At 43.2% G+C, this 71,070-nt stretch overlaps 4 protein-coding genes and 1 pseudogene across 5 annotated transcripts; 3 read left to right on the top strand and 2 right to left on the bottom strand.

Moving 5' to 3' along the window:
• The first annotated feature begins 13,536 nt into the window (after nucleotides 1–13,536).
• On the top strand, nucleotides 13,537–18,574 carry LOC131899098 (melanoma-associated antigen B4-like). The gene is made up of 2 exons (XM_059250476.1): nucleotides 13,537–13,646; nucleotides 17,086–18,574. The coding sequence occupies exon 2, from the start codon at nucleotides 17,147–17,149 to the stop codon at nucleotides 18,170–18,172; it is 1,026 nt and encodes a 341-aa protein (XP_059106459.1). The 5' UTR covers nucleotides 13,537–13,646; nucleotides 17,086–17,146; the 3' UTR covers nucleotides 18,173–18,574.
• A 1,723-nt stretch (nucleotides 18,575–20,297) lies between these two features.
• LOC131899128 (non-histone chromosomal protein HMG-14-like) lies at nucleotides 20,298–20,588 on the bottom strand. Its single transcript, XM_059250515.1, has one exon. It carries the CDS (start codon nucleotides 20,586–20,588, stop codon nucleotides 20,298–20,300), a length of 291 nt encoding a protein of 96 aa, XP_059106498.1.
• Nucleotides 20,589–26,428: 5,840 nt separating this feature from the next.
• Nucleotides 26,429–26,527, bottom strand: LOC131900357 (U6 spliceosomal RNA; annotated as a pseudogene).
• Nucleotides 26,528–33,089: 6,562 nt separating this feature from the next.
• LOC131899445 (melanoma-associated antigen B3-like) lies at nucleotides 33,090–37,120 on the top strand. 2 transcript variants are annotated; one of them, XM_059250906.1, is made up of 2 exons: nucleotides 33,090–33,194; nucleotides 35,750–37,120. In XM_059250906.1, exon 2 carries the CDS (start codon nucleotides 35,811–35,813, stop codon nucleotides 36,807–36,809), a length of 999 nt encoding a protein of 332 aa, XP_059106889.1. In that variant the 5' UTR covers nucleotides 33,090–33,194; nucleotides 35,750–35,810; the 3' UTR covers nucleotides 36,810–37,120. The 2 variants fall into 2 exon arrangements, with proteins under 2 accessions (XP_059106889.1, XP_059106888.1); XM_059250905.1 differs by lacking the exon at nucleotides 33,090–33,194 and adding an exon at nucleotides 35,568–35,675.
• Nucleotides 37,121–38,004: 884 nt separating this feature from the next.
• Nucleotides 38,005–57,386, top strand: LOC131899077 (melanoma-associated antigen B4-like). The gene is made up of 2 exons (XM_059250449.1): nucleotides 38,005–38,115; nucleotides 55,816–57,386. Exons 1-2 carry the CDS (start codon nucleotides 38,103–38,105, stop codon nucleotides 56,919–56,921), a joined length of 1,119 nt encoding a protein of 372 aa, XP_059106432.1. The 5' UTR covers nucleotides 38,005–38,102; the 3' UTR covers nucleotides 56,922–57,386.
• The last annotated feature ends 13,684 nt before the right edge of the window (nucleotides 57,387–71,070 follow it).

The following is a 71,070-nucleotide window of genomic DNA, read 5'->3' as shown; positions in this document are numbered from 1 at the left end:
GATCCACCTGCCTCTGCCTCCCAAGTACTGGGATTAAAGGCATATGCCACCACTACCCGGCAATATTTTTATTAAGATTGGATTATATAAATTAATAAATTTATAAGTTTACTAAAGATCTCTATATTAAGTTTCCTTTTCACAATGGTGATTATAGAAAATATAATCCAAACAAACAAAAACATGCTTAATCTTGGTTTCTTAAATATATCTTATGTATGATTATGTATATAAACTATCTATGTGTGGTTATGGTTTACTTTTACATAATATACTTATTGCCACATTGGCTTATAAGTAAATGCTTATGTAAACTAAAATTGTTAACTTGGTTTGTGACAGGGCAAGAGAGTGCTGAGTTTCCTCCATCTTGTATTCTTGCTGAGGCCATTTCAGGTTTTTGTTTTGTTTTGTTTTTCGAGACAGGGTTTCTCTGTGTAGCTTTGCGCCTTTCCTGGAACTCACTTGGGAGCCCAGGCTGGTCTCGAACTCACAGAGATCCACCTGGCTCTGCCTCCCGAGTGCTGGGATTAAAGGCGTGAGCTACCACCGCCATTTCAGGTTTAACTAGAATTTGATCTCCTTGTTAGAGAATCTCATGGAAAATGTCTCAAATCTATTGTAGGACCCAAGGCCAAGACACCCCCATTAACTTACCAACTTACTATAGCTTCTATTAAACTGCCTGCTTGTTCAAACCTTCTTCTCTAGCTAACATCCTACCTTAGCTTATGTTAAACTGCTTGCTTGTGCAAACCTCCCCCTGCAGCTGCAAAATGAGATACCAAGATGTGGTTTTTGCCTTTAAAAGCCTCTTGCTGAAAAATGCTCAGGGTTTATACTTGGGTGTTGAATACCTGAGTGTAATCGAAGACAGCAGGAATAAAGACTTTGAATTGGTTATAAACTGTGTCTGAGTGGTCATCTTTGGTGTGCTCCCCTGTAACATTTTGGAGACCCCCAGTGAGGTCCCCAGAGACTGGACCTAGACACTTAGGGGCTTCAGGACCCTCAGGAGTGGGGAAGAATTGCTGGCTGAAGAGGAATCTTAGTGAGTGTACATCTTGAGATGTTATAGGGTCCCAAGAATATCCTCTTTGACCAATTGCTGCCAGGCACTCTGATGTCTCCACTCAAAAGAAAAAAAAAAATGATAAATCGAGGGTCATCTGTTCTGAACACCTCTGGAGGTAAATTTGGTCTGTAAGAGGTATCATCCAGTTAGGAAACAAGAGGGGAAGTCAGACCCCACCACAGATCCCATGTTTGGGATCCATGCGAGACATCACTGGATTCCCCTGCTCTGTTCAGGTGTATGAATATGTCATGGCCACCCCAGTTTGTCTTTACTATGTGGCTCTGTATGACTGTGTCTTCTGGTGTGTCTCTGTGTGTGTATTCTGCCAGTTCTGTTGGTCGGTGAAACATCTAAAATGGAAGGGGAAGTAAGCTATCCAGGAATATTCAGTTCATTAACCCACTAACCCCGAGGTGATGCACCATTTCCCATGTTTACTTGCAGTCTCATGGGCCTTGCTGGATGTCCGTTCATGTTTGTAGTGCCCCTCCCCCCACTCCCGTGTCAGCTGGTTGCTGCTGTTTTTATGGTGATACTGGCATCAGCAGTAACCACTAGTTCCCTGTAATATAAATAATGGCTTTCTCTGGTGGGAGAGACACCTCCCACCTTACCCCAAGGCTTATAACTTGTGCCCTCTTTTTGGGGACCTGAATCCTTTTGACCTGGGGAAGGTAGCCCAAAGAAACCCAAAAACTTCCGTCTGTTCTCCCAGCCCCTCCAGAGGAAATTGACCTCTCCCCAACTTCCCTGTGGAGCACTCACTTCCAGCTTGTTTAGTCTCTTATCTCAGGCTCCACTAGTGGTCCGGAGGTACTGGTCCTGTTCTCTGTGTGGAGATGGGGAACGCCTTAGTGCATGCAGGGAGGAGAAATAACTCCCAGAGCACTGAGCTCTCTGCTCCCTCCCGCGCCTGCTCTAAGTAGCTGGTTTTCCCCAAGGATTGGGGAAGTACTTCCCCAAATTGTGCTGGCTGTGTATTGGGGGGGTGGAAGTTGTATACCTTTCCCATTTATGGTTTATTCTCTATCAGTGACTTGCATAATTGAAAGACTCAAACCACTCCATTTTTGATAAGCTGCAGGCCCTTATCAGCCTTGTTGATAAGGAAATCATTTTGGAAAAGAAAATTGTTGGAAACTGTTTTAAGGTAAGACAGTGTTGGATGCTTTTTTTCACCAAACATTATTGGGGGAATTAAAAGCCATGGTCAGAAAACCTACCAGCTAACTTACTATATAAGTCTGGTCATTCAAAGACCTGATGAACTGCCTGCTAGATTCATAGAAAGACTCTGTAAGACATATTGGGTAGCTATTGGAAAAAAAAAAAAAACAGGGCTGGAGAGATGGCTCAGCGGTTAAGAGCATTGGCTGCTCTTCCAGAAGTCCTGAGTTCAATTCCCCGCAACCACATGATGGCTCACAACCATCTAGAATGAGATCTGGTGCCCTCTTCTGGCATAAAGGTGTACATGCAGATAAAGCACTCATATACATAAAATAAATAAATAAATCTTAAAAAAGAAAAAGAAAAAAATTACCAGCCACTAATGTGGCCTTTGTCATGCAATTGGCCCCAGGCATGAGGGGAAAGATCCAGACATTAGAGAGATGTGAAGGTATGAATAGGTCTCAACTTTTAGAAATTGCTCAAAAAGTTTGCAACAGCTGAAATTCAGCGAAAGAGAGACAGGGAAGGAAACACTTCCATGTACTGATCACTGCCCTTGAGGAAACAGAGAGGAGAGGAAATGGGGGAGATAGACCAGGAGAAGGGGTTCAGAGACTTGTCAGCATCATGTGATGGGGCCCCAAGTGGCAATTTCTTGGAATTTAGAAAAAATGTCAACAAAGCACCCTGCTCCAGTGTGTAGATGGCCTCTTCATAGCCATGACCATTGAGGAGGAATGTGGATAGGAAAAAAGCCTTTACAGAGACTTTCCAAGTCCTGAGGTACTGAGTCTCATCCAAGAAGGCTCAGCTGTATGTCCCTTGGGTCACATACCTAGGCTACAACCTGGAGGAAGGAAAGCCAATGCTTTCCCAGGACCATATTTCAGCCATCCTGCAAATTCCCATCCCCACATAACAAGAACAAGTATAAGAATTCCTGAGGGCAATTGGATACTGCTGGCTATGGATAGTGGGATTTTCTGAGATAGCCAAGGCCCCCTGTATTCCAGCTCCTGGGGTATATATATACAGCCTTTGGGATGGACTGAGACTGAGCAGAGGGACCTCAAAGCCTTGAGAAAGGCCCTGGTGTCTGCCCTGTCCCTGGCCCTCCTAGACATTACTAAGCCATTTCGTTTGTATGTGGATGCGGCCAGAGATATTTCCTAAGGAGTTCTCATACAAACCCTGGGACCCCAGAAAAGACCTGTGGCATATCTGTCCAAGAGACTTGACGTGGTAGCAGCTGGATGGCCAGCATGTATACAGACAGGTCACAGCTGCCACCACCTTGCTGGTAAAGGAAGCTGACAAATTAACTTTAAGGCACTAACTGTTCCTGATAGCCCCACACTCTGTTGAGACCCACTTGAGGGCAGCACCTGAGAAATGGATGTCTAACACCCAGGGGAACCAATACCAAGCCCTGCTTCTTCATCAACCCCACATCCATTTCAACTCCACTAGTCCCCTTCCAGATGACAATGTCATGGGTCCCTTGCATGGTTATCTTGAGGAGACTGAGCTTGATCTAGTCCATCAGACCTGATTTGACTGAGGTCCTGTTGGTAAGACCAAAAGAGGTATTGTTCACCGATTGGAGCAGCTTTGCCTGAAACAGGATCAGGTATGCAGAGGCACTGGTGGTGACCCAAGACTATCTGGACACAATCTTTAAGCAAGGGAACCTCAGCGCAAGAGCTGAACTTACAGCTTTGACTCAAGAAGTCTGCTGGGGGAAAGACATGGCCGTCACCATATACAGTGATCACCAATATACTTTCACCACACCTCATGTTCATGGGACTCTATATAGGCGAAGAAGATTGCTAGCCTCAGCAGAAAGAAATTAAAAATAGAGAAGAAATCTTAGCCCTATTATAAGCTATCTGCTTATCCAAGTGTTCTGGTGGAGGCTCCACCTCAGTCCCTGGCACCCATATACTCAAAAAGTCTGGAATGTTCTGGTGGAAGGTCCACCTCAATTCCCCTCCCCCATCTCTCTCTTCCCCAACCCTGCCTTGTCTCAAGCCTGCCAGACACCACTCCTCCCCAGAGATGCTCAAGACCACTCCCACAGGGTATTTTAACAGACACGTGGTTTTTCGGGATATCTTTCCCATTTCCTGTGTGTGTGGGGTGGTGGTGGTGGGGTTGGTGGATGGGAATCATCCAGAAGGGCTTTACCCATTAAATGGGCTTTTTCTAATTCGGTTTGATTTGGTCCTTGGTGGAAAGGTTTATCAGGGTGCAGAAACTTTTCACCAGGAGGGTGGCCATTGTCCATTGCAAAAGACATCTAAAGGGGGATTTCCTAAATCAGAGAAGCCGACTTGATCACCTGAAAAATGGCCCTAGAATCAGTGGGACCCCTCCAAGTCTTCATAGCTCTTCAGGAGCCCAATTTATGTGCCACCCCTGAATTCAGGGCAAGATTCAAAGGACAAAACAAAAAGTGACTAAAGAGGATACACAAGGGTGGTGGAGGAGAGGCAACTGGCTGTGGATCTCTACCTAGTCAACCTCCCCTTTGCCCTGCTCAGGGCCTGATATGCTCTTTACCAGAAGGGGCTTCCTCCTTTCAAGTTAAGTCTGGGAGAACACCTCTTATCCCTCCCACACTCCAAGGTATTCCTCAACTGCTGTCAAAGTAGCTGGTGTCATCCCTTGAAAAGAGGCCACTGAGGATGACACCAGATGCACTGTCACATGGACGCCTTAAGGGTAAGACTGACCAGAGTTTCCTAACCCAGGATACACAATCCCCATCAGCCCCAAAACCTGGACATGGGAATTCAGAAAAACCAGGCATGGAAAGCTCTGTCTTCCAGGTGAATCTCTGCTCCCTTACCAGGGATGGAATAATACTGGCCTAGGGGAGAGATGGGTGTCAGTAAGTCAGATTGTGAAGAAGATTGGCCAGAAAAAGGCCTTCAGGGATCACAATTTTATGCATGCTCTGCTAGGGGAAAGGTACCTACATCATGTCCTCAAAGTACTAATGGTTTGACTAAATGTGCTCACTGGAAATTTACAACTACACTTTATATTTCCTGGTCTATGTTATCCCTCAGGTATATGCCTATAGTAGAGAAGAAAGGAGAGCTCATGTTGGCCTTGAATCAGTGTTAACAAAAATCAAAGGGGCCCTGATTCTGGTCCCAATCCTAGCTAGTATGGGCAGGAATGGCCAGTATAACTACCACAGGCACCTCAGCATTGATTGTTGAGAACCAGAACTTTAGGGAACTTAGTTCCCAGACAGATTTAGACCTTGGCCTCTTGGAGAATTCTGTTTCCAGGCTGGAGAGTCAAGTTGACTCCCTCACAGAGGAAGTCCTACAGAGCTAAGGAGGCTAGGCCTCCTTTTTATGAAACAGAGAGGACTTCACATGGCCTTAGGAGAAACTTGCTGTTTCTATGCCAACCAATCAATGGTAATTATGGTAAACCTTGTCATGGTCAGGAAAAAAACAACCTTAAAGAAAGGAAAGAAAGAAGGCATAGATCAGATCATTGGTATCAGTCTCTGTTTACCTGGTCCCCATGGCTGACCACCTTACTGTCAGCAAGAGCCAGACCATTGATTTTTATTCTGACCTGGTTAATGATGAGACTCCTGTGTCCCCAACTGCATGGCCAACTAAGCTACTGGTCCTCAGGATCAATTATGCTCTAGAACAGGACAAATCACCAATTTGACTCAAGCTCATAGAACCAGTGGGGATTGTGACAGGGCAAGACAATGCAGAGGTTCCTCCATCTTGTATTCTTGATGAGACCATTTCATGTTTAACCAGAGTCTGATCTCCTTGATGGAGAATCACATGGAAAAATGTCCCAAATCTATTCTAGGACCTGAGGCCAAGATGCAGCAGCTAACACCTTAGCTTCTGTTAAACTGCTTGCTTTTTCAGAACCCTACCCCTTCCAGCTAACAGCTTATCTTAGCTTCTATTAAACTGCTTGCTAGTGCAAATCTATCCCTAATGTTACAGAGCAAAATACCAGGATGTAGGTTTTGTTTTTCAAAGCCTCTTGTTCTAAATCAGTGGTTTTCAATCTTCCTGATGCTGCAGTCCTCATACAGTTCCTCATGTTGTGACCCCAACCATAAAATTATTTTCATTGCTATTTCATAACTATAATTTTGCTACTGTTATAAATCATAATGTAAATATCTGTGTTTTCTGATGGTCTTAGGTGACCCCTAAACTACCCTACAGGGGTTGTGACCCACAGGTTGGGAACTACTGCTCTAAATGCCTGGGGCAAATAGGTATTTGGGACCTAAGTGTAGCCCCAGCCAGCTGGAATAAATACTTAGAATTGACTATAGATTGTGTGTGAGTGGTCATCTCAGTGGGCTCCCCATACAGGTTCAGCTTTATTTTGACTCATAGTAAACTAAAATTTCAAGAAACAAAACAATCATAAAAGACAAAAAGTATATTTAATCAATATGATCATATAGGTAAAACAAATAGAGTTTGGTAATGGTCCTAAATCATTCTTTGGGACAATTAACATGAGTTTTTTTAATCTAAAAATTTTAAATCTGCTTTTAAGGACAAGACATACATAATTATACAACACTGGTCAACATGTTATCTCCTAGATCTTTATCCTAACTCTGGTTCTACACCATGGACTCTATTGCCTGAGGGTATAAATTAACTTTAAGCTATGATTACTCCTACTCCTGGGTAAGTTTTTCCTATCAGATAATTGCACTCTCTTGAGATACTAAACTCTTTATTCCAAAGTCTTATTTTAGCCAGGCATATGTAATAGAAAACCCTAAATAAATTTAAATTGTCATTTTGAAAACCTACTTTGAGGCTTACATAGACATCTTAGCGTTTACAGATCATCTTAATGTGTTACTCCATAGTGATATATTTTTAAATTATTCATCTTTTTTCTTAGTTAAAAATTATAATGATAGGCATAAAGGCAAAACTTTATTCAGGTCTACATGCCTTATCTGACTTTTGATGCCTCATAAACACTAATGAAAAGTAAATGCTTTCATAAAAAGATCCAAAGTACTTGTTACAGTAACTTAAATCTTTAACAAGTAATTAAAATTTAGTTAAGAAAACAAAATCTATTAATGCACTTTACATAAGTTTACAACTATTATCTAAGATACCATATGTCTACTGTGTTTTAGATATAACCAACTGAGCTTTCATTTAAAATTACCTCATTAAAGTTTTTTTTCTAAATTTTAAATTAGCAATCATAATGTTAAGATTAAATATGTTGTAAAAGGCTCTTTAAAAATAAATATGGTTGTAACTAAGTGAAAATAATATGTAGGTTAAAAAATTAAAGGTTAATTCAATACCCTGAGATGTAATACTTGATTGCTACAATTTTTTTTTCCTTTTTATTTGTTTTTTTGTTTGTTTGTTTATTTTTGAGATGGAGTCTATCTGTGTAGCCTGATTGTCCTGGAACTCACTCTGAAGACCAGGCTGGTCTCAGACTCACAGAGTGCTCGGATTAAAGGCCTATGCCACTACCTCCCAGCTAACAATATTTTCTCGAGTATTGATCTGTTCTTAGTATCTTTCACTAAATGGACATTTAAAACCTATGATTAAATTTTAGCTTTTTTTTTTCTTCCGGAGCTGAGGACCAAACCCAGGGCCTTCGCTTGCTAGGCAAACGCTCTACTACTGAGCTAAATCTCCAACCCCAAATTATAGTTTTTTAAAATACTTTCTCATTGGACAAAGCTTTTGCTGTTTGGATGTCAGTCATTGCTTTAATCATAAAAAAATGTTTTGTTTAGAGAGTGATATCTACTTAAAATATACCTAATAAATTACATAGTGATTGTAAAACTTGTTCCACTGGATAAATATTTAAAACTGTGTATAAAATTTGGTCTATTAGATAAACAACATATAGTAATGTAAAAGACTTTTAACCATGATAATTAATGCTCAAAATTAGTCACAGAGTCTTCTTCAAAGAAAAACAAAAGATGATCTCATCAACTAAAAGGGAAAAAAGGGATATCACATCAAAGACTCCATTCTGATTTAAGATCAGGACTGTCTCCAAGCACTTCTTATTCACTCTTAGGAGACGGTAAACTTTCTCACATTGTCTAAGAGCATGTTCATGTGAACTTTGAAAATGTTGGATGATACTCATCTTCAACACCACTGACAGTTGAGAACCCTGAGTAACTAAACATTTTTCTCACCTTTTATGTTTCTTAAATATTTTTGTAACTATATTTTAAAAAATATTTGACATCCAATATTCTACTTGGTATATTTATAAATGATAAAATAATACTAGTCTTGATTTTAATGAAGTTACAAATGAAAATATCATATTGTTTCATCTGATTATACCTTTTTGTTATAACAGTTTGCTTACCTTAAGCTCCTACCTTATACAAAACTAATGTTTGAAATATTCAAATATTTGTCTTTATAAATATATGCATATAATATATATTCTCATGATTTAGTATAATTTAGATAAAAATATATAGCTTTCAAATTAAACTTTAAGTTTATTTACTCTACCTAGAGTTACTCAAAGATTCGGGTTAATTCTTATTTAAACATCATAAATTATACAAAAGACATCAATGTCTAACAACCACAACATTTATTATGTTTAATATCTTCAATACTGATGTTTCTTGATGTAATTAGTATCTAAAATGTTGTATAGTACAATTAATCATGATTTAAAAGTTAAACAATTTTGTATTTTAATACAAAAAGACAATACTACAGTGATTCCTTTGAAAGTCCCATTTCTAACTATTTAAATATAAGTAAGATAGTTCATTGAATACAAATAACTGTAAATACAAGGAGAACTATATAGCCAATCTTTTAAAAATATGTGTAAATTTTGATCATTTTAGATGTTGGTTTCATCTGTTACTTTCACTCCACTAGGCCAAACTGTATTCTTGATTACTTAATTTTAAGTATAGTAATTTTATGTCACATGTAAATGTTATGTCAGATACAGAGGATGTAAAAATAATTCAGATCTGTAACATTAATGGCTAATGGTTTTGATATGATCCAAGACTTTCTTTCTTTTTTTTTTTTTTTTTTGGTTTTTTTCGAGACAGGGTTTCTCTGTGTAGCTTTGCACCTTTTCCTGGAACTCACTTGGTAGTCCATGCTGGCCTCGAACTCACAGAGCTCCGCCTGGCTCTGCCTCCCGAGTGCTGGGATTAAAGGCGTGCGGCGCCGCCGCCGCCGCCGCCGCCGCCGCCGCCGCCGCCGCCGCCGCCGCCGCCGCCGCCGCCGCCGCCACCACCACCACCCGGCAAGACTTTCTTTCTTAATGGCCTATACCAGCTATTCCTCTCTCCTGGAGACTGCTATCCTGTCCACTACCCAGCCCCATCTACATCACATCCTAGGAATGAGCCTTCCTAGCTACATGGGACCTTATAATATTTAATAAATTTTATGTGGTCCCTGCATGCACAAATTGTGATGCCTGAGTTATAGGGAGAATCATAAAGGAAAACAAGCTGTGTCTGGCTGTGAAGGATTAATTCTCAAAAAGAAATTGTCTATGGAGACTGATTAACTGATTAAAATCTGACTACTGTGGAATGTTTCAGGTCCAGTGGCTAATTACCTTATCGTGGGCAAGTTTATTTCTCCTGAACAGCCATTCCTTGCCTCTGTCTGTGTCTGAGCTAACATCTTGTGACTGATAGAAACCTTTTCAAATCTATTAATTAACAGACCACTAGCTTCCACTAAACCAATGCTAAGAATGCCATCAGATAGTATCTTGGGACCGTAGAAAAGTTTCTCCCATCTTGTACCTGCCTCTCTGGTGTTCCCATCAATGCATTTTAAATTTGCCTTGATTTGTCACTTTCGTTGTTCTGTAAAACTATCAACACTTATGACACTTCCACAATGGAACATAGAATTTGAGGTAACCCAAATCAGTTTATCAGGCCATGGACACTCAAAAGGGATCCAGAATAAACTCTTACCTTATTTCCTTAAAGTATTTTTCTAAGTTTTATTTTTGTGTGTGTGAGTATTTTGCCTGCATGTATTTAAGTGCACTACATGCATGCAGTGCCTGTGGAGGTCAGAAGAGGACCTCAGATCCCCCTAAAACTGTTGGGAATTAAACCCAGATCCTCTGCAAGAGCAACCAAGCGCTTCTTAATTGCTGAGCTATCTCTCCAGCCCTTCAGTTTCCTTTTTATTTCTGTAACAACATCATAACAAGTAAATCCTCTGATCTCAAAATACTGGTAGTAACATATAGTGAGATAAACGAGATCACCAAAATAATTGTGAAGACCTCTTATGTGTTTGTGTGTCATAGAGAAACGGTTTTGTACTGCAATGCCAACTGTCCCAGGGCATTCCATGCAGCAGACGATGTGGCAGTCATCATATCTCTCCTTCATGAGTGCAGTGATTGAAGATATGATCCAAAATATCTGACTAAATATAAGGTATGGAAATAGAAAATAATAGAATGTGTTTGGTGGTGATTGAATTGTGTACTTATGTGATATCAAACAGCTTCAAAAGATAAAGGGCTTATAAAAATCTATCTGAGCCATCCAAATTTTTAAAAATAAAAGTTTAAGAAGCAACCTTAATAAATCAGGCTGACAAAAAATGAAGGTATAGATAAGAGTTTTTAGCCCTTTCTGAATTCCATAATCTTCTTTGTATTTAACTTATTTTTAATTTTTTTCTTTAGGAGTTTGATCTAGACCAGATGTTCTCAAATGAGGCTGACATTTAAATTATTACATAGTTTAGACTTGACCTGTTTCCATTTTCCTGGCTTAACAGGAATAAACTGCCATGTCTATCAGGCACTTTTATTATATAAAAATGGTGGTTTGCAGGCCACCTCTTAATTTTGAACCCCTGACTTATGTTGTCCTTTTCCTGACGTTTTTATGACATAGGAGAAAAAATGTTATCCTTGCATGAATTATTACTGAAAATATACACTCAACAAGACATCATACAAACATCTACCCAAATGTAATATCATGCCCAGGATTCCTCAGACAATAGAGACATGCTATTAGATAGTTTCTCTTGAACCTACTGAGAGCATTGGCCAAAAGAGAGTGACAGAAATACAGAGAAAAAAATATTCTCAGATTTGATAGTCAGATGGTAGTCAGAATTAGGATTTGAAGAGAAAGTATAGTTTTGTTCCCTAAAATTCTTACTCTGCTGCTGGTTTTTCCGAAATCCAAACATGTCAAACCTAATGTAGCCCACAAAAACTTCTACCTGGGAGATTTCTCCAAAGAAAAGAAGCCACACTAGGGACTAAAAAGGGCAATCTAGGTTTATTGAGAGAGAAAGTGATCACTGAATCACAAGCACGGGATTGAAATAATATGTGCATATATATGTATATGATTAATATAAATATATGGATATGGATATTTATACTAAAAGCAAAAGACTTCATGAACTGATAGCTGTTATTAGGCTAGGCAGAGCTATGAGGATGAGCTAATCCTGATTTTTCTCCTGAAGGAAGTTGGGAATGAAATACCATGACCTTTAACAGTCAGGAGGCTTGCCTTTAATGGGTACAAAGGTGAGAACAGCCAGGAACAATCACAGGAGGACCAGATACAAAAAGAGTGATAGAAAATTTCTTAATTAAAAAAAAAAAGAGGGCTACCTCAAAACCCTCAGCCATGCTTCTGGCTGGACAGGTGAAGAATAGGAAACCGGTCCTAACTGGGGTGTGACTAGACATCCACTTCGGGTACTGAGGGGAGTGAATTCTATGTAGAAGCAAATGGCCCAAGGTCAGTGGAAGGGAAGATGCCAGGAACCCCAGAAGCCATTTGTTGAGCCAGCAGAAAGAGTTTGTGGTTCACCTCATCTCTGCCTGCAGTATCACAGCAAGCAGCCTAATAGGTTTTAAGGGTCAGGACCCCAGTCCTGCAAGGCAGAGTTCCTGTTCAAAGCCAAAGTCAAGCTGAGAGACCCTCTGTGGAATGAAAGGAATTGTCTCCTAAGACAAAGTGTGAGCTCAGAATCCTGGCCCTGCTGTTGGAACCAAGAAACACCAGCCTTGAGCACCATGTGAAGAAGTTTGCCCAGATCCTCTCGTCTCCTCTGGAACTCAAGAAGGTGTGGCTTCTTCTGGAGACTGGACCTTAACCTGAGGCATTTCTTGGCTCTGGGAAAGAGTGGGACTCAGCACTCTGGAGTCCAAGATAAAGCTGTCAATCTCTGCAGTAAATCTAGACTTCCACTTCAAGGGCTAATGGGGAAACCCACAGAGACAGCTGACCTGAGCTAGGGGAAGCTCATGGACTTTGGATGGACAGCTGGGGAACCTGCAGGACACTGAACCAGGCCCTCTAAATGTGGGTGAGAGTCACACGGCTTGGTCTGCTTGTGGGGCCCCTGACAGTGGGACTTGGATGTATCCCTGGTGCCTGAACTGGCCTTTTGGAGCACACTCCCTATGGTGGGATACCTTGTTCAGTCTTGATGCAGTGGGGAGAGGCTTGGGCCTGACCTTGTTGACTCCCCATGGGAGGCCTTACCCTCTCTGAGGAGTGGATGGGGGTGGGGTGGGGTGAGGGGAGGTAAGAGGGGAGCAGGAGGAGGGAAGAAAGGGGGAACTGTGGTTGGTATGCAAAATGGAAAAAAAATAAAATAATATATGCATTTATACACACATTTATTGTAAATATAAATATATGAATGTATGTTACTGAGGCAGGGAGGGCTGTGTGTGCAGCTGACAGACTCGGGTGCATATAGGAGCTCAAGATTCACTGTTCCTAGTTGGGACATACTAGACAGAAGTTGTGACCTGGTAACTTTTATTCCCCCATCCCCCGCCACATTGCCCCCTCCCTGGGGTGGGGGGAGCAGAATTATAGGAAAACAGAGAAGTGTACCTGATAGCTGAGAATTAAGCTCTAAACAGAAGAAGATTTGCACACTGCCTGGGGCAGGGCAGGCAAAGGGGAAGGAGGCGGGGTCAGGTAGTGTGTGGAGGGGATGGAAGTATGGCTAGTGGATGGAGCATGAGTTAAGCGGGGGCTTCAGAGGCTGAGAATTAAGCTCTGTGTGCACTAGACGAGGAAAGTGGGGGGGGGGGCGGGGAAGGCTAGGTGTCTTAGGGAAGCACAGTGAGGAAATCAGACTCTCCTGTAAACTGCCTCCACAGCAGAGGGGTTCCATAGCAACCCAGCCCTGCTGTCAATCTTCAGAGCCTGCCCCTCACCGGATGTGGTTTATCCTTGCTTCCTGTGAGGAGGGGAGGAACTGGGTCTTAGTGCCCGTGGCACAGAAGCCGCATTTGCTGCTCTGGACCAGCTGCTGGCAAGTTCGGCCGGAGGTCTGCGGTCAAGGTAAGGACCCTGAATGTGTACCAAAGAGCAGATAATAACCGCAGGAGCTGTGCTCGCTCTCGCCCATAGGTCAGCAGGCTTGCCCTGGGGAAATGTGAGTCGTCTTGTAGCTCTGCGTGTTTCTGGGAGGAAATAGGGACCCTGGTCTTAGAAAGCAACCCTGATTCTGAAAATGGTGGCTTCCTAGATCACAGTTAAAGCCAAGCTCTGGCTTCTAAATGGTAAGGAGAGAACTTTGAACCGAATTCATGTCCACAATGTGCTGTCCTGGCCCTGGGCTCTAAAATGCCCCAGGGAGAGTACACAAACAAAGGAAGTGGACTGGACTTAATCACCTCAAGATAGGGAGCTAATGTTTAAAAAAAAGAGAGATGTAGACATAATAGTGTGGGGAAAAAAATTTAAAACACTAGAAAAAACCCTAATGTCAGTGAAATGTGAGTTGGGTCCTTAAAACTTTAATGGTGGAATGAGAGCACCAACTTGTGCAATTTCTGTACAGATTTTTAAATGCCTGAGGCGGCACTTGCAACCCCCACCTCAGAAAAACCAAGAACTGTAAAAAGCCGCCTGCGAAAGGCACGGGGTTGGCTCTCCCTAACACAGGGTGGTGGGTGGTCTCAGTGAACCAAAAGGAAGAGATACTTTGAGGCTTAGGATAGCCACGCCCAGCCCTTGGGAGTCAGAGGAAGCCTAACTTCACATAGCCACGCCCAGCCCGTGGGTGTGGGAGGACTAACCCTGTGGCCACGCCCAGCCTGTGGGTGTCAGGAAGCCTAACCGGGTGGCCACGCCCATCCTGTGGGTGTCAGAGGAGGCCGAACCGGGTGGCCACCCTCAGCACTTGGGAGTCAGAGGAGGCCTAACCGGGTGGCCACCCCCAGCCCGTGGGTGTCAGAGGAGGCCTAACCGGGTGGCCACGCCCATCCTGTGGGTGTCAGGAAGCCTAACCGTGTGGCCACGCCCAGCCCGTGGGAGTCAGAGGAGGCCTAACGGGGTGGCCACGCCCAGCACTTGGGAGTTAGAGGAGGCCTAACAGGGTGGCCACGCCCAGCCCGTGGGAGTCAGAGGAGGCCTAACCGGGTGGCCACGCCCAGCCCGTGGGAGTCAGAGGAGGCCTAACCGGGTGGCCACGCCCAGCCCGTGGGAGTCAGAGGAGGCCTAACCGGGTGGCCACGCCACACCCAGCCCAGCCGGTGGGAGTTAGAGGAGGCCTAACTTGGTAGCCTCGCCCAGCGTACGGAGGTCAGAAGGAACCATACATATCTGGAGGCTTTTATGTTCTCCTGAACTACTTTAAAAATCAGGAACGGAGGGAGAAACAGCACAGCTGGGGATTAGTGTTTGCTTAGCATTTGTGAAGCCCTAGGTAAAGTTGCAAAGACTGCAAAAGCAGATGTTATTAAATGTATTTAGCACTCCGGAGGCAGAGGCAGGCAGATCTCTGTGAGTTTAAGGCCAGCCTGGTCTACAGAGCAAGTTCCAGGACAGCTAGGGCTACACAGAGAAACCCTGTCTTTAAAAAGCCAAAAAAAAGCCGGGCGGTGGTGGCGCACGCCTTTAATCCCAGCACTCGGGAGGCAGAGCCAGGCGGATCTCTGTGAGTTCGAGGCCAGCCTGGGCTACCAAGTGAGTTCCAGGAAAGGCGCAAAGCTACACAGAGAAACCCTGTCTCGAAAAACCAAAAAAAAAAAAAAAAAAAGGGACCAGCACAGTGTCTATCAAAATAATAATATAAATAAATAAAATAAATGGGATAGAGGCTGGAAAAGTAGCTCAGTGTTTGTTTAGCATTCGTGAGCCCTAGGTAAAGTTGCAAAGACAGCAAAAGCAGATGTTATTAAATACGAGTAAATACGTGAAAGAGTTAAAGCCTCCTTCCAAAACTCACCTACCGTTAGAAATAAGAGGATAAGCTAGGCCGTGGTGGTGCTCACCTTTAGTCCCAGCACTCAGGAGGCAGAGGCAGGGAGGTCTCTGTGAGTTCAAGGCCAGCCAGGTCTACAGAGCAAGTTCCAAGACAGCCAGGACTGTTACACAGAGAAAATGTCTCAAAAGAGAGAGGGGGGAAGGGGATAATGGGAAATTAAGTGGGGTGAGGAGAAAAAGAATGAGGAAATACAGCAGTGGGTGAGGGAAGTGGGCAAAGTATGAAGTGTACGAGGTATACATAAGAATTTTACAGCAGTTCCCATAACTTAGTAAAATGAATGCAGACAAAGAAAAAGTGTCAGTTTAAAGTGTTTGAGCAGGATACTAGCTAGCATCCTGGTTGAATGCAACCTGAAACCTCGCGCACAGCATAGGGATATTTAAAATGCTGCCCAATTCGGAGCTGGTAAAGTGAGAGTCCTCTCTGCTCCTCTCAGAAGTGTTCTCTGAGAAGGAACAGCCTTGGTCTTGTATAGGCCACTTTAGCCTTGGTATCCAGTACCTAACATCAGTGAAGATATACGAAGGTGAGGGAATCACTTCCAAAACTAATGGGGCCTCTGAAAGTCGAGGCGCTATAGTGTGACCTGGACATGTAGTCCTGACTAGCCACAGTCAGTGTTCCCAGGGCATTTTCAGCCCAAGAGGGCAAAGGTTAGTGCTGTGAGTTTCAGCATCTTCCTCACATCTTTGTGAGAGTGTGTGTGTGTGTGTGTGTGCGCGCGTGCGTGTGAAATCTGTGTTTTCTCAGTGCATGTGTATATGTATGTGTCAATGTGTGAGTGCATGTTTGTGGAAACCAGAGGCCAAACTAAGGTGGTATTCCCTAGAAGCTGTCCATCTTGTGTTTAAGATGGCGTTTCTTCATGGCCTGGATCTGGCAAATAGGCTAGCTTTGCTGGTTGCAAAGGCCCAGGGATCCTTCTGTCTCTATCCCAGAACTGAGATTATAAATGCAATCCACCACACTTCGCTTTGCTTTTTACCCATGGATTCTAGGTTTAAAGCTCAGGGCAAGCTCATTATGGATTGAGATACCATCCTAGCCCATCAGCATGTCTTATTTCAATCCAGAGGTAAAATTCTTAGTCTGATATTGTAGGACCCAGTGAAAAGAAGGGTCATGGTGCTATGCTTAACATGGAGCCTAGGAAAGGAACCGCAAGTAGGGTTGAAGACACCAAAGAACATTGGATGGACCATTTTAGAATTCTCAGTACTCTGTACGCAGTCATTTCAGTAGATTGAGTTCTCTGAAGCTCTTCTCCAGACTCCTAGGCATCTTTCATATGGCAAGGAAAATAGAACAATTCTGGACATGATTAGAACTAAGAGTACTCAGGCAACTCTGTAAGTCAGAATTAATGGAAGCCGGTCAGGAGAACAAAAGCCCAGTGTATTCTTACCATAGTGTTCTCCTCAAAATATGGGAAAAGAAATTTTAGGGAAAGCCAAGGTGTCTGAAATCTGCAAAGACTGCTTATAGTATATTATTTTCCTGATCTAGGTGACAAGATCACCTGCTCTGCTACCCAAACTACAGCTTTCTCTTCCTGACTACAGCCATCATGCCCAGAGGAAAGAAGAGTAAGGCCCGCGCTCGAGAGAAACGTCGCCAGGTCCAAGATGAGGCCCAGGGGCTAAATGATGCTCAGGCAAAGGCATCAGAGAAAGGGGAGTCACGTGCCTGCTCTGATCAAGCTTCAGGAGATGCTAAGCCAAGCACTCCTCCTACTGGCATACCACTGGGTAAGGCACCCACCGTGACTGCTAGTAACGACATGGCCCACAAAAGGTCTGGGAAAGGTGCAAAGGGCCAAGAAGAGAAAAGTGAGAGTTCTTTTAGGGCCCCACTCTCCACTGGGAGCATGCAGATGGATCTTTTATCAAGGAAGACAGGAATGCTGGTGGAGTACATGCTCTGCAAGTACAAAATTAAACAGCCTGCGAAGAGGGGAGAGATGCTCAAAGTTATCAACAAAAGGTTCAAGGAGCACTTCCCCGAGATCCTCAAGAAAGCCACATATCGTTTGGATATGGTGTTTGGCCTGGAGTTGAAAGAAATCCAGCCCAATGGTCAATCCTACATGCTTATCAGCAAGCTTGATTTCCAGGATGATGGAAGTAGGAGCAATGAGCTGGGTCTTCCCACCAGGGGCATTCTGATCCCTCTCCTAAGTGTGATCTACTTAAATAACTACTGTGCTTCAGAGGAGGAGATCTGGCACTTCCTGAATATGCTAGGAGTCTATGATGGGGTCCCACATCTCATCTTTGGGGATGTCAGGAAGCTCATTACTAAAGAGCTAGTGCAGGAAAAGTACCTGGAATACCGTCAGGTTCCTGATGGGGATCCTCCATCGTATCAGTTCCTGTGGGGCCCGAGAGCCTATGCTGAAACCAGCAAGATGAAAGTGATGGACTTTTTAGCTAAAGTCAGTGAAACCATGCCCAGTGCTTACTCATCTCTCTATGAGAAGGCTTTGATTGAAGAGGAAGAGAAAGCCAAAGCCGAAGCTGCAGCCAAGCCTGGCACTAAGGGCAAGGCCAAGGGACATACTAAGACCAAGTTAAGCCATCCTACTCACAAGTGAGATATAGGTAGCCTCTGCTATATGATTGAAAAGGTCTGTTCATCTTTTTACAAATAAGTTGTTGATAAGGTTTTGGGGGTGTTTTAACAAATTGTTAACTTAGAGTTAGAATATATACAGATAAATTTTGTAGACTGTTTCTTTACTGCTGTTTGTCAAGTTGAATGTTCACATTTTGAAATACAAATTGGGATTTTGCATGTAAGTTTGGCGGTGCTACATCAAAGTAACATGGCATTTATAGAGGAAACATCTTGGAGATAGAAAAATATGTAGCAAAATATTTGAAAATGGACAAAAGTGAAAGTTGGTCATTTGTTGTTTAATCAGTTACTTTTTTCAAACTTAAGAGATGTACACCTGCATTTGTTTTTGATATTAAAGAATGCATGAGAAATTCAATCACAGTGAGTCAGATCTCTTTTTTAAGACTCATGCTCTACCTAAACAGTAATTAAACATCCAGTCTTGGGACGTCTTCAGATTTATACTGAAGATGTTTATTGAAAGTAGATATGCCGTGCTAGATTCCAGGAGAAGATCTCATTATGCATGAGAATGAAAACTAGTTTTCTTCCCAATAAAGAAAGAAACGGGTTTTTGTGGCATTGGACAGAAAACATTTTTAAGCTGCTTTTTTTAAGAAACATTTCTGATAGTTAATTTTATTGCAATTTAAAATGCTGTATACTCTGTGGTATTTCAATTTAAACATGAAGAAAAATAATCCCAGGTGGATAGGTAGCAATGAATCAAATCAAAATGCTTATATTAATGACTTCCACTTTAAAAAAAAAAATTTCTTTCACAACTGAGCTTTTATATACCAAACTCTGAAGTCATATATTGTGTTCACGTAACCAAAACAGCCATGTGTTGTTTCTCTTTGAACTTATTCCAGTGATGTTCCAGCCTACAACTTAGCAGATTTTCCCCAAGACCTCACATAACAATCAAACCTCGTAATCTTTAATTCCCTGACTCACAGTTTTATGCCACATACAGTCCTGCTGAGGGCTGATCCTTCTGTACACTGTGAAGATTTGTCCTCTGTGAGTAGTTTTATAACCAAGTTGTTCGGCCAATAGCCAGGCAGGATAAGGTTAGGGAGAAAAACCCAAACTAAGGGGGGGGAAGAAGGGCAGAGTCAGAGAGTTACCAGCTAGACTGCAGAGGAAGCAAGATGAGAATGCCAGGCTGAGAAAAGGTACCAAGCCATGTGGCTAAACAGATAGGAATTATGGGTTAATTTAAGGGTAAGAGCCTGAGCTGCCGGCCAATATTTATAATTAATGTGGCCTCTGTGTGGTAATTTAGAAAGCAGCTGCTGGGTATTTGGGAGTTGCTGGCAGCACAGAAACTTCCAACTACACAGTACATACTCAATTTCCGTATTTCACAGCACATTATCACATTTTTTTTAGGAAAATGGACTGCTATGACCAGAGACATGACAGTCCTGACAGGGCAAGGACTGAGGAGTAGTTTTTTAAGAAATGGTTCTACTAGAAACACAAGACCAGATATAACTGAAAATATTCCAGAAACAAATGCACAACTGAGACTCCAAATTGCGGTTGAACATGCTTTGTTGTAGGATAGAAAACTAGCCCCCTCTATGAAATGTTCTGGTGACCCCCAGACAGTCACAGCCTCTCCTGAGTCAATATCCTGCTATTTTCTGGTTATACCAAGAAATAAACAATCAGCAAATGATTTAAACATTTTGTTTTGTTTTGATTTTTTTGTTTGTTTTTTTGAGACAGGTTCTGTGTAGCTTTGGAGCCTGTCCTAGATCTCACTCTGTAGACCAGGCTGGCCTCGAACTCACAGAGAGCTGCCTGCATCTACCTCTCCAGTGCAGAGCGCTTGGGTTCCACCTTCGCTGCTTCATCTGTGATAACCTTCCTCTTGGGCATCCTGGCAGCACTGTGTAGCCGCCACTGCACAAACTGCTGGGATTAAAGGTGTGCACCACCACCACCTGGCTGATTTAACCTCTTAAAAAAATCTTTTACACTTAAAAAAAATGGAATGAAGTGGGATTTTCCACCACCTTTTACAAATGTTGCTAGAGTTATTAAAAAACTCAAATTTAGTAAATAGTTGATAAAAATATTCCCACTTAGTCGGACCTGGTTCTCTCTTCTACTTCAGAGGCTGGACTCTGGTTTTCAGCCTCTCCATTTTCTCCAAGCAGATCTGTAGTTTGCTGGTCAGCCACTTCAGCCCGTTTGCCCTTTGTTCCTCTCTTCCCTTTCGTGTACACTTTCTTGTATGAGGATGTATCCTTTCCCGCAGCATTTTCCTGCTTTGCGTCAGCCTTGGCAGGGGCGGGCTTGGCCAACAGCCTCGCAGAGCAGCGCTTGGGTGCCACCTTTGCTGCTGCATCTGCGATAACCTTCCTCTTGGGCATCCTGGCAGCACTGTGTAGTGGCCACTGCACGAACTGCTGCTGCCTGCCGTGGAGGCCAATTCCCACGTGTTTTTTAGTTTTTTTTTTTATTATTATTTATTTACAGAAGAGGGTGCCAGATCTCATTACAGATGGTTGTGAGCCACCATGTGGGTGCTGGGAATTGAACTCAGGACCTCTGGAAGAGCAGTCGGTGCTCTTAACCTTTGAGCCATCTCTCCAGCCCAATTCCCACGTTTTATGAAGGTCATACGAGGCAGGTAAACGCAAATGCTGTCCATTTTGTACTGTTCTCTCAATCCTACAAGAAGAAACCTCTCAAACTCATTTCTCAGTGTTATGTCAAAATTTTTTTTCCTGTGGAGATGCAATGCATGTCTCTTCACCCCAGATAGCCCACAACAGACCAAAATACAGATAACACCGAAGTCCGAACTTGGTAAGCCATGAGTTTTATTGGGGTTACATACAGGAGAAGAAATGTCTCAAAGACTGCTGTATCACCAAAGCTCCCTCTCCCCCCAATGAGTGACTGACTGGTCAAAATAGTGGGAACTTAGAGCACACTTCACAGCCTGCAGGAAGATCACCAGGTTGGAGACTGTCCTTCCCAAGTGCTACAGTAGTAGATCTAAACCTCTTCCAAGCAGCTTGGCTGGTTTCTGCTGCTTCCAGGCAGCTGTTCTGGTCTCAGAGTCTTAGCAGCTTTTCACCTTTGAAAGTCGTCGCAGCATAGTTTTTCTGAGTCTTGGCAGTTTGGCTCTTCTGAGAGTCTTTTTTGCAGCTCTGCTTCCTTTTGTCTTAAGCGAGACTCTGAGCTTTTGTTGTTTTCTCTGGCAGGGAATGGCCAAGTGAATCTGGTCAGTTTCAGAAACTTCCTGAAGGTATCGAGTTGTTTACCTTCCTATTTAAAGAGCTTCCTGGAGCTATTTTCAGTCGTTTACCTTCCTGCTTAAGGAGCTTCCTGGAGGATGGAGTATTTCTTCCTGAGTCCTCAGAGGAAATAGTTGCATAGCAAACACTCAGGAGAATGAGAAGCTTAGAGTGTGTTTTAATAGTTTAAAGTTATGATTTGAGACTAGGTCCCTTTTTCAGAGTCCATTCCTCCTAAGTTGATTCGTGGTCTGTGGCTCTTCTTACAGTTTTATTTTCAGTATTTCAACATGTGTCTGATGTAAAGGAGGGACCTTTTCATCAAAATACTGAATTAAAATACATAGAACAAGACTCTCAAAATGTATAAATAAGCACAGGAAAAACAGACTATTCAGTGACATATATTTATATTCTCAGTGTTACGTATCCTCAACTGATAAGGGGCATGAGGTCAGGATGGAGGGAGACATTCTAGAGCAATTGCCAGCTCATGTGTTCCCTCAACTATATGACATAACACTGGCCACTGTGGATATCTACTTTAATGTGGGGAGTAATACTCAAAGGACAGAAGTTACACCCAAATCTAATTCTAATAAAGGTAGTAATTTATCAGTTTTCCCCTTAATATATCTATCGTTGGATGTTTCCAGTGCTATAGTTTCCCTATCTCATACAATTTGTAGAACAGCTACTATTATGGGATACCTGAGGACAGACCGCCTGAGAGGCTTGAATAAGTCAATGATATGGAGCCCTTATTCTGCACCCACTGGGCTGTCCCATACAGAGCAGCACAGAACATCCTGACCTCCAATTTGCATGAGGTTTTCAAGGCAAAAACTGCAATTGTGTGACATAGATAGAAAGCCAGCTGTGGAGATCTGCAGCATTCAAATAGACATTGTTGAGAGAAGCAGAAAGATAGCACCTAAGTGGTCAGGGACACATTGTATGGAAATATGTGACCAATGACCAGTTTTCCCAAGATAATTTTAACATTTGAAGTTTTTCTTAATAGTTTCACGAGATGGTGTAACTATAGTTCAGGAGCCCACTACATTCCTCACTGGTTCTAGGAGAATGAGTCGCATTATCAACTCCTACCTTGGAAGTTTCATTTTAGGGCCCCTTGTATCTTTAATGTCCTTTTCTTTTGATTGGCTGGGAGGTGGGGATCAAAGGATAAACATTGACATATAAAAATGAGCATTAAGATCCACAGAACAATAAGACAGAAAAAAATAAGCACCTGCTTTACCCAGGTAAATTTTGGTAACAATGAAGTGGGCCATCCAGTCAGATCCCAGCCCCCATTTTGAGTAACCATTTCTGCAAGTTTTTGTAACTCTGTTTTTTTCCCAGTAATTCAGTTGTTACTGTCAGAGAGATTAAAACAGCACATTGTCCTAATTTCTTGGCATCCTTGATGGTGCAGTAACATTAAGTAATCAATAGTGGCCCTTGTATCTATTATAGCCTGTCAGTGGACTTTTTGTTCTTTATTTAATAAGGCAATGGCTTTGGACATATCGTTTAAACCTTTAGCTATTTTAAAGGCCATCCAGCTAAGCTGCTTATCAGTGTAGGCAGCCAGAATGGGGAGGCTTATTACAGAGAACATGATGGTCAAAGCCTCAGCTTTTGAGAGGAGGAAGAGATCATCATCACAGTCTTCAGTTAAGGGCTCTCTCTGTCTCTGACTCCGGTGTCTTGTTGGACTTTTTTTCTTCCTGGACTGTTGAGAAAATAATTGACAGTTTGCTTAAATATCAAAGGGTATTGTGAGACAAGTTAGTGGGAAGATAACTCTAAGTGTACTGTTCAAAAGTGAAAAACCATCCTTCAGGCAAAGGAATATAGCCTGTCCCATCTTGACCTGGTTTTACCTCAGTAAAGCCCACCTCCTAGTGTTCTCCCTGTATCTTTCCTCAAGTCCCGACTCTCATGGGTACCTTAGATGGTGGCCCGGTGGTTGTTTGGGTACAATGTGTATGCCACCTGGCAGTGTCCCAACCCATCTTTTCTAGATGTGACATGTAAAACTTGTGTCTTAATAGTTCTGTTGGTTTTGTACTGCCCAAGTTGGTCCCTTGATGGAGTTGGTGATTCAGGTTAATTCCCACTGTTTGGGGGAGGAAATGGCATCCATCTGGGAGGTACTTCCCTTTAGTTTCATCTCCAGTGGCCTGGAGCTGGGCTCGCTAGCTATTGTTCTCTTCCTTGTATGAAGGCTGAGGTAGTAAAAGAGGCTCAGATATAGACACAAAATTGCAGAGGCCCACTCCTAGGGCAGCCTCTTTGGCCACCTGATTGGCAAGCCTGTTTCCTATGGCCTCCGGAGAGTCATTTTATGTCCTTTACAGTGTATTATGGCTGCCTTTCTTGGAAGCCAGATAGCCTCTAGGAATCGTCTCTCTTTACAAATATTTCCATGAACATGGGCTGTTGGGAAAGGCATAATGTCTATCTGTAACATGTTTACAGTCTTCCCTTGCCCATGGCAGAGGGCCTATGTGAAAGCTATTATTAATTTAACCCTATGGGCAGATGTCCCATGATCCAATGCCTGAGCACAAATGACCTTATGTTTATTTACCACGGCTGCCCCACCATACCCCATTCCATCCTTTATAAAGCTACTCCCATCAGTGCACAGTACCTGATCACACTGAGCACAGAGGGTGTCTGTGAGATCAGGTCAAAACCTTTAGATGGTGTGGGCCACTTCTAGGCAGTCTTGAAGGGGGCTCATCAGGATCACCATCTGAGAGAAGCATAGCTAGGTTAAGAGCAGTGGTCTTTCTACATTGGCTGAACAAGGAATAAGGCCTAATACTGTGTGATGAAGGCACTGGAGAGTCATCAGTCAGGGGTGGTCTGTCGGAGGGCCTCCACTGTGTGTGGACCAGCCAGGCTAATGTCCTGGTATCAGTTTGTCAGCATCTTTGACAAGTAGGGCAGTGGCCACTACTGCTCTGGGGCAGGTTGGCTAGCCAGCAGCTACTGAGTCAAGTCTTTTGGGTAAGTAGGCAACAGGGTGTCTCTGGGGTCCTAAAGTTTGGGTTAGGACTCCCTTTGCTAGTCCCAGGGCCTCACTTAGAAACAGATTATTTCTGGTTAGTCATTTCTGGAGGGGCCATTTCTAAGATCTCAAAGGCCTTTTGTTCCTTTCACCCCACAAGAAGGAACTTAGTAGCCCTTCTCAGAATTGAGTGTAGTGGTTTTGCAATTTCAGTAAAACTTGGTATCCATAGTCAATAATATCCCACTGTCCTGAGGAATTCCTGGACTTGCTTCTTAGTCTTAGGCTGAGGGATTTGTAGGATTGCCTCAATACATCTCTGGGACAGGATGTATTTTCTTCTTTGTAACTTACAAAACCTAGTTAGGTAGCTTTTGTGCTACATAATTGGGACATCTTGGAGGAGACATGGTAGCCACTGTAGGGCAACAGGCCAGTGGAAAAATCATCTTGCCCCTGGTCTGTCCCCAAACCTGGAACTTTGAAATTCCCACCCCTATGACTCAGACTTAATGGCCAAATAATACTTGGACTAGCTTACTATGCATGTTTCCAAATCCCCATAAAGCCTGCCCTTTCTGCCCACCCCACTGCTGTCTCTGTTCCCGCTCAGAGGTAGCTGCCATTCTGTTTCTCTCCAATAAATCCCTATGTGACGTTTGTTGTGTGCTGTGACGTTGTGATATTCCTTAGTTCTGGATTGCTAAGATACCCTTGTACTGGAAAACCCTTTCAAGCCACGGTCTTGAAGCTCCCTTAACAGGCCTTTTGTGGCCTGTCTGCAATTGGCCTCAGTGTCAGCAGCCAATAGTAAATCATTTACATACTGTAAGAGGGTAACCTTTGGGTAATTCTTCCTAAAGGCAAGAAGATCTGCACTGGGAGCCTCGTCAATCAGGGTGGGTGAATTTTTAAATCCTTTTGGCAATCTAGTCCAAGTAAGTTGTCTATTAAATAACTTTTCTGGATCCATCCATTTAAAAGTAAATATAGGCTAGCTTACTTTAACTAGCAGCAGGCTGAAGAAAGCATCCTTCAGGTCCAGAATAGTGTAGACTTGTTTAATGGGGGAGCAAGAGACTAAGAATGATATATGGGTTTGGAAATGTGGGGTAAATAATTTCTACCCATTTATTTACTTCCCCAAATATTGGACAGTCCTGTAATTGTTGGTGCTGGGTTTTTGGATTGGAAGGAGAGGGGTGTTCCAAGGTGACTGGCAAGAAACTAAAATGTTAGCCTCCCTGAGTCTCTGGATATGAATGGCAATTCCTTTTTTCCCCTTCCCTTCCCATGGAGGTATTGTTTTACTTGGATTGGGGCTGTGGTAGTAGTCAACTGAACTACTACTGGGGCTTGATCTATTGCCTGTCCAGGTGGATTTATTTCTGTCAGTACCCCAGGAATCTTTACTTGTCATTCAGCCAGATGTGGGGTGGATTCCAGCTGGACTGGGGATGGCTCAGATAGTAACTGGTATTCTTCCACAACTGGACAAGTAACTTGGCTCTTAGTGGGGAGTTTGTAGTCTAATTCTGTCATGTCTTCCTTAAAGGTGATGGTGGCTTGTAGTTTCTGTAACAGGTCTTGGCCCAGTAGAGGATAGAGCATTCCAGTATAGCCAGGGATGTGTGCATGACTATACACCTCTTCCTAAGTCCTGGCCGGATTCCCCTGTTGCACCTTGGACTTTTACTTTTTGCCAGGGGTCTGTCGGATTTCTTTAGGACTGAAAAAGTCACCCCAGCGTCTACCAGGAAACTGTCTTGCCCCCAACTTGTAAAGTAACCCTGGCTTGTGAGAACTTAATGTAGTTGAGCCCTGCTCCCATCAGGCAGTTTCAGTTTCTTTATTTTTTTTTTAATTATTAAATGTATTCATTTATTTTACATCCCAAGAACTATGGAACGCTTCATGAATTTGTGTGTCATCCTTGCGCAGAACGCTTCATGAATTTGTGTGTCATCCTTGCGCAAGGGCCATGCTAATCTTCTCTGTATCGTTGCCATTTTAGTATATGTGCTGCGGAAGAGAGCACCCGTTTCAGTTTCTAATTGGAGGACTTTTACCTTGGGTGTTTTAGCCCATTTGTTCAGACCTTCATTTTTTCCACTGTCCTCTTTTACAATATGCACATTGATTTCAGGCTAGAGGAGATTTGAGCGGTCTCGCTGCATTTCCTGGTCCCTTCTGGAGGCTTTATTTATTACCTTCTGGCAGACTATACATCCCCATTGCTCTCAACAATTGCCTTTCCTACCTTTTTGCCTGTCTATCTTCTGGCAAATCTCGATTATTAAAGGCTCTCTAAGCTGCTTCCACTAACTCTAAGAGTATCTTTCCCTCAAATCATTCTAGCCTCTGGAAGGTCTTTCTAATATCCAGGGCTAACTGGGTGCCAAAGGCTATGTTTATAGCCCCTGTTTTCTAGGGCTTCTGGACCAATGGATGTATATGTCCAGTAGACTTCCAACAGCCTCTCCAGAAATGTAACAAGAGTTTCAGCTGGTGTTTGCAAAACTTCACTAACCTAAGACAAATTTGTGGGCTTCTGTGCAGCATTGCAGACACCATTTATCAGCGTGCAGCAGTAAGTATCAAGATTCCCAAGATTCCCCTTACCTTGTTCAATATTAAGGCCCCATTGAGGTCTGGTAGAAGGAAAGACAGTTTCCTAAATCAGGGGTCCTCAGGGGCTACTGACTTCCTGGTTTCCCTCCAGATCCTCTGTCTTCTGAAGTAAAGAGTGTTTGGAAGAGCTTTGGCAGTCATCCCTGATAAACCAATGAGTGAAAAACATTGTCTCAAAAAGAGAAATTAAACCTTGAGATTTGTTAGAGAAGGTGGGGGATGATTCTTCCAGCTATAAAGATTGCTGGCAGAAAAGGGAATATAGACCATAAATACAGCCATGGGAGGGGTACCATCATCACCAGTGTCTTCCCTTGGAGGGAAACCAAAGACCCTGGGGGGCAACTGGGCTGGAGGTTGGGCTATACCTGGGTCTTGTGAGTACAACTCTGTAGGGAAGCCTTGCATAAAGTTGAGAGGAGGGAGGTAGGGCATAGGAGGACCCGCTGCAGGTGTGGGAAGGACTAAGAATACAGTCAGGAGGGGTAGGTTCTGGAAGAGTCACAGGCAGGGCGAAAGTGGCAGTGGAAGCTCAGGATCAGGGTCCCCTGGCAGTATGGAAAGCTTTTTCTCCTGCATTTCTAAGATCTGGATTCTAAGTTTGTGGCACTCTGGGAACCAGGAAGGTTGCATTTCCAGGATATCCAGCCATATTTTAATGTAGGGAAACTGATCCAGGTGCTGGGTCTTCCTAGAATAGTAGACTAAACTGTAGCATGAATCTTAAAAGGTCTTATTAATAAAAACAAACCCAGGGCCAGGTATTGTGGTGAATGCTGGAAGACCAGAGAGACAGAACAGGCCACAGCTACCTCACCCTGCCAACTTCTCAGCTGATCCTGTTTCCTCAGACTGGAAGCCTCTGAGTCCTTATCCAAATGGATCTCAGCTGAGCTGCTGCTCAAAAGCCTAAAAGCTTAACCAGCTCTAGTTCCTGGTTTTCATGCCTTATATACCTTTCTGCTTTCTGCCATCACTTCCTGGGATTAAAGGCGTGAGTCACCATGCCTGGCTGTTTCCAGTGTGGCTTTAAACTCACAGAGATCCGAATGGATCTCTGCCTCCCAAGTGATAGGATTAAAGGTGTGTGCCACCATTTTCTGGTCTCTATGTCTATCTAGTGGCTCTTCTGTCCTCTGACCCCAGGTAAGTTTATTAGGGTGAACAATATATTGGGAGACACAATATATCACCACACTGTACCTGGCAGCAGCAACTTTGATATAGAATGACTTAGTATCTGGTCAACCCACACAGACAGCTAGCTAATCCAGTTCACAAAGTGAACGGGGGGGGGGGGGTTCCCCCTTGGAGAAGTGGACTTCAAATTCTGATTCCTGTGCTTTGAAAGCTAATTTAAAGTTTTGTAAAATGTATTCCTAGAGAGGGGTTGAGAGCATCAACATGGGTTGGTTCCCCATGTCTTCCTGTAACTGGAAAGGGTTAATGAGGTCACAGAAACACAATAGACCGAGACAACAAAAATGAAACAAACAGACATAGGACATAGATTGGTGGCCACCAAGACAAACCAGATCCTGAGGGTGTGTGACAGTGTCCCAGCCACAACACAGACTTGGAATCTTTAGGCTACATAAAGCTTTTTCCACGAGTCCCCCAATTAGCACCCTAGACTGACGAGAAACCAGAAACCTAGGTTTATCTTCTCTTTGAAGGTTCTGAATTCAGAGATGCAGGTAGACTCCTTTAAAAATTTTTAGGGGAAAGTTGGTGAGGCATAGTCAATTCCTAAGGCCATGGAACGTCCTCTCAGTCACCTACCCTAGGACCAACAGCCCTTACCCTTGTCTGGAAGGAGCCCTACCTCAAGGGCTGAGGGTTTTCTCTTCAGGTATATTGGTGGGACCTCCAAAATGTTGCAGGGTGCCTGAAGAGAGACTCCCCCCTGAGAGGCCCAAATAAGTCAAATAATATGGAGCCTTTATTCTCTGCTGGTGAGGCTTTCACATACAAAGTAGCAGGGAGCAGTCCTGACTTTCAGTTTGCTTGAACTATAAACCAAAACCCACAATTAGGTGACATATACAGAAAGGCAGCTATAGACGCCTGCAGGAAGCAAGCAGATGTTGTTTACAGAAGTGGAAAGGCAGCAGTTAAAGAGTCAGGCTGTTCTCATAACCTTGAGGTCAGGGATACATTGTAAGAAATTTATGTCTGGTCAACGTGACGAGTGACTAGTTTACTCATGATAATTTATCACTTAAAGTTTTTCCTAAGAACACTTTCAGGAGATGGCATAATTATAGTTCAGTACATATATCTATAGTTCAGTACATACATATATTTGGGCAGTGAGCTTTCTCCTTCTAAGTAGAGCCCCACCCATTCTATTCAAAGGAATCTTGTCTCTGATATATATATTTCACTGCGCTACTCATTTTAAAGTGTTAACAAATTAACAAACAATATACCTTTGAATCAAACTGAGAAGGTTTGCCAACAACAATGTTAACTCTCCTTTTGGTAGGACTGGGCATTTCCCAGAACTATTTATACCTCCAGAAAATTTTTTAAAAGCTTGAGATACAAACACACATATGGGAGAAATAAGGACGCAAGCACCTCAGAATATGAAGTTTGTTGCAGAGAGACCTACTCCACAGCCACTCCCTGACTAGAAATATCGCTTCTCATACTCGGTTAAGATTCTGAGTAATCTAAAGGGACCAGGGAGCATTGTTATGTCAAGCAAGGGAGGCTCTTCAGCTTTGATCGGAGTAACGTAATGAACCAAAATGCAAATGATAGAAGACCCCAGCAGAACAAAAGTGTGTGGGGAAAAGCAACAGTGGGAACTAAAGACAAACAAGGCAGAAAAGTCACTTTAGAAAATCTCACTACTTTATCCAGGGGAGGGCACTTCCAAGACATGGGTTGAACTTAGCCCCTTGTGGAGTGGGAAATAGCTTCAGAGACAAGATTCCTTTGAATAGAAGGGGTGAGGCTCTACTTAGAAGAGGGAGAAAAAAAAGTATCAAGATGGTGACAAGCAAGTGTGAATGATGAGTTACCCAGGAAAAACAGTCACACAGCACTTAGGTCCTTTGGTCAGACCTGAAAGACTTTCATTGTGCTGAGATCACTGACAAGCATTTACCCAGCAGGGTTCTTGCCTCCTACTGGGACTCATGGAGGCATGGGCCTCACATAGTGGATAAAATCTTTTCAAAAGGAAGGGAGCCTCCTTTTCTTCCAGAAGGCAAATCAGGGAACTTGGGTAGCAACAGAGCTGACAATATGCTTTTCAATAGAGAGGACAGAAAAGTGTCCCACCCTGTCCTTCATTAACCACATTGAGAGGGTTTTAAAGCAGGCCTATCAGATGGGGATCCCTCTGTTTTTATGTTAAGTCTTTTTTTGTTTTGTATTTGTTTTTCCTGGCCATGGCTGTCCTGGAACTCACTCTTTAGACCAAGCTTGCCTAGAACTCAGAAATCCACCTGCCTCTGACTCTGGAGTGCTGGGATTAAAGTCATATGCCACCACCTCCCAGCTTATGTTAAATCTTAAGTGTGTGTGTGGGGGGGGGCGGGGGGGGGGGAATCTCTTGGTTGGCATCTGCAGCCATGAGACAGAATAAGGAAGAGATTCAAAATATGCTAGTCACTGTATCAAATACTTTACATTCCTTGCACTTATTCTATGGCTACTAGAAGAGTGTCTTCCACAGTATAAGATAATCAAAACCCACAGTATTTCACCCCACCCAACCTGAGATTTCCTTTGTGCTCCTGAATTCCTTCTTGTTCCCGTTACTGTGAATGTTAGAGTTTATCAGGAAAGCACAAAGCTTGAGTCTAGGGCCGTGTCCTACGCAAACCAGATAAACTCTCTGTATTCAAACTACTGGATATGATATCCAGTAAAAGCAGTAAGCTCAGCAAAATAAATGTGAGGGAATTGTTTTTATGTGCTCATTTCACTTTGGAGCAAACATCTCACACTACCAGACCAGGCTGGCCTCAAAGTCTATTGAATTCTCCCACCTCCACTTCCTGAGTGCAAGGATTAAAAACCTGAAGCAGAACTCCCTGTTCACTGTGAAGAATGAAGAAAAAGAAATAATATATGTAGTAGTTATAGGATTATGTAGATTTGTGATGTCTGAAGGCTTCAAAAGTTCATGTCATTTGGAGGAAGGTAGATGGCACTGGAGATCATGATTTTAAGTGCTGCAATGTTTTCCAAAAATCAAATAACCACATTTTCTTTCACACTAAAAATATATATTTAAAAAAAAATCTTGCCGGGTGGTGGTGGCGCATGCCTTTAATCCCAGCACTCAAGAGGCAGAGCCAGGCGACCTCTGTGAGTTCAAGGCCAGCCTGGTCTACAGAGTGAAATCCAGAACAGGCACCAAAGCTACACAGAGAAACCCTGTTTCGAAAAAACAAACAAACAAACAAACAAAAAAATCTTAAAGATAGGAGGAGGGCTGATGGGGAGAAAGGTGATCGGAGTAGTGGCTAAGAGCTGGAAATGGGGGTTCATATGGATTAACATATAACATGTGTGGGAAAATGCCAGGAATCATAGTTTTCTAGTTAATTTATGCTAAAATACAAATAAATGAATAAAGCAAAAATAAGGCCTGATGGGTGTGGTGGAACACACTTGTAATCCTAACACTGGAGAGGAAGAGGCAGGAAAATTAAAAATTTCGGGTCAGTGAGTTTGAGGCTACTCTGGGTCTCAAATCTGTCTTTTAAAAAAAAAGCGAGCCAGGTGGATCTCTGTGAGTTTGAAGCCAGCCTGGGCTACAGAGTGAGTTCCAGGAAAGGCACAAAGCTACACAGAGAAACCCTGTCTCGAGAAAACCAAAAAATATTAAAAAAAAAAATTTAAAAAAGCGAAACAGAGACTGAACCACCACCTGCCTGAGCGGCCTTCCTTGTATCTACTAATTCCCTTTTATTTCAAATACACCCAAAGGTCTCAGGGAATTTCCATTGTACAATACAGTATTATTAACAGTCTGAAAAGCCACCACATACTCATTAGTCTTAAGCCTAAACCCCTAAGGGATTCCAAAAGTCTTTGTCTAAAGGAATTGAAATAGAATGCATAGATGAGGCAATTAGGACCACTTCCATCAAGGGCTAGATAGATAACTCCTCAGTTAAGAGCATTTGTTTATTTCCCAGGGGCCCATATGGAGGTTCATGACTGTGTGTAACTCCAGTTCTAAGAGATCCTACACACTTGTCTGACCTTGTTGGGGACCATACATGCACATGGATGTACATACCTGCAGGCAAAACACTCATGCACATGAAATAAACTAAATAATTTTTTAAATTAAAAAATACTAACATAAGCCAGGCAGTGGTGGCGCACGCCTTTAATCCCAGCACTCAGGAGGCAGAGCCAGGCGGATCTCTGTGAGTTCGAGGCCAGCTTGGTCTACAGAGCGAGATCCAAGACAGACACCAAAACAACACAGAGAAACTCTGTGTCGAAAAAACTAACTAACTAAATAAATAAATAAAAATAAAACTTTTTTTTTTCAAATGGAGAGTCTATAGAGGGAGGGAACACAGGATTCAGAATCTACTCTGTTGAGTCAGCATGGTAAATTTCTGGTGTGCTCCCCAGCTCTGTCCTGATGGTCACAACAAGTAGCCTAATAGGATGTTATGAGCCCCAGATTTGCAAGAGAGAGGTCTTGGTCAAAAACAGTAAAGCTGGGGCACGCCAAGTACTGATGAGAGAAGTTTTTCCCCAAACTAAAGAGGCGCCATTCAGCCCTTGCTGTTAGACCTAAGAACCTCCAGCAGGGAGTGAGTGCCAAGTGAGACTTTCCCAGTGGACTGAGGGAGGTGTACACTCGCCTGGATCCTATCAGCTGGCTGAGGGGGAAGCATGCCTTTGTCTAGGTCCTGTCAACAGACGCAGGGAGATGTGCGCTTGCCCAGATCCTATCAGCTGACTGGGGGTGGGGGGCGTGCCTTTGCCTAAGCCCTGTCAACCGACATAGGGAGATGTGCCCCTGTGCAGCTCCTAGCAGCTGACTGAGGGGGGTGAAAACTTCACTTAGGAGGTCTGTGATTCAGGTCAGTACTACAAGGAATTTGTAGCTCTACTAGACCACTCACTAAAAGTGGAGGAGTGGGGTAGGGGGCTATCAAAAGACTCAATTCTGTTTCCTATTGGTCTGGGTGTTAGCCATTTAGTTCATACACATTCTGTAAGAACTAAGCAAGGTGAACACTATATTTGAAGGTGGAGGCCTTGAGTCCTTATAGGGATGATTCTTGCTCCACTGAATTCACTCTGTGAAGCCCATGAACAGGAATTTGGCATGCTCCTCATTTCTGCCCGGAAGGACACAGCAAATAGCCTAATAGAATACAGTGGGTGGGGACCCCAGTTCTGATCCAGGGAGTTCTTGTTGAAAACCAAAGTAAAGCCAAGAGGCCCTTGTGAGGATGAGAGTAGAGGAATTGTTCTCTAAACCAGGATTCTCACAAATCTGCTGGGCTGAGAAGCTTCAGCCATGAGCACCATGGGAGGCTTGCCTACATTGCTTCCTCTTGGGAAGCATGTGGCTTCCTTTGGAGGCTGAGGGACTTCAGTCAGTATAGTGAGGTATCCTTTGGGTTTACCAGTGCACAATTTAAAAGAGGAGATGTCAAAAGACCCAACTCCATTTTCAGTCCTGTGGGGACCCAGAGAAAGCTGTGCTCTTTTGTAGTGTATCTGGATTTTTACTCAAAAGACCATGGAAGGAGAGGAAGATGTTTGTGGCTGTCGAACTTGTGTTGGTAGAAGGAGGGATCCTAGGATGCAGAAAAATCATTCAGTAGACAGAATTCCATGATTGAAGTGTCCTTCGTTTGTTCCTGGAGAGTCACAGAAAACAACATAATGGGATGTAATGGGTAGGCTACTGGTTCTGTGAGGGAGGGGTCTTGTTCAAAATCAATTGAGAAACTGAGTGGTGATTGAAGGACACATCCCCAAATTAGGGAGTCTCAGAGAGTCTTGTATCTCCTGTCATATCTGAGAATCTTTACAGAGGTTAGCCCATTGAGACTTGAAATGATTACTCCTAATGGTGACCAAAGAAAATCAAGGCTTCATTTCAAGTTTACATTACTCAGGTCAGAACAGCTCAGAATCCCTACCTCTACCTGATATGTTGAGGACCTAAAAAGCATGGATTCTATAATATTAGAGTTGCTTAGCAGCACACCCCTGTTGTCAGTATGGAGAAAACCTGGGCAACAGTGGCAGGATGTAGGTCATCCTCATTTATCTTGTGATTCCAAGCCTTGGAAGAAAGACTCAGCATCTGTCTAATCAATTAGAGATAAATTTCTAGGAGTCATCTGGATTTAAGTTTAAAACCCTGACTTTGGATTTAGGAGATTAATTCCATCCTCAGAATCTATAGGGTCCCACTGAATCTGACCCCTGGGGTCACCCCAGCCCTGTGTGGCCCCAGTAAACCTGTCATACTAAGTTTTTTGCACAGAAAGTCTCAGAAAGGAAAGTGTTAGCTAACAGAGCAGCCCGTGGACTCAGTGTGCAGAATACTTCTGGGCATTAAGTGGAAACAAGTTGAAGGTCTTCTATCCCAATCGGAGGATCTTTCTCCACTCGAAACAGAAACACAGAACGGTATTGCTACACTCATTTCTCTAAGGCTCCGGACAATGGGTATTTGTCCTGTCCAAGACCTTGGGAACTGGTGCATTGTCAAGGTCAGAGACTTGAATGATGACTGAAGAAAGCAAGTGTACAAAAATGAGTTTTCATTTATTCTTCTCAGTCATGGGCATCTCCAGAAAAAGGTCAGTAGATGTCAGTTTCTTTACTCCAAGAGTGATTAAGTTAAATTTATTGTACACCCCAGTTCTCCATAGGAGACCCAAAACATTACCAGACTCTAGGTCAAGATCCTAAAAGAAGACTTGTACTAATTAATTCTCCTACCAGAAAGAGGCCATGACAGAATCCCTTCTCCCATACCTGGTTTACAACTCTGAGGAGCCTAGTTGTGGAGATCAATTGTGTATATGCATTCTTTTTTTGTGATCTTAGCCTACTGAGTCTCTAATGTGAGGTGAGGAGCATCAGGTCTTACCTAAAGACACAGGGAGGACCTTGAATGAGGACTGAGGACGTCAGGGAGCCTGTGTCAGCTCTTAGAACTGAGTGACCCATAGAAAGTGTTGAGGGCTCAGGCGTTCTTTCATTTAATCTTAGGGGCCCAAGGAAGTGGTGAGGGCATTAAATGGAGTTATTAAAAATAAGTGCAGTGCAAGGAAGGGGCCCAGGCACTGCTAACAGTTTGGGATGGTAATGGCAGTGGCTTTGAAGCTGAGAGATCTTCTCCCCCCAGAGGAAAGGGGTTCCACCAGAATTAAGCCTGCCACCACCACTTGCATTCCTAGTACACACCAAGCAGGGGGTGCGGCAGGCTGCAGTCGAATTCGCACTTTAGTTTCATAATGTTATCAGAGGACAGGCTGATCGGAACAAGTGCCCGCTGACTTCTTAAGACAGTACTTTCTCTGAATCCTGAAAAGGTGGGCTCCTTAAAGCCAAGAGTTATGTCTGTGTCTGTGCTGGAGGTACTTATGCAATCCCATTCTCTTTCCAGGTGACTGCATCACTGGCTTGCTAGCCTACACTCCTGCTTATTGTTCCTGAACAAGATCATCATGCCTCGGGGTCAGAAGAGTAAGCTCCAAGCCCGAGAAAAATGCCACCAGACTGAAGGTGAGACCCGAGATCTCCAGAGTGTTCAGGCCCCTACAATAGAGGAGAAAAGCTCTCTACTTCCATCTTCTCCTTATTTAGGGGTTACTACCCGTACAAAATCAGCCTGCAGGCTACAAAGCACTTCCAAGGTGCCTCAGAGAGCCTTTTCTACCACTGAGTCTAAGTGTGTTTCTCCTACAAGATCATACAAAGGAGGTAACTATAGAATTAAGAGAAAACAAGATTCTTCCAAGTCCTCATCCTCCACTATGAAGCCCCCTAGAAGCTCTCTCATGGGCACAGTCCGAGTGGTAGTGAAATACATGATGCAGATGTATAAAATGAAAAAACCCATTCTGAAAGCAGATATGTTGAAGGTGATCACCAAAGAGCATAGAAAACGCTTCTTTGAAATCCTCAAAAAAGCTTCTTTCAACATAGAGGTGGTGTTCGGTGTGGACTTAAAGGAAGTGGATTCTATAAAGCACTCCTACATCCTTGTCAGCAAAATGAATCTCCCTAACAATGGCACTGTGACTAGAGGCAGGGGACTTCCCAAGACTGGCCTGCTAATGAATCTCCTAGGTGTGATATTCCTGAAAGGAAACTGTGCCACTGAGGAAAAGATCTGGGAATTCCTGAATAAGATGAAAATATATGATGGAAAGAAACATTTCATTTTTGGGGAACCCAGGAAGCTTATCACTCAAGATTTAGTGAAGCTTAAATACCTGGAGTACCGTCAGGTGCCTAACAGCCACCCTGCAAGCTATGAGTTTCGGTGGGGCCCGAGATCTCATGCTGAGACAAGCAAGATGAAGATCCTGGAGTTCTGGGCTAAGATCAACCATACAGTTCCCAGTGCCTTCCAGTCCTGGTATGATGAGGCTCTGAGAGATGAGGAAGAAAGAGCTGGAGCTGCTGGGATACTCGGTGACACATTAATCCACGGCAATTAAATGTTCCACAACCACGTCAAACAGGTCCTCCCACATCTGGGGAAGTTAGAGCTTTTTGATTTTACTCTGTAGTTCAAGAGGGCAGCTACTGAAAGAGGTAGTGAAGGACTGTTTGTAGCTAGAGGGAAGGTGGTGAATAGCTTTGTGTTCCTGTTCTGTATGGGCAGTTTGGAAAATGATCTGCCTTTTGTTTAATTTTAATTTTTCAAATGTTCTTTTTAGTCTATCAGTATGATTCATTCAATAAAAACTATATTGTTCACACATGTTCATCAGTGTTAAAAGAAAGAGTTTCATTATAAAAGAAATTGGCGAAGCTTTTATTAGCTAATCTATCTACTTCAAGATAAGATAGAATTGTAAAAAACATTTCTCTAAAATTAATTTTAAATAATTCAACAGTAAAAATATATGAAACAGAGAAATAGAAAAATAGTAATGTGGTTAATATTTGCATTAAAACGTTTTCTCTGTATTTAATAAAAGAGTTAAATAAATGTCTTTGGTTTATTTACCTGGGAGGAGGTTGAATAGGGGAAACAATGTGATCAAAATTTGCTATATGAAAAAATTTTAATTAAAAAATGTGGACTTAAGTAGTATTCGGTTAGGCCCAAATGCTCATATACTTATCTGTTCCATAAACATCATTTGACCATATTCTCTTAGAAAACTCCATGCTAGTACTGGGAGGGCTAAGACAAAGAAGAGGTAGTAAGTAACCAATACAGTTAATGGAGGGAAGGAAGTGGGTTTGGGGGTGGCATTTTTTGTGGGTTTTTTTTTTTGGTTTTTGTTTTTTGTTTGTTTGTTTTTTGTTTTGTTTTGTTTTTGTTTTTGTTCTTTGTCTTTTGAGGCAGGGTTTCTCTCTGTAGCTTATGCTGTCCTGGAACTTGCCTCAATGATTCACCCACCTCTGCCTCCTAAATGCTGAGATTAAAGGCCTGTGCCACCACTGCCTGACTAGGAAGGGATGTTTACAAGAAAGTAATCAAATGAAAATTATTTGATTAATGCAAAGTTGGGTCTTAGGAAACTTCAAGCCTTTCCGTGGGAAATAATTTAAATGAGGCTACCAGGTGGGTTAGCTTAGGATGTGGGAGTGAGGAACAGGAACCGTCAGAATTGAGAAATGAAGCTGTGAAAGGCAAACTGTCCTTGGCATTTATTTGTGGGGGGTGTGTGTGAGAAAACTGGCAGGGATAGAAAGTATCCTGTAAGCCCGTGCCAGGAGTTAAAGATTGCTGACTAACCTGAGTGTTCTCTACACACAGAATCTGAGAAGTGAGTGATATGCTCCAGGAAGGTAGGACACCTAAAAGACACTGCTGGTACTCTTTGCCAGGGGCTGGGGAATCCAGAGCTTGCCCTTTAAGAGGGCACTAATCAGGTTACACTGTATGCAATTTGGCAACTTTCAAACAGTTTCAGTAGGGGCTAGAGGGATAAAAATGAAAAGTGACTTTACTGGAATGGCACCTCAAAGGGAGGCAAGTTTTCGAGTACTTGAAGTACGTTTTAAAAACATTGTGCTGCAGCCAGGCGGCGGCGCACGCCTTTAATCCCAGCACTCGGGAGGCAGAGCCAGGCGGATCTCTGTGAGTTCGAGGCCAGCCTGGGCTACCAAGTGAGTTCCAGGAAAGGCGCAAAGCTACACAGAGAAACCCTGTCTCAAAAAAAAAAAAAAAGAAAAACAAACAAACAAACAAAAAAACATTGTGCTGCATCAACTGAGGAAGGTTGACCTCACACAGAAATTGATTTTTCATAGGAAAATATAGTACTTAGTTTTCCTTGCTAAGTAGCACATTATCTGGTAGTGTTTTCTTTGTCTTGGAATGTGATATAATTTCTAATATAGATCCTGGCTTTAAAAACAGTGTGGTCACTGTAACATCAAAGGAAAATGAATCATAACAAGAATTGGTATTTTTTTTTTCTTAAAGATTTGTTTATTTATTATGTATACAGCATGTATGACTGCAGGCCAGAAGAGGGCACCAGATCTCGTTACAGATGGTTGTGAGCCATGTGGTTGCTGGGAATTGAACTCAGGACCTCTGGAAGAACAGTCAGTGCTCTTAATCTCTGAGCCATCTCTCCAGCCCCCAAGAATTGGTATTTTAAAAAACATTTCCATAGGTCTACATGTCTTATACACACTTAGGCATTCCTACAAGATAGCGGTTATCATAATCACGTCACATAGGAAAAGTCTGAAGTTCACAGATTTTGATAATGCACAGTTTCACACAACTGGTAAACCATAGGGCTTGGTCAAAGGCCATTTGTCTGAAGTTGAAGGAGATATTAGAATAGCAACATCTACTTGGTTCCTGGACAAAGGATGCACTGAGGAGTGTGGGCCTAAACGCTGGATATGGCTTAGGTAAAATGGAGTCAGGTGGACACGAGCTGGACTGCCATGCAGGATATATGTCCTGGTCCCAGTCTGGAGTTTGGTCTGTAGATGTAGTTTGGTAGATGTAGAAGATTAGAGAGGGTGTATGGGATGAGGCAGACTCACCTGGTGAAGGATGTGCAGGCTATGACTGAGTTAACAGGTTAGATGTGGCTCAAAAGGGGCCTTTAGATTGGGAGTAGGTAGGGCATGTCCTGGCCCCTGGAAAAAGCTGTTCAAGATCTAGTTTGGCCAAGAGGTTGGATGTGGTGTCGGGCAGATCTTGGCAAAAGTGTAGACTTTGGGGACAGCTCAGGCAGCGGTAACCAGACTAAGCCAAGAAGATCCCAGGCTAGATCTTGGGCATTGGGGAGGGTACATGCAGGAGAGAATGAGGTGGTCATACCCAGCTAGACCCTGGGGTTAGGATCCTGATATTTTTTCCAAAGAGAGATTTAGTGGCTAATCCACTAGATTGAAATACATAACTAAAGCAAAAATAAATCTGAGATATAGAGGAGAGAATGAAAGAGAAAATATTGATAAAACCATGATTACATGTGCAAATCAGATAATGCATTCATATTCCATCATTCTGCACAATTTTCTTTTTAAAGATTATAACATTTTCAATGTAAATATATGAGGCTAAATCTGACTTGTAATGAAAAAAGAAAAGAACAAACCTGTGTTTTTCTAAAGAAGCATCTATCCAAGGTCCCTTCCTGTGTTAATGATTTTCCTATAGTAGAGAGGAACTGGTCAGTTTTAGGAATTTGGTGTTTCCCAGTGAATCTGTGATCTAGCAACATGAATAAAATTTATGAGATCCCTATAAGAATACAAGATAAATAACGTGCTAGGCAGGGCTGTCGGCCAGAGGATCACCTACCCCAACAGTAAAGGTTCTCAGGGTCTGTCTTACCCAAAGTAGAATTGCCTTACATCAGTATAGGGAGAGTCTTAAGTCAATGAGAAATTGTATACAATGATGAGGAAGTGGAGAAACACTCAGCCAGACCAATGTGGTTCCTCGTATCCTGACCCTGTGGTCAGCTCACAGTTTCCACACAGCCTTAATGGAGTGGGGCTGATTTCTCCTTCAGAGGTGTCTGGAAGATGAAGACCTTGGCCTCAGGCTTGGGTGACTCAGACCTTGAGATGGAGGATTTTCAAGGTATGGCAGGTAGAAAGTGAATGCTCTGAATAGTGCTAAAACTATCAAGCCTCTATCAGTGAGACCTCCATAGAATTCTCTCTCAGACTTTAGAGATTTCAGACATCAATGTAAGTCAAAACCACCCTCACACCCTGCTTAGCAAAAGTACGCTCCTACAATGAGTTAGATTTAGGCTCCTGAGTTAAGAGTCTCAATGAGAATTCCAACACAAAACATAAATCTGTCTGCTACTTCTGTATGTTGGGTGAGGGGATAGGTATGCGAGGAGGACAGAGGTCAACTATGGTTGTTGTTTGTTGTCAGGCACTAGCCACTTTTTTTTGAGTCCTCAGGGCTTCTTACTGGCCTAGAACTTGCCAAGGAGGCTAGGCTGGCCGGGCAGCAAGCCCCTGGGACCTGCGTGTTTCTGCCAGCCCAGCGCTAGTATTACAAGGACACACTACTGCATTCAACTTCTGGGAACTGAAATCAGGTCCACATGCTTTCAGGGCAAATGCTTTGCTGATTGAGATGTCTCTTCAGCCCTTGTCTGCCACATCTTAGGAATCAAGGATATTTGTGGACTGATAAGGTCAGTTACCTTCATTTTCATGAATGAGGGCTACATAAAAGGTGCAGGGATATATATATATATATAATATATATATATTCCATAGTTTATGTTATACTTTATTCTTGGTGTTGTATATTATGTCGTTTTTGACAAATTCCTAATGTATAATGAAAATTAATCACTATAGCACTGTTTCACTGAAAAATCCTTGTGGTTCCTTATGTTCATGTCATACTTCCCTCTGAGTGCTAGCTACTGTCAATATTTTACTGTCTCCACAGTTTTGCCTTTCTCTAGAATGTCATATAAAACATTCACCATACATAGTCTCCATATTGATTTCTTTCACTAAGTAATATATACATAAGTTTCTTCTGTATCTTTTCATGCTTTAATAGCTCATTCATTTTTTTAAAGAAAACTCAGGTTGTGGACCCTTTACCACACAGAATTTGTTCAAGTTATGCCCAGTTGAAGTAGTAAGGTCACAGCTAAAGAACAGGACTTTAGTTTTAGTAACATAGCCTGAATGCACCACAGTTTATCTATCTGATCACAAACTGACAAGCATCTTAATTGCTACTAATTTGGGCAACTTTGGATAAAACTGCTATACACCATTATGTGCAGATTGTTGCATAGATGTTAAGCTTTTCACTTGTTTGGGTAAATATCGAGTAGCATAATGGTTGTATTCTATAGCAAAAGTCTGAATGGTTTTGTTGGAAACTTCCAAATTGTCTTCCCAAGTGATTGTGCTGTTTTGCATCCTCACCGGTGATGAATCTGGGTTCACATTGCACAGCCTCGGTGCCTGCATTGCCTGCGCTTCAGCCCACATTCTTGTCATCTGTCTCTGACCAGTCATCCTGTCTCAGGATGAAAAGGGTCCCGTCCATGCTTTTGAGAAACCCCACAAGGCCCAAGATGAATTCCAGTGTCTCCAAGTGGCCCCCAACTCCTCTACCTACTTTCCTGTTTTAGGGGATATTCCCAAAGCAGAGATGTTATTGGCATTTTCTAGTAGCCTCAGAAACTTTTGCCTACCACCAAGGTTTTCTGTTGTCTGAGTTTTGGATTTGGGCCCTTCTAATAGACGTGTAGTGGAATTGCATCTTTGTTTTAGTTTGAGGTGTCTAGTGGCATGTGATGTCAGGACATACATACTTATGTATATTCTGTATCTTTTGCTTAGGCATCTTTTCAGATCTTTCCCCTACTTTTACATAGAATTTTTATCATTGAGTTTTAGATATTCTTGAATATTTTGAAACAGCCTTCTATCAGCTATGTCTTTAGAAAATTATTTCTCCACGTTTGTGAGTTGTTTTCTCATTCTCTTTATTTTTTTATTTTTTTTTTTTTTTTTTGGCTAGGAAAGGAATATATTTTAATTCTGTGAAGGCAAATGTATCGCTTGCTTCATGGATGCCCATCGTGTTTTGCCTTAGGTCTAGAGGAAAGGAGGTCATTATTCTTCATGGGCAGTCATCAGTGAAAAAGTGAAACCATGGCCCTGCAGGGTGTTCAGATAAGGACACTGAGTAAGGACTTAGGGCCCGAGGAGCTCAGGGCAGGCATGCTCTATCTACTGAGCTATCATCACTGCATGCTCCTTGGTAAGGATGGTTGAACAATTCACCTTTACACTTCCCCATGTGAGTCAGAGAGAGCTTCTTGGCGAGGGAGACAATGAGGATGACACTCCTTTTACTTCCTTCTCATTATTAGTACATATTTTTGTACATAATAATGGTTCCCTCATAATATTTTACATATGCATAAAACGTATGTCAATCTTGTGTAAAATGTATATCACTTATATCCGTTCCCCGTTCATTTGTTCTTGTCTCATTTACCATCCTCATGGTCTCCTTTGTCCACAGTATTCCCCTTCCTACTTTCATGTCTTCTTTGTAGTCTAGATTTTGTATGAAAGAAAACATTTTGTGTTTGTCTTTGTGAGTCTGACATGTCTCTTAAGATTTTGATGTCGGAGCAGTTTATAGGGTTTTGTTGTCGTTTGCAACAGTGAGGAATCACCCTAGAGCTCCATGCACTAGGAAAACAGTCTACCACTGAGCTGTATTTTCAGCACTCCAGGGAACTTTAAAGTATGAACTTCAGAGCCAGGCATAGTAGCATACACCTGTAATCCCAACACTTGGGAGGTCTGCGAATTTGAGGCCAAATTGGGCTACATAATGAAATTCATCTCAATAAACAACCCACAGAAATAAACTGTCAGTTTTGAGCTGCAATGGAAGGAGAGCCAGGTCCTGACAAGCGTTAACATGAAAATACTGAAATCAAACTTAAAGAAACAGCTGCACTATTGAACAGAGGCTGTGTCCTGCTGTCTCTGCAGTGAGAAATGGGCACAGCAGTGGGTTGTAGCCTGAAAAAGGTAACTTGATCTACTGCATTATCAGTGTACAAACTGAGTAAGACAAACAGGTCAGTTGGATGCCTAGAGCAATGCTTACCCTGAAACATACAGAAGAAGCTTCCTGAAAGAGGAAATGATATCTTCCTGCTGCAAGTGCTCATATTACCTCGTTGTTTTCTGTCAGGGTGCCTGCATCACCTCTCTTCTTTTTTTCACTTTAAAAATATTTCATATTTTTATTTATTCTTTGATAATTTCATATGGGTATACAATGTCTTTTGATCAAATCCACTTTCCCTCTCCAGTTTACCCCAGACATCTCCCAACATGTTTCCCTCTGAACTTCAAGTCTTTGTTTTTTAAAATAACCCATCAGAGTATTATTATTATTATTATTATTATTATTATTATTATTATTATTATGTTTTTTTTTTGAGACAGAGTTTCTTTTCTCTGTATAACAGCCTTGGCTGTCCTGGAACTCACTCTGTAGACCAGGTTGGCATTGAACTCACGGAGATCTGCCTGCTTCTGCCTCCAGAGTGCTGAGATTAAAAGTGTATGTCACCACCACCCGGCCATATCTCCAACCCCTCTCTCTCTCTCATTCTTTTTGTTTTTTTTTTTTTTTTTGAGACAGGATTTCTTTGTATAGCTCTGGCTGTCCTAAAGCTACCTCTGTATACCAAGCTGTCCTCAAACTCACCAAGAGCCACATGCTCTGCCTCCTGGAGTCTAATTATTGTTACACACACAGACGTGGGGCTATCCACTGGATAATTCTCTAGTTTGTGGTTTTCTTTCTTTAGAGACAGGGTCTCACTATATATGCAGTTTTCTTGCCTTGATCTTCCTAGTGCTAGGATTTCAAGACATGTGCCATTATACTCAATCCAACTTCATTTCTTGATCTGTAAAATGATGCTTTCCTGAAAGGGCTTTTTGTAATGTGCTTAGAACAGTGCCTAGGACACAGATGATGTGTCAGTTGTCTAGCTGGCTTTGGTGGCATGTTTGTCAGAAGGTAGAGAGAGGAGCATTGAAAGTACATCTTTAGCCACATAGTGCATTTGAAGCCAGCATGGGCTACATGAGACTTTGTCAGAGGAGGAGGAGGAGGAGGAAGAGGAGGAGGAGGAGGAGGAGGAGGAGGAGGAGGAGGAGGAGGAGGAGGAGATTTCAGCTGCCTTAAAACTGAATGTGCTTTCACAAATGCTTTATGGCTTCTAGTTGCAGTCAGGTGAGAGGGAAACAGCACAAGCATGAGCATGCAGATGCTGTGCTCTTGCTAGTCTAGAGCCTCAGGTCACTTTCTGTGCACACATCCTTCTGAACTCAGTCAACACCTCCTTGGGCGGATCCTGATTGGCCTGCTCTATCAGGCGGCTTTGAATATTAAAAACCTTCTGTCTCTAGAAATCCCTGGGGATGGAGAATAGCTGAATGGTTTAAATGCCTGAGGGCACTGAGATCCAGGTCTCCTTCCTTTGGTACAGCCAAATAGGTGTCTCTTGGGCACTGTCTTCTCCCCCTAATGGTTGACAGATACAGTCTAGCTTGAGTGCGTTCTCCCCAAAGCACAGCCATAGGAATCTACCTGCTTCGTCTTTCAGTAACCAGTTGTCATGGAAGATATGGAGCAGCCACGTTCTTTTGTGTCTCCCTATGCTCTGCCAGTGTTCAAGGTAAAGTCCAAAGTTTAACTAGAAAAAGACCATATGGCAAACTGGTCTTTTATTGGTGCTCAGTGGCTTCAGTGGATTCTGAGGACAAGAAGCTGTCCACAGACACCCCATGATGCCCGTTGAAGGCCTTATAAATCAGCAGTACCCCTTTGGGTCTACAGCCTCCAAAAATGATGACATCAATAGAAACACCTTGTGGGGCTTCCCAGACTGGGTTCACGATGGGAACCAGCACCCAGGTTCCCAGGTTTCCTTGTCAGCAGGTTTCTAGAGCTTTCCTAGCCAGGAAGATTTGGTGACATCAGGTGGAAAAGACTGGTCAATGCTTACCCAGTACACACCAGACAGATTGTTCCTGATATAGTCACTGAGGAGCACAGTTGCCATATAAACTCAAATCATAGCGAACACTACTCTGATATTCATAGGAGAACATTTGAGAACATGGAACTAATCTTTGGCCTTGAATTAAAGGGCATGAGGCCCTTCCTACATACTTGTCACTAAGCTAGACTTTTTCAGTTATAGAGTCTGATCAGTGACTTGGGCGTTGGAGGGGGGGTGATTAGAGGGATAGCAGAGTCAATTAAGTGCTTGCCACACAACCATGAGGACCTGTGTTTAATTCCCAGAACCCATGTTAAAAAGCAAGCATGGTGGCATGTACTTCTAATGGTCAGCACTGAGGATGCAGAGACAAGAAGATCCTTCTCCAGGGTCTATGGTTCAGCTAGGCCTGCTTGCTTGGCCTCCCCTGCCCCCTTTTAGTGGGATACTTTATTTATATCAGACAGACCATCCCTACATTACATAATGCATTAATAGTCAATCTAGGGTAGAAGACTACATAGAACTTACACAATATTAACTGCAAGTACTAGACTAGCATTTACTGTAAATATTAGACTTTATTTCAAAAATAAAATATATACACATATGACAAAACATTATCACCTATTATTTCAGGGGGTTCACGTATTTTTGTACTCTTGTATATTTTTAAAAATTTGGGGCAATGGCAGTATATCTGAGAAGAGTTTTTTGGGGTTTTGGTTTTTTTTTTTTTTTTTGGTTTTTTGAGACAGGGTTTCTCTGTGTAGTTTTTGGTGCCTGTCCTGCATCTCACTCTGTAGACCAGGCTGGCCTCGAACTCACAGAGATCCTCCTGGTTCTGCCTCCCTAGTGCTGGGACTAAAGGCGTGCAACACCACCGCCTGGCCCGAGAGGAGTTTTGATGAGGGTCCAGTGATGATGGTGTGCCAGAGGCCAGAGGGCTTGAAGCAGACCAACACCACAGTACACAATGAACATATGTGAGTGGTGCTGATTGGACAAAAGGGTATATATACTGTGTGACACACTGCAGCTCCCAATGCCACTAAGACAAATGAAGAGGTGTTGGAAAGATGGGAAAGACAGAGCAGTGCGAGGTGGGATTTTGTTGTTGTTGTTTTGTTTTAAATTAATTTGGGGGTTTCTTTTGGTGAGACACTGCAGGAGTGATGGGTGGATAATGAGGGACTGGGAGGTGAGTGGGATTGGGGTGTATGATGTGAAATTCTCAAAGAATTAATAAAGTATCATGTTATACAAAAATCAGATTTTAAATAATAATAATAATAATAATAATAATAATAATAAATCTTTTCTCACAAAAACAAGGTGAACAGCTCCTAAGGAATGATACGTGAGATTGACAGCTGGCCTCTACATTCAATTCTGGCTGGTCAGATTAACTTAATGGGTGAACTCCAGGCCAGTGAAAGAGCCTGTCTCAAAAAATCCAGGTTACCAGGTTGACACTTCAAGCTGACTACTGGCATCTACATATGTGTATACATGCACCTTCATGCAGACTTACATCTAAAAGCACACACACGAGTCAGAGACAGACAGAGATACAGAGACAGACACAGACAGACAGAGGGAGAATCTATAATAGAAAGAAGGTGTCCAGATACTTCCTAAGAGAAGCCACAGAAGAGGATAAAATGTGAGGCATTCCAAATGAGGAAGGATTCTTAGTATAAATTTTCCTTGATAAGCTATTAGACATTGGAGATCTTCATATTCCTCAGTGGCAGGTAAATGTAAGTTGACTGCATGGTGACTAGATGAGGCTGTAGATGCTCATAGCTGAGATTCTAGGCCTAGAACAGAAAATTACTCTTAATAGATATCATGGGACTGTGAATAAACTGGAGGGAATCTCCACCTGGGGCATGCATAGAAAATTGTCCTGTGATCTTTGAGGTTAGAAACTCAGAGGCCACCAGGATGGTGCTTTTTCTGTGAACTAGGAAGCCCATCCCACTAAAAAGGATATTTAAATTTTCAGGTGGGTGTATGCACGTGTGTGTGTGTGTGTGTGTGTGTGTGTGTGTGTGTGTGTGTGTGTCTAGACAAGCGAAGCAGATATGGATTTTGGGTGATGGCATCCTAGGATATCTATGAATGTGTCCCCAAATGTTTACAGATTCCCACATCATATTGCAATGTCAAAAGGGTAGACACCACTGGCGCAAAAGGTCAGATTTGGTCTTTAAGTAGAATCCTGGAAGATTTAGCTGGGAAAGACACCTTTACTGAAAATATGGTTTAATGAGAGAAGTTGTTCTTAAATTTTTTTTACAAGTAGCATTTTGAGCTGATTTGTTGTTCCATGTCCTCAGTGTTAAACTTTTTGTCATCTTCTGGATTTAAAAAAAGTCATCAGGGTGTGGAAGGCAGCCAGGCCACCCTGTCTCCTGTCTACAGCAGCCAGGGTCTGCACTGATGGCAGTGGCCATGTTACCACCCAAGGGCTGTGCAGATGTCCATGGTCTGTGCTGCTGCCTGAAGCCATGTTGATGTCCATGGGCTGTGCTGTTCCTGGGAGCCATATTTATGTGAGTGATTTATGCTGCCGCCTGAGGCTATGATAATGTCTGGGCCTGTGCAGCTCCAGAAGGCCATGTCCGGGTCTGTGGTCCTACTGCAGCTGGGATGTCTGTGACCCATGTTACCATTGAAAAGAGCAAGGAAGCTGCTTTTATAGTGATACTGATGACTTCAGATGGACAATTGAGAAAGAGGGACATGAAGGCTTCTGTGGCAACCCCTATCCCCCCACTTACCCCAAAAGTAGCAACCTAAAACAGGAAGCTATCAAAGAGAATTTTTTTTTTAATTTTTATTTTGCAATACAATTAAGTTCTACATATCAGCCACAGATTCCCTTGTTCTCCCCCCTCCCGCCCCCCTTCGAAGAGAATTCTTAACAAGTATGATAAGGATAATTAGGTGTAGCTCTCCATAATTGATGGCTTCTGGAGAGGGTGTGGGAGGGGAAGGACTCAGTTCTATTTAAAGGACAGGATACTGAGAGTTTGACCATGCTCCAGTGAGTATATAGATAACACAAACTGGACTCTTTTTAAAATTTTTCTATTTATTTTATTTTTAATTTTTGAGGTGGGGAGGTCAGACATGGAAGGATTTGGAAGTGAACGTGATCAGTGTGCATGATGTGAAATTTCCAAAGAATCAATAAAAATATTATGTTGAAAAAGCTCATCAGGATGGAATGCTATCCTCTGTGGTTAAAACAACTATAGTAATGGTAGTAATGGCAGACAAGTCTCAGTGCACTCGAGGCATGGTGCCAGGTGTTTTGCATATACTAACTATACACTACCAATCTTGTAAGACAGATCATATGAACTGATCTCCCAGATGCAACGCTTAAGGGTCATAGAGTTTGGTAATGTACCCAATGATAAGTTTTAGGCCTCCTGAAGGCCTCTCTACTGTTGTAACAAAGCGAATCAGACTGAATTGGAAAGCCCAGTTTTAATGGGTAAAGTGTTGCAGGCTATTCCCTGTCCCACAGAGAGGAGACAGGGACGAGGGACTGGAAGAATCATGAGTCTGTTTTCTGGGATGCCGCTTACATGTTCCCTGTGGGAGTCGTCCTGAGCCTTTCTAGGGGAGGAGCTGTGTTTGGTGGGCTTTGAAGGGGTGAGTTTGGGGAGAAGCTGTGTTTGATGGGCTTTGAAGGGGCGGGTTTAGGGAAAGAGATGGGGAGGAGAGTTGAGGTATATCTTCCACCAGACTCCTTCCAAACATTCCAAACTCTTGGAGTATAGGAATGCCAGGGTGCCAGGGGTTGAAGTGGAGCTCCCACCCAAACACTCAAGCTCACCCAGGTGGTAAATGACTAAACTGAGCCTGAATTCTTGGTCTGAAGTACTCTAAAAGCCCACTTTATCCCACTTATTCAAGATTGAGATGACCATGAATTGCTTCATTTGCTTTCTTCTACTATTTCCAAATATACTTCAGATGATTAAAAAGATGAACTCTAACTAAAATGCTGAATTGGAATACAGAGTCAATAAGAATGTAAAAAGAACTGAGAGGGGTCGATAAAATAGAGAAAGAGAGAATACAATATGATCAATGACATATGCAAAATTGGATAGACTCAAAAGATCCAAGGATCAGAAAATCATCTGGCTCTATAGTTCTGTGAAGAAAGCAAGTATTTTAGAAGAACCTTTATGTTGTTGGCAAAGAAAACTAACAGATCAGTGTGCTCTGTGATAAGACAAGATTTATCTTGAGATTCCTGCCATTTTTAACTAGAACATAAATTTTAGTTTCATTTAGAGCACAAGTACACAGATAAATATGAAGCAAAACTGAGCAATGAATACTCAAATAATGTAAAACCAATAGAGTATATTCTTAGGAACAAATATTTTATTATATTGTTACAAAGGTTAATTGGGAGTTGGCCAAGAGCATTAAATTAATACATGTTAACATTAGTTTCCTTCCATTTCAATTCACTTTTATCATAGTTTTTAAGATTGTTGTCATATTAGTTTTAAATGGTATTTTTTAAAGATTTTTACTTATTTTTATTTTATGTGTGTGAGTGTTTTGCCTACGTGTATATATGCCCACTATGTGTATGACTGGTGGCTCTGGAGGACAGAAGAGGGCATCAGATTCCTTGGAACTGGAATTTCAGGTTGTCCTGAGCCACAGTGTAGGTGCTAGGAATCAAACAGATACTTTAGCAGAACAGCAAGTGATCTTAACCACCGAGCCATCTCTCTAGCCCATAAAGGTGTTTTTAATGGCATTTGGTGCTATCATTTAGAAATTACTTGAGAACAAGAGGGTGAATTTATCAGTTAAGTCTCTGTATGTTCTGTCTTCTGTTGAAACTTCTCAACATCATATTCCTGAGAAAAGGACTTCTTTTCATGGTCTGCAATCAGTAAACTGGTCAAGTTTTTTTTTTTTCCAGCGATATCTAATTTCCCTCAAAGCCTTTAAACAAGAGATAGCAGTCAAGATAAATGAAAACTGGAGAGACAGTCCCATCACAATATAGGAATCATTTAGAACTTTAATGAAGGTGGCCAGTACTAAGCTATGGTGGATATAAATGTGATGAGCCTAAATGAGCATAAATCGAAAGACCCATGCACAACTGTGGGATCCTACAGTGCTGTGTTCTTGCTATACTTTATTGCAATGACCAAAAGGACTGTGAGTCATCCTCACTCTCAACTTAAAACTCTTAGGGAGAAATGATGTCCATGTGAAAGGCAGAGAAGTCTCAAAACAGGCCATTTGTCTTGGTCAGCATCTGACTGTGAACTACATGTAGTGTACACTCCAGAAAGATTCCTATGGATAGATACCACAAAATGCTCAGTTTTGTATTCCCTAGGAAGTCCCAGGCAGAATGATATACCAAGCTGATTTCTACCTAGAAAATTTCAAGAAAGTGAGGCTTCAGTTTAATGGGAGCAACCTCAAATTTTACTAGAAGGAAAATCCTAGGACCTTCCAAGAATGTGAAAACTTTGTTACGAGATTATGCTAAAAAAAAAAAAGGTGTGTGTGTGTGTGGCGGGGGGTGATGGTGGTGGTGGGGATCACTTAACAAATACCCATCTGAGTTTCCATATAGAACCACCAGACTCAGGTAATCCTGTCTGTCTGAAATGTCTCCAAAAAGCAAAGTAGTAATTTCTAGTAGGTAGGGCCCTAATTCAACAAAGGAAGAAATTTGTAGAAAATCTGAATATGAGAGAGGATCTATATAGGCCATTCTCAGCGTCTGTTTCCAAAAAAAAAAAAAAGAGTTCAGAGTCCTTCTCCTGCTGCTATGCCCCGGGGTTCCTGCAGAGGACGCTATTTGAGGTTTGGCTCCATTGCCTTTGTGGGGACTGTGAAAGATCTGGGCTTGCTTTGGTGGTTGGGAGACTTCGGCCAGTACAGTGAGTATTTTCAAGCTCTTCTATCTATCAAGTGGCACTCAAGGAACACTGATTCCGAAATAGTGGGATGCACCCTCAGCAATGCACCCCTGCTGTTAGCTCTAAGAGACCCCAGGCAAACACAACCGGATACAGTTCTTTCTCACTTCCGCTGTGAGGGCGGAGACCTCGGTCTTCACGCCGAGACGCCGCTGCTGCAGCTGCCGCTTGGTGCGTGGTCCTCCGCGGGTGAATCTCTCTGGAATCAAGGTAAGGTCCCCGAAAATGTTCTGAAGGGACCAACCCCTCACCCATGATAGAGCAGAGCCCGTGAAATGTTGTTCCCTACTCCTGTTGCTTTGTTTCTCCTCCTTTATCCCTCGGCGTCGTGGGCGTCGGAGTCGGCGATGTCGGCATTGTTGTTGGCCACGGCATCGGCGCATCAGTCATCCTGGGGAGGTCCTGGGCCAGGACTTTTTAATGACTAAACTGGAGCGTTATTTCCACCCAGAGGCTCCCCGAGAAGAGATTTTTTCCCCCTAGAAGAAAGAAACACCGGAAATGGCAAAATGGCTCAGCGGCTAAACCCGCTTTTCCGTACAGGCCCGAGGATCCGAGTTCGATCTCCCGGACACGCTTGGCAAAAGGAGAAAGCCGACCTGTTGTTTTCTGACCTACATATGCGTGGGCCAGGGCACACAGGGATAATTTATAATTTTTTTTTTTATAAAGAAGAAAAGCCCCGTTAGCAGAGGGAGGGGCCTCAGAATAGACGAGGTCTTTGTTGGTTTACTTGTTTTGTTTCGTTTTCCTGAGGCTGACTCTCACTTTATAGTTCCTGCTGGCCCGGAATTCACTATGTATACCAGGCTGAGCTTGAGCTCACTGAGTTCCCTCTGCCTCTGACTCCAGAGTGCTGGGATTAAAGGCACGAGCTGCCACGCAGCCCTGGCGGAAGCAATCTGGAGTGCCACTGGGTAGATCAATAGTCAAAACATGGAAGCTCAGAAAGTTGAGCCCCTGTTGTTGTTAGCCTTGGAAATCTTCAGCATAGCCAGCAGTGGTGCACACTTCCCTTCTAATGACTCAGCAAGAAGTTGGCTTGGGCCGGGCGGCGGTGCGCACGCCTTTAGTCCCAGCACTCGGGAGGCAGAGGCAGGCAGATCTCTGTGAGTTCGAGGCCAGCCTGGTCTACAGAGCGAGATCCAGGACAGGCACCAAAACTACATAGAGAAACCCTGTTTCAAAAAACCAAAAGATTGAAAAAAAAAAAAAAAAGAGCCGGGCGGTGGTGGCACCCTCCTTTAATCTCAGCACTCGGGAGGCAGAGGCAGGCGAATCTCTGTGAGTTCGAGGCCAGCCTGGTCTACAGAGTGAGTTCCAGGACAGGCTCCAAAGCTACACAGAGAAACCCTGTCTCGAAAAGCCAAAAAAAAAAAAAAAAAAAAAGTATGGCTTGGATTTGAAACTTGGGGACTCAAGTCAGTAGATGGAGACATCCTAAATCTTACTAGTTCTGCATAAAACTTAAGAGAGCTGAGTTCCAACACAGATCTAAGAGTCTAGTCCCTGCTTCTAGCAGATGTTGGACAGCAGAGAGCAGAATCCCCTCAAAATAAAGCCAAAGGCAATAGCCTGAGTGTAGAAATGGAGTCTGTTCAACATTTAATTTCAAAATATTTTTGTATTTATTTGTGCATGTGTTTGTGTGTGTGTGTGTGTGTGTGTGTGTGTGTGTGTGTGTGTGTGTGCATGTGCATGCGTGCCACAGTGCACATACAGGTTCCAGGAACAAAATTTAGGTTATCAAGGTTATCAGACTGAGTCATCTCACTGACCCATACTCAATATTAATCAGTTTATTTTTTTTTACATTGTGTGTGTGTCTGTGTGTCTGTGTGTGTCTGTGTTAAAATGTGAGTGTAGAGATGGCAGAGGACAGCTTTCAGGAGTCAGTTTTCCCCTTCCACCATGTGGGTTTCAGGTTCCAACTTCACTTATTAGGCTTGCCTTTACGCACTGAGCCATGTTACAGGGCGGCCTTTTCCATTCCCAATATTTAATGGAGAGAGTTATAATGACTCAGCTGACAGCTAGAGGGTCTTGAGCTTTACAATCCAGCCTTGAGAATCCAGAGTTAGAGCTCTCAGGGTTAGATACCACCTAAGTTGATTCAGATAGGGTCTCAGGGACATTAATACTTTGATTTATTTGGAGAGCACCCATTAAGCATTAGTAGGAGACCTAGTTCCTAATGAGAATTAATTTGGTATAAGTGTAAAGAGGCCTATCTGGCAATATAGTGACCCACATAAATCCTTGTACCTACCTGTGAGTCATGGAGGGTCTGGATACGGCAATGTAAGTCTCATTATCTTCTCTCTAAAGCATCTATGATAAGGTAGATGGACAACCTCAGTTTAACAGATAGAGAATTCCCAGTTAGTTCCAGGAGCCAGGGAAAGGATTCTAACCACTTTAGGATCCACTTACCACATAACGAGACAGTGCATATTTTTCCCTGATTAATCAGTCAGCCTTGGCAGACTGCAGCAAGCTGATGAGACCACAGGCTCGCTAAGAATTATTTTAGCATCTCTCAGGATTGTGAGGGCCTTAGTGTGAGTAGATAAACACTAAGTAAAGACTAGGAGGAAACTGGGGGAGGACTAAGAGGAAGGAGTACTTAATGAGAAAGTACAACCCACAATTTCCTTTCCCTCTAGGAAACTCCAAGCAGAATTCACTTGATATACCGCCCTCTTACATCTAACTCTGGAGAGTCAGGAAAATGAAGGCCTTGCTATAAGGCTGGAGGAATCACATGGGCTGAGGAGTGAGCTTATACCTCGGCTGACTGAGAACTAAAGAGACCCATGGCCTCCTAACACTAGGGTCCCATAGAGGGTACAGACGGCTGGTTGTAGCTCATGTTTTCTTTCGTCACAGGGTTCTGAGGGAGGTAAAAATATTAATCTGCTTTGAAGGGTATCAAGTCAATAGGGGAGACTTTCAGGTGATCATGAGGAATTCAGGAAACTCACACCTTATATTGGGGAGGTCCCACAGAGTCCCTCTTTTTTTTTTTTTTTTGGTTTTTCGAGACAGGGTTTCTCTATGTAGCTTTGCGCCTTTCCTGGAACTCACTTGGTAGCCCAGGCTGGCCTCGAACTCACAGAGATCCACCTGGCTCTGCCTCCCGAGTGCTGGGATTAAAGGCGTGCGCCACCACCGCCCGGCTTCACAGAGTCCCTCTTGATGTTATCCCCATGAGGCCTCAGTTACAGAAGTTCCCTTAGTTTCTCTGCAAGACTAACTAACCACTAAAAATGTGGGTGTAGCTGGAGTTTTCTCTCCGGGTCCCGCCAAGCCCCGGCAGTCTGACAGCCCATTTATGAAATAAACACACAGACACTTATATTATTTACAAATTGCATGGCCATGGCAGGCTTCTTGCTAACTGTTCTTATATCTTAAATTAACCCATTTCTATAAATCTATACCTTGCCACGTTGCTCGTGGCTTACCGGCATCTTCACATGCTGCTTGTCATGGTGGCGGCTGGCAGGTCTCTCCCTTTGCCTTCCTGTTCCCTCAATTTTCCTCTCTGTTAGTCCCACCTGTACTTCCCGTCTGGCTTCCTAGTGTTTTATTTATACAGAGCAATATCCACAGCATGTGGGTCTTAGTCTGATGAATCAGCAAGGGGAAGAATTCGGGCCTTTTTGAGACTCAAAGAGTGAGTGAGGACCATGAGCTAAATGACACATGAAAGGGCCTTAACTTATCTGCCACAGCCTTCGGCCTCTGGAAAATATGGTCAATATGGCTACATAGAGGTACTCTCACACCTTCTGCTAAGTGTCAGTGAGGTTTAAGTATAGAGAGGGGAGCTAGCACTAGGTGCTTCAGGATTCAATGTATAAGCAATAAGTGAAAACTGAAAGTACTTCTCCCTCAATCCCAGTTTATGGAAATCATACTCTGTGGCTGTCTTGGTACTCAGCCCTTGGCGCCTCAGAACACAGTTGAGACTCAGTTCATGTTTAAGTGAGATGAGATCCTCTGGCTGAAGGTACAAGAGAAAGGAGGGTTCTTGACCCTGTATGGAGACAAAATGATAATTCTTAGTGATAATTAAGGGACCCAGAAAGACAAATTAGATCCTCACAGAGCTGTTGATAATTCTTCCTCATAGGAGCAGTGGGAGGAAAATCCTTCTGCATTTTCTTTTCATGACTGCTAGGGGGATTTGAGCTTTCAGCTGCTGAGCGGCACAGGAAAGAGGTTCTAGGACCCGCTGAAAGTAGTGTGTGTGAACTGAGAAGACTCCAGCAGCCCTAGCTTGTAGAGGAGCCTGGATTGTTGCAGCCTGCACAAACCATAACTTCCTTCACTGTTTTCTCAGGCTAACTAAGAAGAATTCCTAGATTAGTATTTGTATGTTTGTATATAAACCTGTAGAGGCAGGTTGCTAAAAGCCAAAGTACTATGATCCTCCTGAAAGTACTTACAGGATCTCATTATCCTTTCTCCAGGCCCCCCAAAGTGCTTGATTTCCAGCCCACACTCCTTCCTGCGGCTTCTAACCACAGCCATCATGCCCAGGGGACATAAGAGTAAGGCCCGTGCTCGAGAGAAACGTCGCCAGCTCCAAGATGAGGCCCAGGGGCTCAAGGATGCTCAAGCAAAGGCAGACGAGAAAGAAGAGTCACCCTCCTCCTCTGCTCATGATTCTGGAGATGCTGTTGCAAGCACCTCTGCTGCTAGCTTCCCTCAGAAGTCTAAATCTCTGGGTGAGGCACCTCCCATCACTGCTGGTAAACGTGTGGCCCGCAGAAGATCTGGTAAAGGTGCCAAAGGCCGAAGGGAGCAAAGCGCTAGTTGCTGCTCTAAGGCCCCACAGTCTGCTGAGAGCCTCCAGAATGACCTTGTAACAAGGAAGGCGGGAATGCTGATGCAGTATCTGCTCTGCAAGTACAAAATGAAACAGCCAATGAATAAGGGAGAGATGCTGAAAGTCATCAACAAAAGATTCAGGGAGCAGTTCCCTGAGATCCTCAAGAAAGCCTCTGAGCGCATAGAGCTCATTTTTGGTCTTGAAGTGAAGCAGCTCAAGCCCAATGGTAGCTACTACACCCTTGTCAGCAAGTTAGACCCCAGCATTGGTGGGGCTCTGGCCACTGGCTTGCCTTTCCCCCAAAATGGGCTTCTGATGCCTCTGCTGGGTGTGATCTTCTTAAATGGCAACCGTGCCTCTGAGGTAGAGATCTGGGAATTCCTGAATATTTTGGGAATCTATGATGGGAAGGTGCACACAATCTTTGGGGAGCCCCGACACCTCATCACCAAAGTTTTGGTTAAGGAAAAGTACCTGGAGTATCGGCGGGTGGCAAACAGTGAGCCTCCAGGCTATGAATTCCTCTGGGGTCCCCGAGCCTATGCTGAAACCACCAAAATGAAAGTCCTGGAGTTTTTAGCCAAGGTCAATGAGACCGTTCCTCAGTCCTTCCCATCTCATTATGAAGAGGCTTTGAGAGATGAGGAAGAGAGAGCCAAAGCTGAAGCTGTAGGCAAGTGTGGCACTACTGCCACAAACAAGGCAGAGTCTAAAGTCACACCTGGTGACTCCTCTTGCTCCTAGAGAAATTAGAGGCAGATGTATCCTTGGGTATGGAGCAGAGTTTCCCACATTAAAAGGAGTGAGAGGCTGAGAGTTCATAATATGTATCTTCTTGTACTTTGGTTATACATTAGTACTTTTCAAGTGTTTCCCTTTTCTTAGCATTCTTATTTAGATTCAGAATCAATAGTTATAAATAACATAGTTCATATTACTTGTTGCTGGAAGATTTAAGTATAAGGATTTTGATATTCTATATTACATTCTAAAAACCCTTGAATTTTTAAGTTGAAGAGCAAGCAACCATGACTTTATAATGGAGATTTTTTTTTTAATGTGTGAGAGAGTGTAATTTGTTTCCTAAAAAAAGGAAAACAAATCAAAATGTATAAAGTACCATTTTCCCTTATTCACTTTTGTTTCTATTTCACTTTTTGGTAAAGTTTGAAGAAATATACTTAGTTGTTGTTAACTGAATAAAAATGCAAAAAAAGAGAGAAAATTTATTTGTTTAATAGACTCATTTGTTCTGGTCATCTCCTCTTTGGAAGACTGCTAGTGTTACCTTAAACCATTATGTGCCATGAGGAAGGAGAGAGACAACACTAAGAGTTCCAAAGATTTTATTTATTTGCCACATAAGTGGATAACTAATCAAGCAGGGCGGCAGAACAAGGACTCAGGAGCCTTTATGTCTCCTGACAGACTTGAGCAGGGGCAGAAATGCGGGTTTATAAGCGTAACATTCACAAACATTTGTTGCCAGGTTACAGTTACAATTTTCACCAATCAGGATTTAGAGATTAGGGGCTTCCTTGAATGTTCCAGCATTGTCAACTGACATACAATGCAAGCCTTTTAGTCCAAACTATAAGATTCATTTGTTCCTTCTGTTGTTGGGAACAGCCATAACGTTTCTAAAGAACTAAAGATGCATAACAACTATTTCTATGGTTTAGGGAGGAGGTTGGTCAGCGATTGGAAAGTTCTCAGCTCCCCTAGGGCTTGGGAACCTGAATTTTATTTCACCCTGCAGGTAAAATGGAGTATGAAGTCAAAATGGCAGTAGTCAGGTTAAGGTGCTTTTGCCTGCTACCTTCACTAGTGACAATTTTAAGAAAAGAGGCTTTTTTGCCTATCCATAGGATTAGAGTCTAAGAGAATATATTATAAAAAATGATGTGGTACACTAATAAAGACCAAGTAAAAAAGAATCAGGATGTTGGCAAAGAAGGTCTGGATAAGAGCTGGTAAAGTAGAAATTCCCAAGCCAAGGTACTTTGGGGTTTGGAACATTACTACTTATTTGTTAAGAGGTCATTTTGTTTTATTTCTGATTTTTTTCTTTTTCTTTATTCTTCCATATAATACATCCTGACTGCTGTCTCTCCAACCTCTCCTCCTCCCACCCCCCTACTTCACCTCTACCCCAGATTCACTCCTGCTCCATACATATCCCTTCAGAAAAAAAAAAAAAAAGAGCAGGTCTTCCGGGGATATTAACCAAACAGCATAACAAGATGCAATAAGACTAGGCACAATCCATCGTATAGCAGCTGGATGAGGTAACCCACTGGGAAGAAAAGGGTCCCAAGAGCAGGCAAAAGAGTCAGAGGCAACCCCAGTCCCACTGTTAGGAGTCCCACAAACACCCAAGCTAAACAACCACAACATGTATGCAGAGGACCTAGCACAAACCTACACAGGCTCCATGATTGCAACTTCCATCTCTGTGTGCCCCTATGAGCCCTGCTTAGTCGATCCTGTGGGCCATGTTCTGGTGTTCTTGACCCCTTTGGCTTCTACAGTCTTTCCTTCCCCTCTTCTGTGGGGTTCCCCAAGTTCCTCTTAGAAGTTTGGCTGGGTCGCTACATCTGCTCCCATCAGCTGCTAGAGGAAGCTTCTCTGATGATTGGGCTAGGCGTGGATCTATGAGTATAGCAGAGTATTGTTAAGAATCATTTCGTTGACATTATTATTATTATTATTATTATTATTATTATTATTATTATCCTGTCAGTTGTGTTTAGTTGCACCCTAGGTCTCTGAGCCATCCAGGGCAGGCTTGGGCACTCCCATAAGCTCTGAGCCACCATTGTCCCAGCATGTCCTGAAGGCAGAGCAGGTTTTTGGTCAACGGTTTTGTGGCTGGGTTGGTGTCCCAGTCTCACCGCTGGGAGCCTTGCCTGGTAACAGAAGATGGCCATCTCAGGCTTTGCATCCTTCATTACTAGGAGTCTCACTAGGGTCACCCTCATAGGTTTCAGAAAGTTTCCACCGCAGTAGGTTTCCACATTGCCCCCTAAACGCCCACAGCTATTCCAGCCTTCTCTCCCCATACTCTCTCCCTCTGTCCCTCCCTCCTCCACCTGATCCCTTGTGTTCCCATCCCCACCCACCCCCAGTCCACCCACAAAATCCCCTTCCCAGGGAGATCCATGTGTCCCCCTAGACTAGAGGTCATTTAAAATCAGCCCTGTTTTACATAAAGCTAGGATAATCATGAGCAGATGCCAGACACTCATTTGGTGAACCCCATAGTTGAAAAACTAAATCTCAGATTGCAAGCTGTCCTTCAGAAATTATAAAGCAGAGAGATTGTCTGAATGGGGTAGGAAGAGAAGTTCTGCTCTCCTGTCCTAGTACAGTTTAGCACAGTGTAGAAATCAGTATTTCATACAATTTTTCTTTTTTATTTATTCTCTCATATATTTACATCTTGTGGTGAGCCACGGAAATATGAAATAGAAGTCCAGCTATATATTGTAAGCTATACCTTGACCAGACCAAGGGTCAGTCAAGTGGGAAGCCATTTAGCAAGGATTATCTGGTGTTATACAGCTTGACATTCAGTTATGCCTTGCTATGAATTCCGTGTGCTCATAATTCCCCTAAAATGTGTGTGCATATGAACCTCCATTTCAAAGTACTTGGATAAAGTCACGTAGATAGAACCTTCTGCCTCTGAGCTCTGGCTCCTCTTTAGCATTTGTTTTGGGTATCTGCCTTTTGCAAATATCCTCCCTAAGCTACTTCCTAAGATAGGGTCTACCCCAAACAAAGCCTTGAAAAACAAGCAAGGAACAAATAGCTACCAGACCACCTGCTAGATGCCTGTAACCCCACTCCCCAAACTAAGGTAAAATGTCCATTCAGAGACAACCTGTCTCCCAGACCAAGTGCCCATCCACTAGATGCATAGCTTTGTTTCTTGTGCAAATCAAGTTTAGGTCTTCCCCCTTTTTTTTTTTTTTTTTTTTGGTTTTTCAAGACAGGGTTTCTCTGTGTAGCTTTGCGCCTTTCCTGGAACTCGCTTTGTAGACCAGGCTGGCCTTGAACTCACAGAGATCCGCCTGCCTCTGCCTCCCGAGTGCTGGGATTAAAGGCGTGTGACACCACAGCCTGGCCAGGTCTTCCCCTCTTACTGCCCAGAACAACTTCTTAGATCAAAGGGGTTTCCTCTCACCAGGTGCTTCAAGCTGTGATGCAGATTGACCTTATCAGTACTCCTCCCCCCTCCCCCCTCCTGTCAGGAAACTGGCAGCAGAGGAAAATAGTGACAGTTTTAACTTTTAGTGACCCACAGATTTTCCATACCTTATCATCTGTAAGTTTATAGTTGAAGACATTTATGATAGACTCATAATGCTTTCACCTAACCACAGGATATATTTCTAGCACATAAATTCCTTTTCTGATTTATTCCAACTGCTATCTGACTCCACTCTTGTCTCTCCCCTTTTGAGTTGAAAATAAAGTTGCCAGGAAGCTTCTGGTGGGGACCTTGCAATCTTGTGTTGTATACTAAACATGTTGCTGCTTGGGAAAGGATATAGACCAGTCCCTAGAGGACGACCAGAGGATTGAACTGAGGAATTGAATTGAGGGAGTTGGACTGAGAGAGTTGAATTGGTGACTGAATGATGGTGGCAGGCGAATAGACAAATTGGACGAAAGAGCTTCGTGCATCTGGATTCATTCCTGTGCCAATGGTAGTGTCCCTACTGGGCCCCTGGGATAGTATAATATTAAGGCTGGGCATTTAATATTATACAAAAACATCTGGACCATAGTTTCCCCTCCCTCTTTTTTTAAGTCCCTCCCCTCTCCCCTCACCTCTCCCCAAGTTGACTCCTCCTCCTTTCCATTCAGAAAAATGCAGGCTTCCCAGGGATATCAACCAAACATGGCATATCATGTTATAATAAGACTAGGCACATCCCCACATATTAAAACTGGATGAGACAACCCCGTAGGAGGAAAAGGGTCCCAAAAGGAGGCAAAGGAGTCAGAGACACCCCCTGCTTCCACTGTTAAGAGGACTCCCACAAGAGGACCAAGCTGTACAACTGTAACATACATGCAGAGGGCCTAGGTCAGTCCTATGCAGGCTCTCTGGTTGTCAGTTCAGTTTCTGTGAGCCCTTATGATCCCTGGTTAGTTATTTCTATGAGGTTTCTTGTGGTGTCTGTTGTATTTAAAATAGCGGGTGGCAGCCTTGGTGGGTGGGAGGCAAAGGGCACAGTGGAAAGTCACTCACATCATGCAGACAGTGCTCACATAGAGGATTTTATTAAGGGAAGGGAAGAAGGGACACAGAGTACACTTCTGGAGATAAAGGTTGAGGAGAGAGGAGGAATGAGAGAGGAAGAGAGAGGACAAGGAGAGGAGACAGGGGAGAGAGGAGGTGCAGAGGCAGCCTCGCAGGGAGAGAGAGAGAGAGAGAGACAGAGAGAGAGAGACAGAGAGAGAAAGCCCACCTCTTAAAGGGGGCTTAGCACATGCACAAATGGGCTACTTAGGATGATGTTGTCAGGACCCTGAGCTGGCCTGGCCGTGGTACTGCCTGCTTACTGGCTAGGTCCCCAAGAGGCCAGCTGGGTAATATCTAAATGCTAATAGTGTCCTTGACCCCTCTGGCACCTACAATCCTTCCTCCCCCTCTTCCACAGGATTCCCTAAGCTCTGTCTAGTGTTTGACTATGGGTCTCTGCATCCGCTCCCATCAATTGCTGCTAAAGACAACTAGACTAGACTCCAGCCTGTGAATATAGCAGAGTACCATTAGGAATCATTTCTTTGACTGGTCATGCGTGGTTCTATTCAAGGTCTCTGGACTTTGCAGCCTCTGGTCCCTGTCCCTCCAGGCAGTGTCAGGGGTGGGCTCCTTCTTGTGGCATTGGTCTCAAGCTGGATTGGTTGGCCACTTACACAATTTCTGTGTCACCATTACCCCAGCACATCTTGTAGACAGGACAAATGATTGATCAAAGGTTGTGGCTGGGTTGGTGTCCTGATTCCTCCACTGGAAGCCTTGCCTGATTTCAAAAGATGGACAATTCAGGCTCTGTATCCGCTGTTACTAGGAGACTTTGCTAGGGTCTCCCTCCTGGATTCCTGGGAGTTTCTATTCCACTAGGTTTCTAGCCAATCCCCAAAATGGCCCCCAAGTCCAGTTGTCTCTCCCAGTATTCTCTCCCATCTCCCCCCCCCCCAAATAACTCCTATTCTTGTCCCCATCTGCCCCTAGTCCACTCACAAAATCTATTTCCTCTTCCCAGAGTGATCCATGCATCCCACCCTTGAGTACTCCTTGTTACTTAGCTTCTCTGGGTCTGTGGATTTTAGCATGACTATCCTTTATAGCTAATGTCCACTGAGTACATACCATACCATGTTTGTCCTTCTGGGTCTGGGTTACCTCACTCAGGATGATTTTTTTCTAGTTCCATCCATTTGCCTGCAAATTTCATGATTTTTTTTAAACACCTGAGCAATACTCCATTGTGTAAATGTACCACATTTTCTCTATCCATTTTTCAGTTGAGGGGCATCTAGGTTTTTTTCTAGTTTCTGCCTATTACAAATAAAGCTGCATGAACATAGTTGAACAGGTGTCCTTGTGGTAGCATGGAGTGTCCTTTGGGTATATGCCTAGGAGTGGTATAGCTGGGTCTTGAGGAAGATCGATTCCCAATTTTCTGAGGAACCACCATATTGATTTCCGAAGTGGTTGTACAAGTTTGCACTCCCACCAGCAATGGAAGTGTTCCCATTTCCCCCCCATCCTCACTAGCATGAGCTGTCTTGTGGTTTTGATCTTAGCCATCCTGACAAGTGTAAGATGGAATCTCAGATTCGTTTTGATTTGTATTTCTCTGTTACCCATTTCTTTTTTCCCCATTTTTATTTATTTATTTACTTTTACTTTTATTTATTCTTTGTGGATTTCACATCATGAATTCTGATCTTACCTATCTCTCTGTCCCCTCTCATCTGACCTCTGCCCTTGAAACCTCCCACCAAAAACAAAACCAAATTTAAAGGAAAAACCAAAAGCCAAACTGAAAAGATTTTGCACACCAATAAGCCTCTCCGCCGTCCAGATTAGACCAAATCAGACCGAATTAGAAAAAGCCCTGGTTTAATGGGTAAAGCACTCCTGGGTAATTTTCTAGCCCCCCAGAGACGAGATGGAAAAGAGATACTGTTTTCTGGGGGTGCAGTTTAAATACCCCTTGGGAGTGGTCTTGAGCATCTCTGGGGGAGGAGCTGTGTTTGGTGGGACTTTCTGGGGGCCAGGGTCTGGGCAGAGAGGTGGGGCTTCCACCAGAACATTCCAGACTCTTTGGGTATGTGGATTCCAGGATGCCAGGGGCTGAGGTGGAGCTTCCACCAGAACACAAACAAGCAAACAAAACAAAAACAAAAACAAAAAAAGGAAGAAGAAGCATCTGTGGTGGAAGATAAAGTGTGGCCCTGTGAGGAACACAGTTTACCCTTTAGTATGTTCATCTTCACTTGCAAAAGTTCACTGCCATGAGTCATTGGTCTCGCTCGAGGCCTCTGGTTTCTGCTACACCACGGATAATGGGCTCTCACTGGGGCTCCTCTTGGATACCCTGTTGTCCTATGTCATGGAGATCATACTGTTTTGTGAGGTCACAAGAGTAAGAGAGCTAGCTAGCCCTGACCCTCACTGGCTGCAGAGCATGAGAAAGCAGTCCCTGCTTCCTGTGTGGGCAGCACACTAGAGCTGACCCTGTTGTCAGGGAAGCAGGTGAGCCAGCCCTGAGGCTGTGAGAGCAGGAGAAGCTGACCTTTCCCCTCCCTTGTCTGCCATGGGTGGCATGGGTGAGGGAAAGAAGCCCTCCCTCCTCCACCTCTTGCTACCTGTGGGAGGTGGGAGAGATGGCCCCAGGGTCACAAGAGTGAGAGAAGTAGCCCTGTCCTACACCAGCTACAGGACACCAGAGAGTGGGCCCTTCATCCACCCGGGCAGCACACTAGAGCAGACCCTGTTGTCCTGATGCAGGTGAGCCAGCCCTGAGGGCGTGAGAGCAGGAGAGCTGACTCCACCTCCACTTGGTATGCCCCCTACAACAACGGGAGAGAAGACCTGGCACCTTGCCTGGGCAACAGTAGAGCTGGCCCTGGTGATGTGAGTGAGGGAGACCGAGATCTGAGGGCCCAAGAGCAGGAGAACATTTCTTCAACTGTTTCTCAGCCATTTGAGATTCCTCTGTTGAGAATTCTCTGTTTAGTTCTATGCCCCATTTTTTTAATTGGATTATTTGGTTTGTTGATGTCTAGTTTCTTCTTTTGGATATTATAAGCCTTTGTCAGATGTGGACTTGGTGAAAATATTTTTCCCATTCTGTAGACTGTGGTTTTGTCCTGTTGATGGTGTCCTTTTGCCTTATAGAAGCTTTTCAGTTTCAGGAGGTCCCATTTATTAATTGTTGATCTTACTGCCTGTGCTAATGGTGTTCTGTTCAGGAAGTTGTGTCCTATGTCGATGCATTCAAGGCTATTCCCCACTTTCTCTTCTATCAGGTTCAGTGTAACTTGAGTTTTGTGCGTGACGATAGATATGGATCTATTTGCAATCTTCTACATGATGGCATCCAGTTAGACCAGCACCATTTGTTGAAGATGTTTTCTTTTTTCCATTGTGTCTTTCTGGCATTTTTAAAAAAAATATAAAAAAGTCAGGTGTCCATAGGTTTGTGGATTTATGTCTGGGTCTTTGATTTGATTCTATTGATCCACCTATGTTTTTATGCCAATATCGTGCTGTTTTTATTACTATAGCTCTGTAGTAGAGCTTGAAGTCAGGGATGGTGATACCTCTGGAAGTTCCTTTATTGTTCAAGATTGTTTTAGTTATCCTGGGTCTTTTGTTTTTCCATGTGAAGTTGAGTATTATTCTTTCAAGGTCTGTAGAGAATTGTGTTGGAATCTTGATGGGGATTGTGTTGAATCCGGATGTTTGTTCTAGCCAAAGGTAAAATAAAGCCGAGGCTAAGCAAAAAATCATGGCATGTAGATGGTTGCTGAAGACAAGCAAGTTTATGGAAGAATGTTGATTGTGCCTTTGGAAACAGAAATAACTCAGGGATACCCTGCAAATGCCATGATTCCTGTTTGGGCAGGAGGCTTAATTGTCACTATGATTTAGATTTAAATGTACATGTGGTTCCAGTTTCTAGTAATAGGGCTGTGGTATCAGATTGAGTGTATAAGCATGTATATACACAAATTACATATCAATAAATCGATAAATAATAGATATGTGGTAGATATTTGTGCGTGTGAGAGAGTATATGTGTGTGTATGCTTATGTGTGTGCATATGTACTTTCAGGTACATTTGCATGTGTGTTTATAGGTTAGATGTTGATGTTGAATGTTTTCCTTAATTAATTTCCATCTCAATTTTGAGATAGAATCTAAGCTAGGCTGGCTGGCCTATGAGCTCTAGGAATCCCATTGGACTCCTCCTTTCCAGGGCTAGTATTCAGATGTGCCACCGTGCCTGGCTTTTTTATGGGTGCTGGGGATCCAAACTTAAATCCTCATGCTTGTACAACATGCCTTTTCCTGACAGAGTTATCTTACCAGTTACTCAGTATATATTTTGATGTATGAAATGCATTGTGATAGATTCAATTATTCATTCAAATTATTTTTCCCTTTTTTCTTTTTATTTATTCTTCTCTCATGCAATACATCCTGACCACAGCCTTCTCTCGATCTGCTCCTCTTAGTTCCCCTTCCAACCTCACATCTCCCCCTGATCTACACTTCCTCCATGTCCCTTCAAAAAACAGCAGGTCTCCCAGGGATATCAGCCAAACATAGCATAGCAAGATGCAATAAGACTAGAAAAAAACACTCATATCAAGGCTGGACAAGGTAACCCACTGGGAGGAAAAGGCTTCCATAAGCAGGAAAAAGAGAGACAGTCCTACTCCCATTGTTAGGAGTCCTCCAAAAGCCCCAAGCTAAACAAGGACAACATGTATGCAGAGGACCTGGCACAGACTCATGCAGGCTCCAGGAATGCTGCTTCAGTGAGCCCCTATGAGCCCTTCTTAGTTATTTTGTGGCAGTGTTCCCCTGGTGTCTCCCTGGCTCCTGAAATCCTTTCTCCAACTCATCTGCGAGGTTGCCTGAGCTCCTCCTAATGTTTAACTTGGTTTCTCCATCTGCTCCCGTCAGCTGCTGGAGGAAACTTCTCTGATAATGACTGGGCTAGGCACCGATCTATTTATATAGCAGAATATTGTTAGGAATCATTTCATTGATTTTATTTTTATTGTTTTATTTTTTATTCTTATTATTTTGTCAGTCATGTTTGGTTTTACCCTAGGTCTCTGAGCCATCCAGCTTCCAGTTCCTGGCCATCCATGCAGTCTAGAGCATGGGCTCCCTCTCCTGGCTTGGGCCTCAAATTAGACCAGTCATGCATCGCCACTCCCACAAGCTCTGAGCCACCATTGCCCCAGCATATCCTGCAGACAGGACAGATGTGGGTTTAAAGGTTTTATGGCTGGGTTGGTGTCCTAGTCTCAACACTGAGAGTCTATCCTGGTTACAGAAGATGGCTGGCTGGTTCAGGCTCCATATCCTCCATTACTAGGAATCCTCAGTAGGATCACCCTCATAGGTTCTAGAAGTTTACACTGCGTTAGGTTTCCACATCACCTCCTAAGCTCCCCCCAATTCCAGTTGTCTCTTCCAGTAGTCTCTCCCTCTGTCTTTCCCACCCCTGGCCACTCCCTCTTATTCCCATGCCCACCCACCCCAGTCCACCTACAAAATCTATTTTATTTCCCCTTTTCAGGGAGATCCATGTGTCTGCCCTTGAGCCCTCCTTGTTACTTAGCCTCTCTGGGTCTGTGGACTGTAGCATGATTATCCCTTACTTAATAGCTAATATCCACTTATAAGTGAATACACATATCATGTTTCTCTTTCAGAATCTGGGTTGCTTCAGGATGATTTTTTTTCTAGTTTCACCCATTTGCCTGCAAATTTCATCATGCTATTTTTTCTAACAGCTGAGTAATACTCCATTGTGCAAATATACCACATTTTCTTTATCCATTCTTTGGTTGAGAGACATCTGGGCTGTTTCCAGTTTCTAGCTATTATGAGTAAAGCCACTATGAATATAGTTGAGCAAGTGTCCTTGTGGTAGGATGGGGTATCTTTTGGGTATATGACCAAGAGTGGTATAGCTGTGTCTTGATAGATAAATTCCCAGCTTTCTGAGAAACCACCATATTGATTTCCATAATGGCTGTAAAAGTTTGCACTCCCACCAGCAATGGAAGAGTGTTCCCCTTGCTCCACATCCTCACCAGCATGAGCTGTCCTTGTGTTTTTGATCTTAGCCATTCTGACAGGTGTAAGATGGAATCTCAATGTAGTTTTGATTTGCATTTTCCTGATGGCTAATGATGTTGTTGAGCATTTCTTTAAGTGTTTCTCAGCCACTTGGAATTCCTCTATTGAGAATTCTCTGTTTAGATCTGTACTTCACTTTTTTCATTGGAATGTTTGGCTTGTGGATGTCTACTTTCTTGAGTTCTTTATATAGTTTAGATATTTAGCCTTCAATCAGATGTGGAGTTGGTGAAAACTTTTTTCCATTCTGTAGGCTGCAGTTTTGTTGATGGTGTCTTTTGTCTTACAGAAGCTTCTCAGTTTCATGAGGTCCCATTTATTAATTGTTGATCTTAGTGCCTGTGCTATCGGTGTTCTGTTTAGGAAATTGTCTCCTGTGCCAGTGCATTCAAGGCTATTTGTAATTTCTATTCTATCAAGTTCAGTATTTCTGGTTTTATGTTGAGGTCTTTGATTCACTTGGACTTGAATTTTGGGCAAGGTAATAGATATGGATCTATTTGTGTTCTTCTACACTCCAACATCCAATTATTCCCTGTGAATAAAAATGTTTGAATAAAAATGGCCCCCATAGGCCAATAGGGTGTGGCACTATTATGAGGTGTGGCCTTGTGGGAGGACATGTGTCACTGGGGGAAGGCTTTGAGGTCTCAGATGCTCAAGCCATGCCAGTGTCTCATGGCTCTTTCTGCTGCCTGCAGATCCAGGTGTAGAACTCTCAGCTACCTCTCCAGCACTATATCTGCCTGTACACTACCATGCTTCCTGCCATGACAATAATGGACTAAACCTCTGAAACTGTAAGCCAGCTCCAATTAAATGTTTTACTTTATAAGAGTTGCTGTAGCCGGGCGGTGGTGGTGCATGCCTTTAATCCCAGCACTCGGGAGGCAGAGGCAGGTGGATCTTTGTGAGTTCGAGGCCAGCCTGATCTACAGAGCGAGATCCAGGAAAGGCACAAAGCTACACAGAGAAACCCTGTCTCAAAAAACCAAAAAAAAAAAAAAAGAGTTGCTGTGTTCATGGTATATCTTCACAAAAATAGAACCCTGTAGACAATTTTCTAAATGGTCTTATTAAATAAAAAACATGGAGCCAAATATAGGAGTGAAAGCCTTCGATCAGGGAAGCAGTGAGAGCCACTAGCCAACCTACCTCACCAGCTCTGCAGCTTCCAAAATGCCATGACTTCCTGTCTACCCAGGCTTTTATTGCCTTGCTGTTCTGCCCTCTCATTGGCTATTTTAGCCCAGCTACCTCACTTCCTCTCCCTACACAGCTCTGTCACTTTCTGTCTGTCTGCACAGACCTCCAGGTCTCTATGGTTGGTACTGGGATTAAAGGCATGTGTCACCATGCTTGGCTCTGTTCCCTACTGTGGCCTTGAATACACAGAGACCCTGCTTGCTAAGTGATAGGATTAAGGGCATGTGCTACCACTGCCTGACTTTTGTGTTTACTTAAAATGGCTTGCTATTTCCTCTGATCTCCAGGCAAACTTTATTTATTAACGTACAAATAAAATATCACCACATTTCAGCACAAATAAAATATCACCACAGAACCCTAACTAAGACACCCTCTTTACATGTCTGTTCTTGTCATGAGCACATGATAGGAAGACTGTACTTACCTTATTATTATCTTTGGGCTAATTGCTTTGATTTGTTTTGGCCAACTGTGACATGGAAGGAGCTTGTAATTGGTTTGTTTATTAAAGTGTGTTTTCTTGACCTACTGCCACTATCTTTTGAAAAAAATTCAGCCAGCACTTTGGTGCCAATCAATCTACAATATGAAGCATAGTGTATTCATCCAACCCATGGATTATGAGTACAAATGGTTGTGTTAACATGCTAAGTTTTCATTAGACCATTGAAGCTAACAGACAAGTCCATTAAGAGCTAACAGCAGTTTGAGAAATTTCTATCTTTTTATGGCCTTGTTTTTATTTTTTTTTTTATACAGGAGAAGATATATTCTTAAAAATATTTTTAAAGGCTAGGAACAATAAGAATTAAAAGACATGTGGAAGCAGGGAATGGTGCCACAAACTTGTAATTCCAGGACATGGGCACATGGGCACATGGGAGGTAGAGGCAGGAAGATGAGTTCAAGCTCAGTCTTGACTACACAGTAAGTTTGATGTCATTCAGGGATACATGAGACCTATCTCAAACAAACTAACTAACAAATAAAAAGAAGTAGAGGATTCCAATTACAGGTGTTAAGGGAGTTATTAAAATGGGAAAAATAGGCAATTATTTGAAATAATAGCTAAATTATATATGACTATTTCACTAATAAATTGTAGGAAATTAAACATCAAGAACACTCATCCAACTATGGTATTTTAAAGATGAGGCCTCTGGAACATTATTATGATTAGATAAGGTCATCAGGGTAAAGATTCTGTGATTGACTACTGGTGACTTTGTGAGAAAAGAGACATTAAGGTCACACACACACACACACACACACACACACACACACACACACTCCATGTAGCCCCTACACTGTCAACCAAAACCCTAAGCTAAAACAAAGTCTGTAGTACTATGCCTTAGCAATAGAAAATAGGCCAAGATGCTAATTAATAAGGAAAAAATATAGAGGCTAAATCCATGATATTTCATAGTTTTAAAAAATACAGTTCAGCTAGCTGGCTGAAGACATCCACAGGCCTACCTGGGTCCTCAAGGCCCAGGCAGGGGAAGAAACACACAGTCCTGCCAGGGTCCTCATGGCCTGGGCTGGCTGAAGGCATCTACAGGCAAGTACCATTATGGTGAACAAATATATGGTGGAGAAATGGGAGAGAAAGAGAAGCTGTGCAATTCATGTGCTGTGGAAAGAGGCAGAACGGAAGAAGTGAAGGTGGTGAGGAGTAGGCTGATGTGGGTGGCCTGTTTGCCCCTGGGGCCATGGTGTCGTCCAGGCCCAGGCAGCCACCAAGGGCCATGTCTGGGTCTGTGGTCCTATCTCAGCCTGGGTCCATGTTGACATCCATATCTCATGTTGCCACCAAAGGCCACAGGGATGCCTGGGGTCTGGGCTCCCACCTTTGGCCATGTTGATGTCACGGAGCTCTATTGCTGCAGGGGCCATGGTATGTATCATCTGGGCCAGAGCTGCTGCTGAGGACCTTGTCTGGGCCTATGACCCTACAGCATCCAGGGTCTGACTTGATTTTTGTGGCTCCCATTACCACCGAAGGCCATGAGGATGCCAAGGGTCTGGTCAGCCACCTTAAAACATGTTGATGTCCAAGGACTGTGCTGCCACCAGGGCTATACTGATTTGGGAAACCTGTGCTGCTACCCAGGGCCATGGTGATGTTCAGGCCCTAGCTGTAGCTGAGGGCCATTTCTGAGTCTGTAACCCTACCATAGCCAGGGTCTGTGTTGATGTCCATGGCTTCTGTTACCACCAAAGGTAGTGCAGATGCTTGAGTCTGCCACCACCTGAGTCTGAGT

The sequence above is a fragment of the Peromyscus eremicus genome, chromosome X (assembly GCF_949786415.1).
Source record: "Peromyscus eremicus chromosome X, PerEre_H2_v1, whole genome shotgun sequence".
Classification (NCBI taxonomy): domain Eukaryota; kingdom Metazoa; phylum Chordata; class Mammalia; order Rodentia; family Cricetidae; genus Peromyscus; species Peromyscus eremicus.
Note: the sequence above shows the minus strand (reverse complement) of the source record. Positions and strands in the feature narration are given on the sequence as shown.

Bases quoted from the DNA above. Each gene is read 5' to 3' on its own strand.
- LOC131899098 (XM_059250476.1), top strand. From the start codon at position 17,147: ATGCCCAGAGGAAAGAAGAGTAAGGCCCGCGCTCGAGAGAAACGTCGC.
- LOC131899128 (XM_059250515.1), bottom strand. From the start codon at position 20,588: ATGCCCAAGAGGAAGGTTATCGCAGATGCAGCAGCAAAGGTGGCACCC.
- LOC131899445 (XM_059250906.1), top strand. From the start codon at position 35,811: ATGCCTCGGGGTCAGAAGAGTAAGCTCCAAGCCCGAGAAAAATGCCAC.